This window comes from Zea mays, chromosome 9 (genome assembly GCF_902167145.1).
Source record: "Zea mays cultivar B73 chromosome 9, Zm-B73-REFERENCE-NAM-5.0, whole genome shotgun sequence".
Classification (NCBI taxonomy): Eukaryota; Viridiplantae; Streptophyta; class Magnoliopsida; order Poales; family Poaceae; genus Zea; species Zea mays.
Genome location: NC_050104.1, coordinates 144,473,401 through 144,544,472, shown reverse-complemented (window position 1 = coordinate 144,544,472; position 71,072 = coordinate 144,473,401). Strand labels below are relative to the sequence as shown.

Below are 71,072 nucleotides of genomic sequence, written 5' to 3'. Positions count from 1 at the left end.
ATCGGGAGATGAGCAAGAGCTTCGGATTCCCAACACTAGAAGACGGGCTCTCGGTGCTGTCGAAAAACGAGCTAGCCGACAGCTTGGCGTATAATAGCTTAAAGGTGCAAAAATGAGGTTTTTGGATTTTTTCTTGAAACCAAATTTTTCGTTTTTTTTCTTAAATTTATTGATGCACACACATTTTTCTTTGCAGGGCCTTATACTTAGTAATGCCCTCAGGGCCCAAAAAGATGCCGAAGACGAAGGGTGTGTTATGGCCCTGAGCAACCTTCGTTCCGAAGTAATTGAACTAAGGAACGAAGGTCTCGAAAAAGATAAAATATTGCATTCATTGATAAATAGAATAAAAGAAGACGAAGCTACTTTTAAAGTTCAAGCTGAAGCTCAGAGGCGTGAAATTGAAGATCTCCGAAAACAACTAGCCAGAGCTAAAGAGGAACGCACACTTGAAGAAACAAAACGAGAAATCAGTGAACAATGGGCAAACCATTTGGAAAAAAGCATTGAAGAGCTTCGTGCATCTAAGAAAAGATGCTATGAAAAATCTATAGAATGTGTTAATAAAGTAAAAACCAGCTTCGCCAGCGTTGGCGCATTTTCAAGTGAAGAGAACTTCATAAGGGGTGACCCCGAAGGCCCAATCAAATGGATCAGCCACGAAGCTGAGGCGTTTGAAGAAATTTTGAATAGCCACGGAGACATATGTGCCTTTTCGGGTGCCAGGGGGATTGCTACCATTTTGGAGAGGAAAGGTTGTGAGCATGTGAAATTTTTGGCACAATCCGAAGCCGCCTTATCCTCCGAAGATATAAAAGACCCCTCGGCCGAAGCGAGCCTGGTCGGTGGAAAATTTTGCACCGACATCTGGGACAACGGTGGCCGGGAAATGGCCCAAGAAATTATACGAAAAAGCGAAAAAGGCATCCATGACGCTAGAAAAGTAGCAGAGGCCGCTGAGAAAAGTGCGGAGCTCGAAGGGCAAATAGGTATTAACTAGTGGTTTTTGGCTCTTTGTTGTAATTTTTTGATTTCGAACTTGTTTACGGTTTGTAATAGTAATGTAGTCGTATCTTCTCCTCCCTCAGAACCTACTGAGCCATCTGCGGGCCCCCACGCGAAGGGGGATGACGAAATTAGGAAAATGGCCGAAGCCATCATGGATAAAGTTGTTGATCAGCTACTAAACGAAGCTGCAGAAGTAGTTCTAAGGGAAGATTAGATGCTGTTGTAAAAACATTTAGAATATAATGTTTGTTGAGAAACATGTGTAATTTTTTATAACTTTGAATGTAATATATTAACTATTTATGGTTCTATTCTTTACGATGCATGAAACTTCATATACATACCGTTTTTGAGCCTTCGGCGAAAAAACACCTTCCCTTCTTTTCATGCCTCGTAAATAATATCCGTGTTCTCATAAGATTAGTAACCAATCCTCGTAAAATCAATAACCAATAGATCTTTCCATTTCAGAGTTTGACGAAGGTATAACTCTTCAATAGCTATTTTTTCTGCCTTGTCACTATTTCTTCGAAACAATTTTCGAATGTCAATACTGAGGCCCCCTTCTTGCGTTGTTGATGCAATATGATGTATGATGTTATGCTATGCGAATGATGTAATGATGTGATGTTATGCAAAATGATATTTGCCGAAGGTTGATGTTTTTTCACTGCAAGCCTCCCTTAGGAGCTTCTTCGCCTTTTACTTCAGCGGAATCAATGTTTATTTTTCGCTGTAAGCCTCCCTTAGGAGCTTCTTCGCCTTTTACTTTCAGCGGAATCAGCGTTTATTTTTCGCTGTAAGCCTCCCTTAGGAGCTTCTTCGCCTTTTACTTTCAGCGGAATCAACGTTTATTTTTCGCTGTAAGCCTCCCTTAGGAGCTTCTTCGCCTTTTACTTTCAGCGGAATCAGCGTTTATTTTTCGCTGTAAGCTCTGCATTCCTTTCGGAACGACTTTTGAGCAAAAAACTTACACTGCGCTCCCTTAGGAACGACTTTTGAGCAAAAAACTTACACTGCGCTCCCTTAGGAACGACTTTTTGCTGCTTCGAAGAAATTACGCTGCGTTCCTTAGAACAAAATTTTTGATAATTCGAAGGTCCTCCTTGCCACCATAAATTCTTATGCTTCGGCAACTTAAGCCTATGGAGAAGATATATTTTCATTATGGTAAAAAGCGAAACTGTTACAAGAGATTAAAAACGACAAAAAGCACTTAAGCCTCCCATAAGTGTTCCTTATTAAAAAGAAAATAATACTGAATGCGAAAAACTGCTGTCGGGGTAGGATATTTGTCAGTAAATATGCTTCGACTCTAGCACAGTGCTATTGACTGTGCGAGCTTCGGACTCTTCTCGGAAATCCCGTTGGAGGTGAGTGTGCTGACTCCCTTTTGGCTGCTCGCCTCGATGCGTTGGTGGTGGAGGTGGAGGTTGTTGCCACGATGCTTGGGGTTGGCTTGCCGAAGCAACAGAAGCTGCAGGGTGGTTGCCTACATATTCTGGAATGTAAGGCGAATGGTACGAAGCAGTATGCATGACTTGCTTCGGCTGACTCTGTTGTGCTGCAGCTTCTGCTATCTCCTTTTGCTTCTGGATGGTAACATGGACCATCATGGTGGTATGGCCCTTGTCCTCACCACAGAATAGACAATAAATTTTCCTTGGTTGATCCCCAAATCTTCCTCCGAAGCCCCTGGCGCCTCTGCCCATTGGAGCTGGCGGCCGGAAAGAGCTTTGCTGCTGCCCCGAAGCTTGCGAGGAGTACTGTGGCCTTTGCTGTTGACTCCCTCTATCATCACTCTGAGTAGAGTTGTGAATTGACCTGACGTGCCTCGGATGGAATCTTCCTCCGAAGCCCCTAGTCATTTTAGAGAACATGTATGCTTCCTCCCTTCTTTGGCGGAAGTCATTGTCAGCTCGAATATACTCATCCATCTTCTGGAGCAGCTTCTCCAAAGTTTGAGGAGGCTTCCTGGCAAAGTATTGAGCTGAAGGTCCCGGCCGAAGCCCTTTAATCATGGCCTCAATGACGATTTCATTGGGCACTGTTGGTGCTTGTGCCCTCAGACACGGGAACCTTCGGACATACGCCTGAAGGTATTCTTCGTGGTCCTGGGTGCACTAGAATAAAGCTTGAGCAGTGACCGGCTTCATTTGAAACCCTTGGAAACTGGTTATCAGCATGTCCTTCAGCTTTTGCCATGAGGCGATTGAAAGTCGCCTAGAGGGGGGGGTGAATAGGGCGAAACTGAAATTTACAGATATAAACACAACTACAAGCCGGGTTAGCGTTAGTAATAAAGAAACGAGTCCGAGAGAGAGGGCGCAAAACAAATCGCAAGCAAATGAAGAGTGTGACACGCGGATTTGTTTTACCGAGGTTCGGTTCTTGCAAACCTACTCCCCGTTGAGGAGGCCACAAAGGCCGGGTCTCTTTCAACCCTTCCCTCTCTCAAACGGTCCCTCGGACCGAGTGAGCTTTTCTTCTTCTCAATCAAACGGGAACAAAACTTCCCCGCAAGGGCCACCACACAATTGGTGCCTCTTGCCTTGGTTACAATTGAGTTTTGATCACAAGAACAAGTGAGAAAGAAAGAAAGCGATCCAAGCGCAAGAGCTCAAAAGAACACGGCAAATCTCTCTCGCTAGTCACTAAAGGCTTGAGTGGAATTGGAGAGGATTTGATCTTTTTGGGGTGTCTAGAATTGAATGCTAGAGCTCTTGTAGTAGTTGGGAAGTGGAAAACTTGGATGCAATGAATGGTGGGGTGGTTGGGGTATTTATAGCCCCAACCACCAAAAGTGGCCGTTGGGAGGCTGTCTGTTCGATGGCACACCGGACAGTCCGGTGCACACCGGACAGTCCGGTGCCCCCTGCCACGTCATTACTGCCGTTGGATTCTGACCGTTGGAGCTTCTGTCTTGTGGGCCCGCCTGAATGTCCGGTGCACACCGGACAGGTACTGTTTGCTGTCCGGTGTGCCAGTATGGGCGCGCCTGACTTCTGCGCGCGCTGCGCGCGCATTTAATGCACCGCAGGTAGCCGTTGGCGCCGACTAGCCGTTGCTCCGGAGTTGCACCGGACAGTCCGGTGCACACCGAACATGTCCGGTGAATTTTAGCGGACTAGCTGTTGGAGTTTCCCGACGCTGGCGAGTTTCTGAGGCCGCTCTTCCTTGGCGCACCGGACACTGTCCGGTGTACACCGGACAGTCCGGTGAATTATAGCGCGAGTGCCTCTAGAAATTCCCGAAGGTGGCGAGTTCGAGTTGGAGTCCTCTGGCGCACCGGACACTGTCCGGTGGTGCACCGGACAGTCCGGTGCGCCCAGACCAGAGGGCCTTCGGTTGCCTCTTTGCTCCTTTGTTGAATCCAAAACTTGGTCTTTTTATTGGCTGAGTGTGAACCTTTTACACCTGTATAATCTATACACTTGGGCAAACTAGTTAGTCCAATTATTTGTGTTAGACAATTCAACCACCAAAATTAATTAGGGACTAGGTGTAAGCCTAATTCCCTTTCAATCTCCCCCTTTTTGGTGATTGATGCCAACACAAACCAAAGCAAATATAGAAGTGTATAATTGAACTAGTTTGCATAATGTAAGTGCAAAGGTTGCTTGGAATTGAGCCAATAAATACTTACAAGATATGCATGGATTGTTTCTTTCTTATATAACATTTTGGACCACGTTTGCACCACATGTTTTGTTTTTGCAAATTCTTTTGTAAATCTATTTCAAAGATCTTTTGCAAATAGTCAAAGGTAAATGAATAAGATTTTGCGAAGCATTTTCAAGATTTGAAATATTCTCCCCCTGTTTCAAATGCTTTTCCTTTGACTAAACAAAACTCCCCCTAAATGAGATCCTCCTCTTAGTGTTCAAGAGGGTTTTGATATATCATTTTGAAATACTACTTTCTCCCCCTTTTTGAACACAATAGGATACCAATTGAAAATATTCAATACTTAAGTTTTTGAAATTGGTGGTGGTGCGGTCCTTTTGCTTTGGGCTCTTACTTTCTCCCCCTTTGGCATGAATCGCCAAAAATGGAATCATTAGAGCCCTCGAAGCGCTTTCTTCCCCTTTGGTTATAAATAAATGAGTTAAGATTATACCAAAGACGAAGTCTTTTTGCTTGGTGCTCATGTTTTCTCCCCCTAGAACGGAGAGTTGCTTGGAGCGACGGCGAAGGATGAGTTACGTAGTGGAAGCCTTTGTCTTCGCCGAAGACTCCAATTCCCTTTCAATACACCTATGACTTGGTTTGAAATAGACTTGAAAACACATTAGTCATAGCATATGAAAGAGATATGATCAAAGGTATACAAATGAGCTATGAGTGCAAGTTAACAAAAGAAATTCCTAGAATCAAGAATATTTAGCTCATGCCTAAGTTTGTTAAAAGATTGTTCATCAAGCGGCTTGGTAAAGATATCGGCTAATTGATCTTTAGTATTAATGTATGAAATCTCGATATCTCCCTTTTGTTGGTGATCCCTAAGAAAATGATACCGAATGGCTATGTGCTTAGTGCGGCTATGCTCGACGAGATTGTCGGCCATTTTGATTGCACTCTCATTATCACATAGCAAAGGGACTTTGGTTAATTTGTAACCGTAGTCCCGCAGGGTTTGCCTCATCCAAAGCAATTGCGCGCAACAATGGCCTGCGGCAATATACTCGGCTTCGGCGGTGGAAAGAGCGACCGAATTTTGCTTCTTTGAAGCCCAAGACACCAAGGATCTTCCCAAGAACTGGCAAGTCCCCGATGTGCTCTTCCTATTGATTTTACACCCCGCCCAATCGGCATCGGAATAACCAATTAAATCAAATGTGGATCCCCTAGGATACCAAAGCCCAAACTTAGGAGTATAAGCCAAATATCTCAAGATTCGTTTCACGGCCGTAAGGTGAGCTTCCTTAGGGTCGGCTTGGAATCTTGCACACATGCAAACGGAAAGCATAATATCCGGTCGAGATGCACAAAGATAAAGTAATGAACCTATCATCGACCGATATACCTTTTGATCCACGGACTTACCTCCCGTGTCGAGGTCGAGATGTCCATTAGTTCCCATGGGTGTCTTGATGGGCTTGGCATCCTTCATCCCAAACTTGGTTAGAATGTCTTGAGTGTACTTCGTTTGGCTGATGAAGGTGCCCTCTTGGAGTTGTTTGACTTGGAATCCTAGAAAATACTTCAACTCTCCCATCATAGACATCTTGAACTTCTGTGTCATGATCCTACTAAACTCTTCACATGTAGACTCGTTAGTAGACCCAAATATAATATCATCAACATAAATTTGGCATACAAACAAGTCATTTTCAAGAGTTTTAGTAAAGAGTGTAGGATCGGCCTTTCCGACTTTGAATCCATTTGTAATAAGAAAATCTCTAAGGCATTCATACCATGCTCTTGGGGCTTGCTTGAGCCCATAAAGCGCCTTAGAGAGCTTATAGACATGGTTAGGATACTTACTGTCTTCAAAGCCGGGAGGTTGCTCAACATAGACCTCTTCCTTGATTGGTCCATTGAGGAAGGCACTTTTCACGTCCATTTGATAAAGCTTAAAGCCATGGTAAGTAGCATAGGCTAATAATATGCGAATTGACTCAAGCCTAGCTACGGGTGCATAGGTTTCACCGAAATCCAAACCTTCGACTTGGGAGTATCCCTTGGCCACAAGTCGAGCTTTGTTCCTTGTCACCACACCATGCTCATCTTGCTTGTTGCGGAAGACCCATTTGGTCCCTACAACATTTTGGTTAGGACGTGGAACTAAATGCCATACCTCATTTCTAGTGAAGTTGTTGAGCTCTTCTTGCATCGCCACCACCCAATCCGAATCTTGTAGTGCTTCCTCTACCCTGTGTGGCTCAATAGAGGAAACAAACGAGTAATGTTCACAAAAATGGGCAACACGAGATCGAGTAGTTACCCCCTTATGAATGTCGCCGAGGATGGTGTCGACGGGGTGATCTCGTTGAATTGCTTGGTGGACTCTTGGGTGTGGTGGCCTTTGTTCCTCATCCTCCTTGTCTTCCTCATTTGCATCTCCCCCTTGATCAATGCCATCATCTTGAGGTGGCTCATTTGCTTGATCTTCTACTTCATCAATTTGAGCTTCATCCTCATTTTGAGTCGGTGGAGATACTTGCATGGAGGAGGATGGTTGATCTTGTGCATTTGGAGGCTCTTCGGATTCCTTAGGACACACATCCCCAATGGGCATGTTCCTTAGCGCGATGCATGGAGCCTCTTCTTCACCTATCTCATCAAGATCAACTTGCTCTACTTGAGAGCCGTTAGTCTCATCAAACACAACGTCACATGAGACTTCAACTAGTCCAGTGGACTTGTTAAAGACCCTATATGCCCTTGTGTTTGAGTCATAACCAAGTAAAAAGCCTTCTACAGTCTTAGGAGCAAATTTAGATTTTCTACCTCTTTTAACAAGAATAAAGCATTTGCTACCAAAGACTCTAAAATATGAAATGTTGGGCTTTTTACCGGTTAGGAGTTCATATGATGTCTTCTTGAGGATTCGGTGTAGATACAACCGGTTGATGGCGTAGCAAGCGGTGTTGACCGCCTCGGCCCAAAACCGATCCGAAGTCTTGTACTCATCAAGCATGGTTCTTGCCATGTCCAATAGAGTTCTATTCTTCCTCTCCACTACACCATTTTGTTGTGGCGTGTAGGGAGAAGAGAACTCATGCTTGATGCCCTCCTCCTCAAGAAAGCCTTCGATTTGAGAGTTCTTGAACTCTGTTCCGTTGTCGCTTCTTATTTTCTTGATCCTTAAGCCGAACTCATTTTGAGCCCGTCTCAAGAATCCCTTTAAGGTCTCTTGGGTTTGAGATTTTTCCTGTAAAAAGAATACCCAAGTGAAGCGAGAGTAATCATCCACAATAACTAGACAGTACTTACTCCCGCCGATGCTTATGTAAGCGATCGGGCCGAATAGGTCCATGTGTAGGAGCTCCAGTGGCCTGTCGGTCGTCATTATTCTCTTATGCGGATGATGATTGCCAACTTGCTTTCCTGCTTGGCATGCGCTACAAATCCTGTCTTTCTCAAAATGGACATTTGTTAGTCCTAAAATGTGTTCTCCCTTTAGAAGCTTATGAAGATTCTTCATCCCAACATGAGCTAGTCGGCGGTGCCAGAGCCAACCCATGTTAGTCTTAGCAATTAAGCAAGTGTCGAGTTTAGCTCTATCAAAATCTACCAAGTATAGTTGACCCTCTAACACTCCCTTAAATGCTATTGAATCATCACTTCTTCTAAAGACAGTGACACCTATATCAGTGAATAGACAGTTGTAGCCCATTTGACATAATTGAGACACGGAAAGCAAATTGTAATCTAAAGAATCAACAAGAAAAACATTGGAAATGGAATGGTCAGGAGATATAGCAATTTTACCCAGACCTTTGACCAAACCTTGATTTCCATCCCCGAATGTGATAGCTCGTTGGGGATCTTGGTTTTTCTCGTAGGAGGAGAACATCTTCTTCTCCCCTGTCATGTGGTTCGTGCACCCGCTGTCGAGTATCCAACTTGAGCCCCCGGATGCATAAACCTACAAAACAAGTTTAGTTCTTGACTTTAGGTACCCAAATGGTTTTGGGTCCTTTGACATTAGACACAAGAACTTTGGGTACCCAAACACAAGTCTTTGACCCCTTGTGCTTGCCCCCAGCATATTTGGCAACTACCTTGCCGGATTTGTTAGTCAAAACATAAGATGCATCAAAAGTTTTAAATGAAATATTATGATCATTTGATGCACTAGGAGTTTTCTTTCTAGGCAACTTAGCATGGGTTGGTTGCCTAGAGCTAGATGTCTCACCCTTATACATGAAAGCATGATTAGGGCCAGAGTGAGACTTCCTAGAATGAATTCTCCTAATTTTGCTCTCGGGATAACCGGCAGGGTATAAAATGTAACCCTCGTTATCCTGAGGCATGGGAGCCTTGCCCTTAACAAAATTAGACAATCTTTTAGGAGGGGCACTAAGTTTGACATTGTCTCCCCTTTGGAAGCCAATGCCATCCTTGATGCCCGGGCGTCTCCCATTATAAAGCATGCTACGAGCAAATTTAAATTTCTCATTTTCTAAGTTGTGCTCGGCAATTTTAGCATCTAGTTTTGCTATATGATCATTTTGTTGTTTAATTAAAGCCATATGATCATGAATAACATTAATATCAACATCTCTACATCTAGTACAAATAGATACATGCTCAACAATAGATGTAGAGGGTTTGCAAGAATTAAGTTCAACAATCTTAGCATGAAGAATATCATTTTTATCTCTAAGATTGGAAATGGTAGCATTGCAAACATCTAGTTCTTTAGCCTTAGCAATTAAATTTTCATTTTCTACTTTAAGGCTAGCAAGAGAAATGTTTAATTCTTCAATCCTAGCAAGCAAATCATCATTATTATCTCTAGGATTAGGAATTGAAACATTACAAACATGTGAATCAACCTTAGCATTTAAACTAGCATTTTCATTCCTAAGGTTGTCAATCATCTCACGGCAAGTGCTTAGCTCACTAGATAATTTTTTCACATTTCTCAATTTCTAGAGCATAAGCATTTTTAACCTTAATATGTTTCTTGTTTTCTTTAATTAGACAATCCTCTTGGGAATCCAAAAGGTCATCCTTTTCATGAATAACACTAATCAATTCATTTAGTTTTTCTTTTTGTTCCATGTTAAGGTTGGCAAAAAGGGTACGCAAGTTATCTTCCTCATCACTAGCATTATCATCACTAGAGGTTTCATATTTAGTGGAGGATCTTGATTTTACCTTCTTTTTGCCGTCCTTTGCCATGAGGCACTTGTGGCCGACGTTGGGGAAGAGAAGTCCCTTGGTAACGGCGATGTTGGCGGCGTCCTCGTCGTCGGAGGAGTCGCTTGAGCTTTCGTCGGAGTCCCACTCCCGACAAACATGGGCATCGCCGCCCTTCTTCTTGTAGTACCTCTTCTTCTCCTTTCTTCTTCCTTTCTTGTCGTCGCCCCTGTCACTGTCACTTGATAATGGACATTTTGCAATAAAGTGACCGGGCTTACCACACTTGTAGCAAACTTTCTTGGAGCGAGACTTGTAGTCTTTCCCTCTCCTTTGCTTGAGGATTTGGCGGAAGCTCTTAATGACGAGCGCCATTTCCTCATTGTCGAGCTTGGAGGCGTCTATTGGTTGTCGACTTGGTGTAGATTCCTCCTTCTTTTCTTCTGTCGCCTTGAGTGCGACGGGTTGAGCTTCGGATGTGGATGGATCATCAAGCTCGTTGATCTTCCTCGAGCCTTCGATCATGCACTCAAAACTTACAAAATGCCCGATTACTTCCTCGGGGGTCATTTTAGTATATCTAGGATTACCACGAATTAATTGAACTTGAGTAGGGTTAAGAAAAATAAGAGATCTTAGAATAACCTTAACCACTTCATGGTCATCCCATTTTACGCTCCCGAGGTTGCGCACTTGGTTCACCAGGGTCTTGAGCCGGTTGTACATGTGTTGTGGCTCCTCCCCTTTGCGAAGCCGGAACCGACCGAGCTCCCCCTCGATCGTTTCCCGCTTGGTGATCTTGGTGAGCTCGTCTCCCTCGTGCGCGGTTTTGAGCACATCCCAAACCTCCTTGGCACTCTTCAACCCTTGTACTTTGTTATACTCCTCTCTACTTAGTGAGGCGAGGAGTATTGTTGTCGCTTGAGAGTTGAAGTGCTCGATTTGGGCCACCTCATCCTCATCATAGTCTTTATCCCCTACGGATGGTACCTGTGCACCAAACTCAACAACATCCCATATACTTTTGTGGAGTGAGGTTAGATGAAATCGCATTAAATCACTCCACCTAGCATAATCTTCGCCATCAAAAGTTGGTGGTTTGCCTAATGGTACGGAAAGTAAAGGTGCATGTTTAGAAATGCGAGGATAGTGTAGGGGGATCTTACTAAACTTCTTACGCTCTTGGCGTTTAGAAGTTACGGAGGGCGCATCGGAGTCGGAGGTCGATGTTGATGAAGTGTCGGTCTCGTAGTAGACCACTTTCCTCATCCTCTTTTGCTTGTCTCCGCTTTGATGTGGCTTGTGGGAAGAAGATTTTTCCTTCTTCTCTTTGTGATGAGAAGAAGATTTCTTCTCCTTCCCTTTGTTGGAGGAGCTCTTCTTCTTCTCCCTCCTCTTGGTGCGGGACTCTTCCGATGAAGTGCTCCCGTGGCTTGTAGTGGGCTTTTCGCCGGTCTCCATCTCCTTCTTGGCGTGATCTCCCGACATCACTTCGAGCGGTTAGGCTCTAATGAAGCACCGGGCTTTGATACCAATTGAAAGTCGCCTAGAGGGGGGGGGTGAATAGGGCGAAACTGAAATTTACAGATATAAACACAACTACAAGCCGAGTTAGCGTTAGTAATAAAGAAACGAGTCCGAGAGAGAGGGCGCAAAACAAATCGCAAGCAAATGAAGAGTGTGACACGTGGATTTGTTTTACCGAGGTTCGGTTCTTGCAAACCTACTCCCCGTTGAGGAGGCCACAAAGGCCGGGTCTCTTTCAACCCTTCCCTCTCTCAAACGGTCCCTCGGACCGAGTGAGCTTTTCTTCTTCTCAATCAAACGGGAACAAAACTTCCCCGCAAGGGCCACCACACAATTGGTGCCTCTTGCCTTGGTTAAAATTGAGTTTTGATCACAAGAACAAGTGAGAAAGAAAGAAAGCGATCCAAGCGCAAGAGCTCAAAAGAACACGGCAAATCTCTCTCGCTAGTCACTAAAGGCTTGAGTGGAATTGGAGAGGATTTGATCTTTTTGGGGTGTCTAGAATTGAATGCTAGAGCTCTTGTAGTAGTTGGGAAGTGGAAAACTTGGATGCAATGAATGGTGGGGTGGTTGGGGTATTTATAGCCCCAACCACCAAAAGTGGCCGTTGGGAGGCTGTCTGTTCGATGGCACACCGGACAGTCCGGTGCACACCGGACAGTCCGGTGCCCCCTGCCACGTCATTACTGCCGTTGGATTCTGACCGTTGGAGCTTCTGTCTTGTGGGCCCGCCTGAATGTCCGGTGCACACCGGACAGGTACTGTTTGCTGTCCGGTGTGCCAGTATGGGCGCGCCTGACTTCTGCGCGCGCTGCGCGTGCATTTAATGCGCCGCAGGTAGCCGTTGGTGCCGACTAGACGTTGCTCCGGAGTTGCACCGGACAGTCCGGTGCACACCGGACATGTCCGGTGAATTTTAGCGGACTAGCCATTGGAGTTTCCCGACGCTGGCGAGTTCCTGAGGCCGCTCTTCCTTGGCGCACCGGACACTGTCCGGTGTACACCGGACAGTCCGGTGAATTATAGCGCGAGTGCCTCTGGAAATTCCTGAAGGTGGCGAGTTCGAGTTGGAGTCCTCTGGCGCACCGGACACTGTCCGGTGTACACCGGACAGTCCGGTGCTCCCAGACCAGAGGGCCTTCGGTTGCCTCTTTGCTCCTTTGTTGAATCCAAAACTTGGTCTTTTTATTGGCTGAGTGTGAACCTTTTACACCTGTATAATCTATACACTTGGGCAAACTAGTTAGTCCAATTATTTTTGTTGGACAATTCAACCACCAAAATTAATTAGGGACTAGGTGTAAGCCTAATTCCCTTTCAGTGATTGTTCCTGGCCGAAGAGAGGAGTACCAGGTTTATGCAACACTCTTGACAGCCATGACGAAAGATTTTGCCATGACTGCAGTATTGCCACCATACGAAGATATGGTTGCTTCGTAACTCATCAAGAATTGCTTCGGGTCTGAATGACCATCGTACATGGGGAGCTGGGGTGGCTTGTAAGACTGGGGCCAAGGTGTAGCCTGCAGTTCTGTTGACAGAGGAGAAGTATCATCAAAAGCAAAATTTCCATGATGGAAATCTTCATACCAGTCGTCCTCGTTGTAGAAGCCCTCCTGATGAAGTTCTCTATGCGGAGGCCTTCGGTTCTGGTCATCTTGAGCAAGATGACGAACTTCTTCAGAGGCTTCGTCTATCTGCCTTTGCAGGTCAGCTAGACGAGCCATCTTTTCCTTCTTTCGTTGGACCTGTTGATGGAGCATCTCCAAGTTTTGGATTTCTTGATCCAAGTCGTCCTCCGAAGGCGTTGGACTAGTGGCCTTCCTCTTCTGGCTTCGAGCCTCCCTAAGAGAAAGGACATCCTGATTGGGATCCAGCGGCTGCAGAGCGGCAACCCCTGTTGCTGAAGCTTTCTTCGGTGGCATGACGAAGGTGATGCTTGCCGAAGGTGTTCAAAACTCAAAAAATGGAAGTGAGTTCATCGGAGGTGGGCGCCAATGTTGGGGACTTGTTCTCAAATGCTAAGAGTTAAGAACAAGGCAACATAAAAAATGTTAATATTAAAGTCCTTCGTCCTTCAAGACATTATGTCCCTTCGGATATAATGAATTTCGGACGAAGGTTATGAAGGAAAAAACATTCGTAAGCACGATAGATGATAAGGAAGAATTCATATACGAAATACGAGAAATAATATAGATATTATCATCAACTTATTTTTATTTTCATTATCATATCCAGAATAACAAATTATAAATGTACCTTCGGTTTGACGGAAAGTAAAGGTACGTGCGTGGTGCAAAAAGCGAATGCCAAGTCAGCGTGAACAGTACGGGAGTACTGTTCATCTATTTATAGGCAAGGGACACAGCCCATGTACAATTACATCCATGCCCTTTACATTTGCTAATAACTCTATAGTAATTCTTCGAGGTCTAATTTGCCTTTTCATCTTTAAGTCGGTTCTCCTTTTCTGCTATCATGCCGAAGCTTTCCTGCGCACAGCTTCGTGACCATCTAGACCTTCATCATAATCTCGTTCAGGCTTCGTCCTGATTGTGCTCTTGTATGCTCATGATCCGATTCCGAAGATACCTGCCCACATATTTCACTTGGAAAACATTGTCAAATCATGTTTTTGAGGACCTTCAGAAGCCGAAGGCCCCCAACATTAGCGTTTTCCAACCATAACCCTCCGTGGCTCAAGTGCACTTTTAGTGATAAATTAAAGTTTAGTCGACTAAAGAAACCAAACGAGATCTAACTACTTTAAAAATAGAGATAGATACCGACCTATAGCGATCGATAACGTCCATAGTTGAAGTAGGAGTGGGGAGCCAACATAACTACATAAGCCAGTCAGTCTAGGCCATCGTACTGGCCTCGGCGTCATCACAACAAACAATGGCCTATCTCTCTCTGACTCCCATCAACTCGTCGAGCCTAGTGACGGCCCCACACCTTGATCTGAGAACAATACGGAATGATACTCGCCGCCAAAGAAAATTGCGAAACCGTTTGGTTCATGGTGACTAAAGTTTTTAGTGACTAAATTTTAGTTATTTTTAACACTAAAGAACCAAACAACGTGACTAAATGGTGTGACTAAAAGGGACTAAAATTAGTGTTTTCCAACCATAACCCTCTGTGGCTCAAGTGCACTTTTAGTGATAAATTAAAGTTTAGTCGACTAAAAAAACCAAACGAGATCTAAATACTTTAAAAATAGAGATAGATACCAACCTATAGCGATCGATAACGTCCATAGTTGAAGTAGGAGTGGGGAGCCAACATAACTAGATAAGCCAGTCAGTCTAGGCCATCGTACTAGCCTCGGCGTCATCACGGCAAACTGAGAGCACCTAGAGGGGGTGAATAGGTGATCCTGTAAATACTTAAAACTTAAAACCACAAAACTTGATTAAGTGTTAGCACAATGAAATCAAGTGGCTAATGACCGAGCTCTTGTGAAATACAATAGTCACAATGAGAACAAGCACAAGAGACATGATGGTTTATCCTGTGGTTCGACCAAGTACAACACTTGCCTATTCCACGTTGTGGCGTCCCAATGGACGAGGGTTGCACTCAACCCCTTTCAAGTGATCCAAAGATCCACTTGAATACCACAGTGTTTTTCTTTCTTTCACTATACCCCGTTTGCGAGGAATCTCCACAACTTGGAGCCTCTCGCCCTTACAAATGATGATCACAAAGAAACACGGATGTAAGGGAGGGAAAAGCAACACACACAAGTCTCAAGAAGCAATAGCACAAACACGCACACTAGTCACAACTTGAGCTCTAAGTTCACACACGGAGTTCTCAACTCAAGAGGAGCTCAAATCGCTATCACAAAGAATCAAATGCGCTAGAATGAAGTCTTGGTGCTTAGAGATGATCAAAGAATGCTTGTTGTACTCCTCCATGCGCCTAGGGGTCCCTTTTATAGCCCCAAGGCAGCTAGGAGCCGTTGAGAGCAATCCAGGAAGGCAATTCTTGCCTTCTGTCGTGTGGCGCACCGGACAGTCCGGTGCACCACCGGACAGGCACTATTCAGTGCCCGGTGCAGATTGCTTTCCTAATTTGTCGCAGCCGACCGTTGAAGATTTGGAGCCGTTGGCGCACCGGACACTGTCCGGTGCACACCGGACAGTCTGGTGCCCCCATCAGACTGTTGGCTCGGCCACGCATCACGCGTGGATTGCGCGGCCGACCGTTGGCTCACCGGACAGTCCGGTGCACCACCGAACAGTCCGGTGAATTTTAGTCGTACGCCGTCGTCGAGACCCGAGAGCAGCCAGTTGACCAAACTCCAGCCTGGCGCACCGGACACTGTCCGGTGCACCCAGACTGCGCAGAGTCTTGGCTGCTCCAGCCAAGTCTTTTTTTGTCTTTTCTCTGATTCTAGCACTTAGACAAATATGTTAGCACACAAAAATCAATGTACTAAGTCTAGAATCATACCTTTGTGTTGGTTTGCACTTCATCCACCATTTAGCACTTATTAATACTTAAACCATTTGTGTTGGGCACTTAATCACCAAAATACTTAGAAATGGCCCAAGGGCACATTTCCCTTTCACAAACAATGGCCTATCTCTCTCTGACTCCCATCAGTTCCTCGAGCCTAGTGACGGCCCTACGCCTTGATCTGAGAACCGTACGGAATGATACTCGTCGCCAAAAGAAAATTGCGAAATCGTTTGGTTCATGGTGACTAAAGTTTTTAGTGACTAAATTTTAGTTATTTTTAACACTAAAGAACCAAACAACGTGACTAAATGGGGTGACTAAAAGGGACTAAAATTAGTGTTTTCCAACCATAACCCTCTGTGGCTCAAGTGCACTTTTAGTGATAAATTAAAGTTTAGTCGACTAAAGAAACCAAACAAGATCTAAATACTTTAAAAATAGAGATAGATACCGACCTATAGCGATCGATAACGTCCATAGTTGAAGTAGGAGTGGGGAGCCAATATAACTACATACACTAGTCAGTCTAGGCCATCGTACTGGCCTCGGCGTCATCACAGCAAACAATGGCCTATCTCTCTCTGACTCTCATCAGCTCGTCGAGCCTAGTGACGGCCCCACGCCTTGATCTGAGAACCGTACGGAATGATACTCGCCGCCAAAAGAAAATTGCGAAACCGTTTGGTTCATGGTGACTAAAGTTTTTAGTGACTAAATTTTAGTTATTTTTAGCACTAAAGAACCAAACAACGTGACTAAATGGGGTGACTAAAAGGGACTAAAAATAGTGTTTTCCAACCATAACCCTTCGTGGCTCAAGTGCACTTTTAGTGATAAATTAAAGTTTAGTCAACTAAAGAAACCAAACGAGATCTAAATACTTTAAAAATAGAGATAGATACCGACCTATAGCGATCGATAACGTCCATAGTTGAAGTAGGAGTGGGGAGCCAACATAACTACATAAGCCAGTCAGTCTAGGCCATCGTACTGGCCTCGGCGTCATCACGGCAAACAATGGCCTATCTCTCTCTGACTCCCATCAGTTCGTCGAGCCTAGTGACGTCCCCACGTCTTGATCTGAGAACCGTACGGAATGATACTCGCCGCCAAAAGAAAATTGTGAAACCGTTTGGTTCATGATGACTAAAGTTTTTAGTGACTAAATTTTAGTTATTTTTAACACTAAAGAACCAAACAACGTGACTAAATAGGGTGACTAAACGGGACTAAAATTAGCGTTTTCCAACCATAACCCTCCGTGGCTCAAGTGCACTTTTAGTGATAAATTAAACTTTAGTCGACTAAAGAAACCAAACGAGATCTAAATACTTTAAAAATAGAGATAGATACCGACCTATAGCGATCGATAACGTCCATAGTTGAAGTAGGAGTGGGGAGCCAACATAACTACATAAGCCAGTCAGTCTAGGCCATCGTACTGGCCTCGGCGTCAGCACGGCAAACAATGTCCTATCTCTCTCTTACTCCCATCAGTTCGTCGAGCCTAGTGACGGCCCCACGCCTTGATCTGAGAACCGTACGGAATGATACTCGTCGCCAAAAGAAAATTGTGAAACCGTTTGGTTCATGGTGACTAAAGTTTTTAGTGACTAAATTTTAGTTATTTTTAACACTAAAGAACTAAACAACGTGACTAAATAGGGTGACTAAAAGGGACTAAAATTAGTGTTTTTCAACAATAACCCTCTGTGGCTCAAGTGCACTTTTAGTGATAAATTAAAGTTTAGTCAACTAAAGGAACCAAACAAGATCTAAATACTTTAAAAATAGAGATAGATACCGACCTATAGCGATCGATAACGTCCATAGTTGAAGTAGGAGTGGGGAGCCAACATAACTACATAAGCCAGTCAGTCTAGGCCATCGTACTGGCATCAGCGTCATCACGACAAACAATGGCCTATCTCTCTCTGACTCCCATCAGCTCGTCGAGCCTAGTGACGGCCCCACGCCTTGATCTGAGAACCGTACGAAATGATACTCGCCGCCAAAAGAAAATTGCGAAATCGTTTAGTTCATGGTGACTAAAGTTTTTAGTGACTAAATTTTAGTTATTTTTAACACTAAAGAATCAAACAACGTGACTAAATAGGGTGACTAAAAGGGACTAAAATTAGCATTTTCCAACCATGACCCTCTGTGGCTCAAGTGCACTTTTAGTGATAAATTAAAGTTTAGTCGACTAAAGAAACCAAACGAGATCTAAATACTTTAAAAATAGAGATAGATACCGACCTATAGCGATCGATAACGTCCATAGTTGAAGTAGGAGTGGGGAGCCAATATAACTACATAAGCCAGTCAGTCTAGGCCATCGTACTGGCCTCGGCGTCATCACGGCAAACAATGGTCTATCTCTCTCTTACTCCCATCAGCTCGTCGAGCCTAGTGACGACCCCACGCCTTGATCTGAGAACCGTACGAAATGATACTCGCCGCCAAAAGAAAATTGCGAAACCGTTTGGTTCATGGTGACTAAAGTTTTTAGTGACTAAATTTTAGTTATTTTTAACACTAAAGAACCAAACAACGTGACTAAATAGGGTGACTAAAAGGGACTAAAATTAGCATTTTCCAACCATAACCCTCCGTGGCTCAAGTGTACTTTTAGTGATAAATTAAAGTTTAGTCGACTAAAGAAACCAAACGAGATCTAAATACATTAAAAATAGAGATAGATACCGACCTATAGTGATCGATAACGTCCATAGTTGAAGTAGGAGTGGGGAGCCAACATAACTACATAAGCCAGTCAGTCTAGGCCAACGTACTGGTCTCGGCGTCATGACGGCAAACAATGGCCTATCTCTCTTCGACTCCCATCAGCTCGTTGAGCTCGTCGAACCTAGTGACGGCCCCACGCCTTGATCTGAGAACCGTACGGAATGATACTCGCTGCCAAAAGAAAATTGTGAAACCGTTTGGTTCATGGTGACTAAAGTTTTTAGTGACTAAATTTTAGTTATTTTTAACACTAAAGAACCAAACAATGTGACTAAACGGGTGACTAAAAGAGACTAAAATTAGCGTTTTCCAACCATAACCCTCCGTGGCTCAAGTGCACTTTTAGTGATAAATTAAAGTTTAGTCGACTAAAGAAACCAAACGAGATCTAAATACTTTAAAAATAAAGATAGATACTGACCTATAGCGATCGATAACGTTCATAGTTGGAGTGGGGAGCCAACATAACTACATAAGCCTGTCAGTCTAGGCCATCGTACTGGCCTCGGCGTCGTCACAACAAACTGTTGAAGCGCAGTGAAAAACGAGAAGCGAGAGAATGACAAATGACAGTCGTATATCTTTATTGCAGTGAGAACTCTGTTTATATACAGGTGAAGGGGTGCGTTCTCAAGAGGGTGTCCCTTGAGAATTATCTGTCGCACCCCTTGGATTGATCACAAAATACAATATTTTGTAACCCTCCCCTTGATCAATCCAAGTCCATTTGATCATCTGCAAGCTGTCGTCCAATGTTTCATCTCCTCAAAAACCCTGTGGGAAAAATAAGGAGTACACAATGCTTTTGGATCATGAGTAAAACTCACATTGAACTCCAAAAGAAAAATATGCTTGTAATCATCATTCGTAAAAACCCCCTTGGGAAAAATCAATGATGAAGCATATAACTTAGTTGATATTACCTCGTTAAAAACTTTGGATGAGAAAACCTTAACAAGGCAAAACTCATACAAAGAAAAGAGTGTAATATGATGGTATAAAACAGGTCGAATATCACGGAGAATTACTCCCCCTGATCTTGCAAACACTTGAGTCTTCTCATACCAATCACCTCAACACATTTCTGAAAACGTTGAGTATGGTAGAGATTTTGTGAATAGATCAGCAAGATTATCACAAGACTTTGCAAGATGTTAATGTTTCCATTTTCCTGTTTCCATCTGAACAACACAAGCTCAATTATCCTTATGGATAATGGTTAGTGGTTCAATTGAACCATAATACGACATTGTTCTCCAATGGACCTCTAGCCCAAAGAACAATAATATGTCTATAGCCATCATCTCAAAAACCCCAGTGGGGAAAATAAATGATGAGACATATAACTCAGGCTAATATTTTTCCAAGATAATCTTGCCAGAAAATCTGAGAAATCAACATATCAGCTGAGTCTCCTTAAAACCCAGTGGGAAAAATAAGGAGAGTAGTCATACTCTATTGTTGATCTATTTGAACTCTAAGGAGATAAACTCATCACCTAGTTCAAATACAACAATAACTATGTCATAATGTATCATCCTCGAAAACCTCTACGGGAAAAATAGATGATACGACATAGGCCTTGTGTTGATGTTGCCTCGTTAAAAACTTTGAATGAGAAACCCAATCAGGGAAAAACTCATGCGAAGAAAAGAGTACAACATGATGTGTAAAGAAGTTCTTCTGATCAAGAGGAAACTCCCCTTGATCTTTACGAATCACTAAGTCATCTCATACCTGCTCTCAAACACATTAAAAATGTGGAGTAAGGTAGGGACTTAGTTCGTAACTTGTTTTTCATCTAAACAACACAAAGTAATATTATCTCCATAGATAATAAGGTCAATGATATAAAATCATGACCACCACATACCCTCAGTATGTAGTATATCATTCTGTACAATCCCACGAAGTGTACTATAGAATGATTAGTGTAAGTGACCATTAATCTCTGTTGATGAACATTTATCAAACAGTAGGTCCAACTTACCATAAGTATGTCATTGATCTTGTACCTGGGGATCTTCTATAGATATCCAAGATCAGTATATCCAAACATAAGAAGAGAATGAGTACATCTAGAGATCATAATTCGATCTCATGTGCTGTTAGCTAGCAAATCATTGCAAAGCAATATCCGGTCGGTTGCTCTTGCAAGATACAATAGCACATCTCATGATCGGAAAGAATCAAATAACAATGATTCTCTCATATTGAATTTCTTCAATATATGTTGGATATAGACAATTTTGTATCCAAGATACTCAAGATAGTTTACTTTGAATTGAAAATCTCTTTCAATTCATATCCTCTATCTCGAACTCCATCGATAAGTAATGTATGTTTAGAATATGCTGCACATATTTACACTGAACATACCATTCTTTGTGTATCCTTTCAGAAGGAAGGATTCACTAGGTCGAAAGTACCATATTTGACCAGGATGCTCTAAGTCACAAATACTTTCCAAGCATTACAAATTTGTGATTGGTGATTATGTATTTGGAATCCTTCAAGACTCCATAAATACCACAATCCAGTGACCACATATGCATATGTTGTCACTACATCTATCAACTGCATAGATAGATGATTTACTGCCCATAATATTGTATCGGAATTTTACTACTCACAGTAGAGGAGAATTTATAGCATTAAAATAATGCTTGGGTTTGCATATAAACCCAGTTGCTACTAGCCATGCTTTCTCACCACCTCATTGTTTCCAAGTCCATGAAAACAAACTTGTATCCACAATAAGATACCTTGAAGTGAAAATAACTTAACACTTCTTTCCGGTGAGCAAGGCTATCTCTGCAACATTGTATCACTCAACAAGATCCAATTTGAGCATACTCGTGCTCTGCTATGGCCATAGTCTTTTGGATCACTTGGAGCGCATATACAATTGCTGAGATGTATGTGTCGACACTTGTAGCTTTTAAATAACACAATTCTCCAGTTGACATAAAGTCATTTTTATGTACCCTTATGATTCCTCGTGAAATCCCAAAACGAGAATCAAGGGCTTCCGATAACCTAGCCTCATCAGTGCGCATTGAGCTAGGTTGTGAATGTCTTCCATTCACAGGATAATCAATATCCTTTAGGTGTCCACCAACACTATGTTGGTTACCAACAAATAGATGGTCTGCATTTACTATCTCAGAAGGTCTAGCCTTCATTAGCTTGCAAGCATCTTAATCCTAGGATTTGTGACCATACTTCTCCCCCTCTTATTTACAACATTATTGTAATAAGGAGCTTAGTGGTGTTCCATTTAACCACTCTTTCTGGCACTTCCACATAGGATTAATTTGAGTGACACCTCATAGTAAATGCACATGGCAGTCAATTTGCAACTTCTTGCAAATCATTCGAACCCAAAGGTTTAGTTTTAGTACGTGATCCTGAGCCTGAATGCTTACTGCATTCATTATAATTTCCTGGCATTCATTTTGGTACTCGAAATCTCCCCCTAATGCCTGGAAAAGCTCATGATTCAAGCAAGCGTACGGGCCATAAATAGATTCTCATGAAGAAATTCTAAAACATAATGATCGACGGAGAATGAATTCTCACATAGATCCCCAGTTTTCTGTGTGCCCTTATATGTACGCTGCAGTGGTGAGATTGGGAACATACCCAATGTACGCATGGGAAATCTTTCATGGATTCCCACGTACTAAAAACCATAGGGGAACTTGTACATGTAGTACATGCAGTTAATCACAAGCCAGGAGCGTGCAAGACTACCTGACTCCAACCATAACCAGTTGGAAATGACAATTCATTACTGATGGTCATTAATGATCTGAAATTTTCGAATCTATCACAGATTCATCATATCCTTTATGGATATCATTCTGAATACCAAGACAAACAATCATCATTGTAAGCACATTTGGTAAATTCAGTAGTGTGGAGGCTAATGTGCTCAAGCTTGAGACATTATTACTTAATGGTCATGTTTTGTCCGAAGGACACACTTTAGGTCATCATATAGATGCACCAAATAACCATATAAAGCCTTCAATGTCCATACCATCTATGTAATGGACCACACTCGTTCCTTTGAAACAATTCAAAGAACTTAACCAATTCAGATCAGATTTTAAGATAAGAGGGACTTAAAATCTCATTCCCGATGATACTCACCAAGTATCCATCTTATGGGAAAAACATGACCAATAGAATTGTTCATAACTTTTCATTTCATCCCAACAATGGAATGACCAATTCAGTCTTACCCAGCATGATAAGTATCATCACCTGAAAAGTTATAGCAAATGCAACACATTGTATGGGAGGATGTATGTAGTATACAATCCATAAAAATGTTTCCAAGAAACATATGCAATATATCCATCACTATCACCTTGTGTTTCCACATGATAGAAATTATATGGATATCTCTATAATATGGTAAGGTAAAACTAGGATAGATCAACACATCCTTGATACTTCCATTACCAAAGGGGACTTTATATTATCATATCATGATATCGCATGAAGCGATTGTCAAAATATTCTTTCCTCTTTCCAAAGGAAAATCAGAATATTTTGTTTCCCCATGTATAGAGTTTGTGGTTCAATCCTCCACATTGTATGTTCTTCCTCAATTAGAAGAATCCCCAGACAAGTTTGCACAACTCAAATCAGTGAGTATTCAACTCCCTTGATGAGTTGGTTCAACTCTAATTGATGAGCTTATTCAACTCAAATCACATGAGTGATCAACTCCAATCGATGAGTTGTTTAACTCAAATTCATATGAGTTTGTTCAACTCAAATCACATGAGCTTGAACATATCACAATGTCAATAAATGTGATATCGATAATAATGAGATTATATCAAATCTCATAGATCATTTGAATAATACTCAAAAGCAAATCATCTAACAAAGTGGTCTTCTCTTAGAAAAAGAAGTGTTGTTACATGATTAGTCCAAATCATGAATTACACAACTAACCACTGTTATCATGTTAGATGGAAGATTGAAGTACACTTCATATCTTAGCTTTCATGAGTAGTATGCATCTATTGGGATTTCATATACATGATTAGATGCTTAGGCATACAACACTATACCACGTATAGTGTAATGACAAAAGAGTTTGTCATACTCATTGCCCTTCCCTTTTTAATGTGCTTATATATTTTCTTTCAAGCAAAAATATTTGAATACAAAGTGTTAGTCTACAACATAATGTAGACACATACTCATAAGTCCACAAGTCTTATGATTTTCTTTGCTATTCATTTTGCGCTTGCATATCAAGCCGCAAAAGCACATAAGTTCTTTTCATAAGAACCGTAAGAGAAAGCGAGCATCTCATTTCCTCCAAAGTGAAGAAGTGAATTCCCTTTAATGCAAAAATGAAATGAACATATCTAATGAACATTGAGGATAATTAAGCCCATTAGGCGAGTTCATCAAACTCTATTAAATAATTATCCTCCAAATGGCTTAACCATTTTCGTTTGCTGTTGCAACTTTGCCGCAAAATATATCATATCTATATATGTTGGAGAATTCCAGGTATCACATAAAGTGTACCAAAGATTTTTGAAAAATGGTGTACACAACGTAGATAATCTCCATTTAATGAAACAATGGAGTAGATCTCCCAGTAGTGGGCAAAACTTTTGCTGCCTGAAAGCATGGTCTCTGGGCTGATATATTCAAGGAACATACCGCAGCCAATGCTTAGGACTCCACTACCCTGTACTTGACCAAAATTTCAAAAATAAAATGGAAATCACCATAAAGGTGAATAACCAACATCACATCTCCAACATATCTACTTGGGAGAACACATAGGTAATCATCATCACCATAAGATGTAGACCTCTTACTGATGGGCAAATAACATTTTGCTGTCTAAAAGCTTGGTCTCAGGGCAAATAAATTCCAAGAAGTTATTGCAGCCAAAGCCTAGATCTCCATCATGTGTTGAAATATCCCAAGTTCAAGATATGTATCATATTTTGCAAGAATTCATCATTTAATTAAGTAGTACTTAATTAAAAGAATTCTTTTAGCAGTCACCATGACTGCAGCGTCCAGCCTGGCTCCATAGCCCTCGACGCCTTCATGGTCCGTGATCTTTTTGGGTAGCACGTATAGGTAATCATCTCGAAAGATGTAGACCTCATAGTGATAGACATTTCAAATGTGGCCTAAAGCACGGTCTCTAGGCTACTAAATTCTATAAAGAATTTAGTGCAGTCATTGCTTAGGACTCCATCACCCTATGCTTTTACCCAAAAACTGTAACCTTATTTTGCATGTATACCATGCAGTTTCGACTTATTAAAGTGCTATGTTATTCATGCAAACATAAAAGAATGCAAAAACATAAGTAAGTCGAAAATATGTGAATTATAAATGTAAAAAAAATATAATTCACTAACAAGTCTGCATTTTTTATACTAAAAACAGACAAGTATGTACAATTACATATATAATAAGCAATCTAAATATTTAAATTTAGATACTCAACACTGTTGAAAACAGTAATTTAAATGAACACAATGTTCGTCTGATTATAATTGCAGAAAATCAGAAAAAATGGTAAAGGATTCAGCCCAACCGCAGGTAGCCCATTCAGGCCGATTCCAGCCAGGCAGTTGGCTAGGCAACCTCCTCAACCGGCCCACTAGACGACCCAGACATCTAGAGGAGTGCTGGCAGTTAGGGTTGCAACCACTCCATCTCCTGGCGGCGGCCGGCCGTCCTGGTGCAGCAGGCAGGGCGCGATGCCCAGGTACGGGCTTCGCGGCGGCTCGGCGCGGTCTCAACAGCGCGAACACGTGGGCACGACCTATGCGGCCACTGAGCGGGTGCGCGGCCCCGACGTCGGTGCCATGGTGCGGCCCTCTGGTGGCGCGGGCACGCGGCCCCAGCCCCAACCTCGGCGCGTGGGCACGACGGCACTGGCCCCGGCGGCTCGCGTCGTGGGCGCGGCCCTGGCGGTTGGTGACCCCCGTCTCTGGCGAGCGCAGCCTTAGTCGCGGCCATCCCGGCGAGGCGGCCGAGCCCCACCGGTGCGTCGCGGGCGCGGGCCAAGCAGCGCGTAGGCCCCCAGACGGCGGCCTCGGCGTAGCGCGTGCAGGGCACCCCGGCAGCGCAGGCGCGGCGGCCTGCCATGGCACACGGCGTGTGCGGCTGCCCGGCCGAGGCGCGGGCGCGGCGGCCCGGCCATGGCGCGCGGCTGCCCGGCGAGCTGCGGCCTGCCCCGGCGCATGAGCACTTGGTCCCGGCGGCCCTGGCTGCTCGGCGCACGCGGGCAGGCCCCCGATGGCACGGCACAGCGCGGGCGCAGGCTCCTATTCGCGCGGGCGGGCACACAGCCCCAGCACCATGGCACTGGCATGGGTCCCACTGTGTGCGTCGTCGGCACGGCGACCGAGCGTGGGCGCAGAGGCCACAAGCAGCACTACACATACATCATCAGTGCTACAACGTATTTTGTAGAAGTCAAAAAGGAATTGGATACTTCGCACGTACTGTTTCTGGACATCGAAGCCACTCCTTTCCATCTTGCTAGCGGCAACTTGTTCCTCTTTTTTTTCTCTGATTTGTTTCTCTGATCTCGCGAGTCGTGCTGATAACGTGTTGAAGCGCAGTGAAAAACGAGAAGCGAGAGAATGACAAATGACAGTCGTATATCTTTATTGCAGCGAGAACTCTGTTTATATACGGGTGAAGGGGTGCGTTCTCAAGAGGGTGTCCCTTGGGAATTATCTGTCGCACTCCTTGAATTGATCACAAAATACAATATTTTGTAACACAAACAATGGCCTATCTCTCTCTGACTCCCATCAGCTCGTCGAGCCTAGTGACGGCCCCACGTCTTGATCTGAGAACCGTACGGAATGATACTCGCCGCCAAAAGAAAATTGCGAAACCATAGATAGGATGGCCGTAACTTCAGCAATCTGTCTCTCCCACACAGAAAGATGGAGACGTGCAAAATAAATAGGAATCCGGAGATACTTTGCTCAGCTCGCGTATCACGCGGGAACAATAGAAAGTTGGGCTTCGCAATCATTCATGGCATCGGTTTCTTAAGCCCTCCCTTGTTCCAATCGCCCGGGGCAACACTGTACTGCTAGCAGTACACATCAGTTTGTTATTAGGGGTTCCTCAATCCTCATCCATTAGGATATTTTCCTGACAAAAAAGAAAAAGAAAAGAATGGGCACTTGCACTGGAAACTAGTTTCAGTTCTGCATCGAGCCGCCAAGCATCGACCTTGTCTTTTGCAGGGGCCAGTGCTTGTGCTTGTCGACCAATAGTGAAACTGGATTCGTTAAACAAATCTTGAGCATATATATTGAATGTGTCGGATCTGTTTAGAGACGCCGGGACCGTCCCAAATCTGCCTGCAGGAGGCATTCGGGAACATTGGGGCTGTACCGGACATCTTGAAATCCTTGTTGTATAGTTTTCTTTTTGAGAGAGCAGCCGGAAGAAGATACACCACGTGATCACACCACACTACTAAGTCAAGTTACACTTGAGCCTTCTCACTGCTGAAGTTTAGCACTTACCTCCGGACCGCGGCCGATGTCAACAACCTATAATAGGCCATAGCTTGGAGTCGGGAGTCGGGACTCGGCTTTCCACACGTTGCCACTGAGCCACTGAGGACGACGACACGGGCGGTCAAAAGCCACCGCGGCAGGCACGGCCAGCCACGCACGCAGACCGCATCATCAGCCATGGCCCAACGCCCAAGCGCCGCAGACCGGACGTCATTCCCTGACGCGTCCCCGTCCAATCCGGCGCCGGCGCCAGCAAAATCAACGCGTCGGCGGCTATCGGCCAATTGCCAATTCCTCCCGCCGAACGCTGAGACCCTGACACGGTGGCCCACCATCGCAGCAGGGCACCCCTGCCTCCTCCTCCTCCACTCACCAGCCCAACCGCGTGCGACGTCCGTTATCCGATCTGGTGGGTGCGTGTCCTCGTTTGACCGTTGAAGAGCCCTGCCCGCCGTCGGATCCGAACAGCTTCCCTTCCATCAGATTCAGAGCGCCGTCCGCAGCCGACTAGCAACAGTGGCCGTCCCGCTCACTTTCTCGCTACCTTCCTCAGCCGGAGTCGTGGGCAGAGCAGAGCGATCGAGGCCTGCTTCAGCAGTTCAGCTGCAGCCGCCGCCCGCCCGTCCCCCAGTCCCCACCTTCTTTTATAAATCCCACGCCTGCGCTTCCTCTTTTGACGAATCGGTCGCGAGGGGAGAAAGATAGGAGTCAATTAATTTGCCTGTTCTGCTTGCTGCTGACCTTGTGAGTGAGCCGCCGGTCTTCCCCTTCCTCGCCGAGGGGAAATAATAAGGCAGCCACAGCCAGGGCCGCCCCGAGGAAGAAGATGAGCGGAGGAGGCGTGGACGGAGCTCCGGTCGCCGAGTTCCGGCAGACGGTGACGCACGGCGGCCGGTTCCTGCAGTACAACATCTTCGGCAACCTGTTCGAGATCACGCACAAGTACCAGCCCCCCATCATGCCCATCGGCCGCGGCGCCTACGGGATCGTCTGGTACGTTCTCGCGAACTGCAGGCTCTCGGCTGCTTGGGCCGCCGTGTGGCTGATTTTTCTCGCGAACTGCAGCAGATGGTTGCCAGGTGTTAGGGTTTTTTTTTTACTAGCTATTCGTTCATAGGGATGATGGATGGGCATGGATTGATTGGTTGGACCTGGACCACCGTACCGATAGGCTCTTAATTTGATCCTGCACAGCGCGTAATATATAGATAGCAGTTGATTATAGTTCTGAAGAAGAAGAAGAAAATAATGATCTGTACTGTGCTACGGACGGACGCGCGCAGCTCGGTGATGAACTCCGAGACGAAGGAGATGGTGGCCATCAAGAAGATCGCCAACGCCTTCGACAACCACATGGACGCCAAGCGCACGCTCCGGGAGATCAAGCTGCTGAGGCACCTCGACCACGAGAACGTATGTCAAAACAGAGCATATCTATATAAAATAGTTGTTGGATGATCTGACGCCGATTGCTGCTGCTCCGATTTGGACCAACAATTAAAACAGATCATCGGCATCAGGGACGTGATCCCGCCGCCCGTCCCGCAGGCGTTCAACGACGTGTACATCGGGACGGAGCTGATGGACACGGACCTGCACCACATCATCCGGTCCAACCAGGAGCTCTCGGAGGAGCACTCCCAGTACTTCATGTACCAGATCCTCCGCGGGCTCAAGTACATCCACTCCGCCAACGTGATCCACCGCGACCTCAAGCCCAGCAACCTGCTGGTGAACGCCAACTGCGACCTCAAGATCTGCGACTTCGGGCTGGCGCGCCCGTCCTCCGAGAGCGACATGATGACGGAGTACGTGGTCACGCGCTGGTACCGCGCGCCCGAGCTGCTGCTCAACTCCACCGACTACTCGGCGGCCATCGACGTCTGGTCCGTCGGCTGCATCTTCATGGAGCTCATCAACCGCCAGCCGCTCTTCCCCGGACGCGACCACATGCACCAGATGCGCCTCATAACCGAGGCACGAGCACGACGCACGCACCACATCCTTCCTATAATTCAATTCCTTCTTCTTCTGCTGCTGCTGATGAACATCGCCGGCACGCGGCAGGTGATCGGGACGCCCACGGACGATGAGCTCGGGTTCATCCGGAACGAGGACGCGCGGAAGTACATGCGCCACCTCCCGCAGTTCCCGCGCCGGCCGTTCGTCAGCCTGTTCCCGCGGATGCAGCCCGTCGCGCTGGACCTCATCGAGCGGATGCTCACCTTCAACCCGCTGCAGAGGATCACAGGTCAGTCGGCGCGGGCCTACTACAGCTTAGCCTGTTCTTTTTCCTCCCTAGCTTCTTCTCTCCATGTGCAACTTGCAACTGGGTGGCTGCTGAATCCTGAACTCCGCCGCACGTGTTCTTTAGTTGGCGTCGGTAGTCACTGTGGTACTAGCATGTGGGGGCATGCACTCGCGATGCAGTGTATAGTGCGTAGTATGTAGGCAAGGCAACGCAGCTGACAACATGTCGCATTTCCAGAGAGAGAGGGGGGGGCATGCGTTTGGTTTGTCCGCGCAATTTTGGGTGTTGGACTGGCCTGGTAAGGACTCAGGAGCATATGCAATCTTCTTTGTCTGAACTAGAAACTTTCACGCGCCAACAAAACGGAACGATTTGGTAGTCCTCTCCTCTTCGTTGAATTCATTCAGAGTTAGAGACCATAACAGAAAACAGGGCGTCAGTTCTGTGATTCTAGTTAGCTGCTGTTTAAAATTAGTTGGAGATATAGGCTATTAGCTGTTTTTAGGTAGAGACATCTAATATCTCTAGCTAATAGGCTATTAACTGCTTGTTTCTTTCTCCTCCTGCGTTTCCCAATTCTAATATTGTGCATCCAGCTCATCAAAGTTGTGCACGCTGTGGTCTGCGGGAGCTTTCTCCATTTGCATCCAAATTAATGCCTTGATGTTACTACCTTCTACGTTTACATTACAGTACTTTGGGTGCTGCTGCTTTGACCCATCCTCGGCTTTGTATCCTCCTCCTGTCCTCCATATCGCTTTTGCCGAAATGACGATGACGGGGCTATGTGCATAGAAAATAAACATGTTTTAAGATAGAAAAAAAACTATCGATACATAGTCTTAAGGGCTAGTTTGGTAACACTATTTTTAAAATAAAAAAAAACTAATTTTTCTTTAGAAAATAGAAATTCCTTGAAAAGATAGGATGCCAAACTAGCCCTAAATATTAGATTCCTCCACTGGCAACACTGGCATTGGCAGGCAGCTATCTATCTATACATGATCTTAAACATTAGAATATCCAGGACTTGGATTATACCTTCATTATACTTATTGCTCTACAAGTTCACGACGAGTGATTGATCATACCTTCATTACACTAAATAAACTCTGTTGTGCCGGTGCCGTGCAGTGGAAGAGGCGCTGGAGCACCCGTACCTGGAACGGCTACACGACGTCGCCGACGAGCCCATCTGCACGGACCCGTTCTCGTTCGACTTCGAGCAGCAGGCTCTGACGGAAGACCAAATGAAGCAGCTGATATTCAACGAGGCCATCGAACTCAACCCCAACTTCCGATACTAGCTAGCTAGCTAGTTCGGACACACATCTTAATTATACGTATGTATGATTCCTCGTACGTGGTTTGTAAATAGAAGATCGAGCCGGCCGCCGGTGTTATTAGACTGAACGTTGCATTTGTTTGTTCGTTGACGTTCGCGCTCGCAGGTTTCAGGCTGTGTAGTCTGCTGCAGGTTTCAGGTGTTCGTGTAATGAGCTGTACCAAGAATAAAATGCTTTGGACTCATCTGGTGACTGGTGGGTCACATGTTCCTCGGGCATACAGAATCACAGTTTTGTCTGCCAAAGTTATAGCAGCTTCTCTTCTCATGCAGTTGTTCATATTCGCCACGCAGCTAACTTTTGCAAGCAGTAATCTAATAACACGGACGAACTACTCGTCAGTTCCGAACCATAGGTCCTTTAAATTTTAATCTAAGCTAGTTTAATTTGTCTATATTTAATCGAACTTATAGAAAATAAGTCAATATATCTACAACAATACAATATCGAATAGATGCAAAAAAAATATTTCATGGTGCATCTAATCTAATAACCTCTCTTGATTGTCTACCACGAGTTTGATCATCAATGGTGTCAGTAACGTAAGCCACTGAAGGCCGAGACGTTCTGCCCGAACCAGTATAGATCTCGCGCACTCCGCGCAGACCCTCTGGAGCCCGGAACACGCACAATAATTTTACTTATCGGAGCGAGATACGAAATATCGACAACCCTATTTACTCTCCACATTTGGCAATTTGATAGGAACTCCCTAACGTCCCGTTTGGATCATTGAAATTGAATTCCATTCTAATAATAGTAATTTAGGCTTATACCAATTAAGCTAATTTGGTTTTATACAAAATATATTTGTATACTATTATTAGCAAGATGTCGAAAATATTTATGTGCTATATTTTTACTATAGAGGAGTGAGACAAAGAGTGCTATGTAAGTTATAGAGTACAAACAAATTCTACTAATGCATAAAATCATTTCTCATCCTCTACCCCATGAATTTGAGATAGACTTATACCTAAACTTTGGAAAGTGGTGGAATGTCGAATTCCAAACTAAATAAGTTACTTTATTGAGTGAATTACAATTCCTTTAAAATGAAGGGATCCAAACGCTCCGTAAATGTAGTTGACGCCAATTTTTAACACTCACGTTGTTATTTTTTCCCTTTCCCACATAGAGAGGTAGCAAGGTACCACAAGCTCTTTTTCCATTTTCTAGCATAGTGAGGTATCTAGGTCCAACGCATGTGACACAAGTTTCTTCTTCAACGTCGGACCACTATTGCCTCATAGATTGCGCCACCGAACCAGCGCTCTCCATAGATCGTGCCGATCGGCCTTGTCTCCTCCACCATCGACATCCTCTGCTCCAACCCTGTTGTTAGCTAGATCTGATAGGGGCAGAGCTACCAAAGCTATTTAGAGACTAAGCTATTTTTTACTCTAGATAGCTATTTAGAGACTAAGCTAAATATGAACAACTATTAGAGACTAAGCTACTTTTTTACTCCCTATAGCTATTTAGCAACTTGCTAAACATGATTTTAGTAAGCTCTTTTTTAGAGAGCTAGTGGATTTGCTCTTAGTAACACAAGGGAGAGCCAAATTTTATGCTCCTTTTATATGTGGAATGGAATTGATCATAAAATTTGACTCACATTACATAGACTAAGCCCCCTACGTATACCGAATAAATTAGCGCACATAGAGAGTTTGATCTACATAACGCTGACAGAAAGCATATAAAAGAAACCGGGTGAAAGACAACACAATGATATAGATTTAAAAATACCACATGTAGAGATCCAATTGGTCTTGATATGATTTTATATGATATGTAAGTGATCACTCATGCTTACACATGATAAGATTTTAAAATATGTTAGTCTTAAACATACCAATTTGTAGAGTGATCTCTGTCTTGCATGCAAGCATGGAATACTTGTAGGATACATGTTTGAACTTTTAAAGTCAACTTAAAAGATAATGTCACTTGAATTATAATGTAGAGTTTCCCTGATGAAGAGCCTCCACGTATATATAGTCATACCGTCTTGTTTTTTTTTGGGTAAAAGCCTATGTAACAAATGGATTAGAGCAATAATTCATATTTCAGAAATTGAAAACCAGAATCACTGCAAAACTAGCGTCTGGCCATTGCAACCCTACAAGCAGAAATCGAGAAAACGTAACAAGCAGATTGTTTTAGGCACGACTTTTGACAAGTAGAAGTGTTGAACGTTTCACGCTTGAAACGGGTGCGCCACAAATGCATGACAGCAGATCCTGCTTGCCAAACGCACCATTAATGCACCAAGTTAAAACCAGGAATTTGCATCAGTTATAGAACCAGCCCACCAGGTAATGCACGTTAAAACCAGCAATTTACATCACTTATAAAATCAGAAGGCAACGCAAGCGTATTAGCCCGATAATGCACCAATACCAGCAACTTGCATCACTAATAAAATCTCGACTTGCACCCTACAGTTTGGTGGACTCGAATTGCAGGACTTAAGCACAGCCTTTTAAAGCACACAACCTGTGAACCGAACCAACGGAGACCAGATAAAAGTGACAAGAACATGCTGCAGCCACAAGATCATAGATCTACTAGTTTCAGCTGGATACAGCACCAGAAATTAAGAATCTAGGCAAACGGAAAATGGGTTCCGATTCAACCATAGACAAAGTACCAAGAACAGATAAATTTATTACAAAGAAGACACTAGACAATCTGATGGTTCACCCTGAATCGCACGAGTCCATACAGGCAGCAGTTTGTGTCCCGCTCCAGGATATGGACCATTTAAGCATCAGCATACCTGCACCCCAGAAGAGTAAACGATCAGATTTGTTCCACTGACCAATCACACATTGTGCAACCAATGGTTACTCACCCCAGTTCGGAGAGCTTGAGGTGGGCCTCTTTGTAGTCATCAAAGAATGCCTTCTCATCCTACAGAGCACACGATAATCAGTACTTGCCTCCCTATGAATCTCCATACCCTGGATAATAATGACCAAGGACATACTGCAGCATATTTCTCCACAAGAGGGCGGAAGACAGGGTCGCTCAGCAGGGCTTTGTCACTTGGGAGCTGAAGAAGGCCCTCCTTGTCGCCACTCAGAAGTTCCCTATGAAAATATGGGAATAGTAGGATATATGGGATGGCTGTTAATTTCTAGCACAGCATTCAGCTGCCCAGTAATGACATAACAAAGGTAAACAAATTTTAAGTATTTCTTAACTAAATGCAGTTGCTTTTCAATAGTAAACAAGACATACACTCACTTGAAGTAAGAGTTGTCAAAGACCAAAGGGTTCGTAGTCCAGGCCCCCTCAAAACCAGACCGCTCTTTGTGGCACCTTCCCTAATAAAACCTCAAAGAAAACTAAATCAGTACAGGCATACACATTAAATTCCTGAAGCAAACATGAGTGGACAGCAACAAACCAAGGTGTGGCCACCAGAGAGGGCAACAATGTCCTGATCACTCAAACCCATCTGCTTGCCAAAGACTTGCCTCAGGTGGTCAGAACCTGGTTAAAAAAAAGCAAGCAGCAAGTGCCAGTCCTCGTGTCAATAGAAGTGACATGAAAACGAGTGTTTGGTCTGGCCGCCTATGCGGTGCCTTGGCTACAAGGAACCACTGTTACCCAAAGCAAGCTGGGTACAGGGATGCCAAAACAACATCTTTGAAACACTTAAAAAAAGATGCAAGGTCAATGTAACCCATTAACTCAGCATTCATGCCAATCTAGTAAAGATTAGAAATCTACCCTTGGTGGCATCAGGAAGACGGCCCTCAGGTGGCGGCTGAGGCTTGTCCTGAAAAAGACAAGGAAAGATATAAATACTGATGACGAAAAAGGCATGGAACAAATAACATCATCACTCAGTCATGTCTATAAAAAGAAAAGATCCAGTGCAGTAGACTCCCACATGAGTAGGGTGCGGAAGGGATAAACCGAGCAAGCCTTCCCCTGACTCAGTTCTCACCACTGCAAAGGTCTACCCTTCTCAGTCATGTTTCTCTATAGTTATTAGAAAAGAGAAGAGATAGAATCGAGCAACTTTATCACCAAAGGTTAACTAATTGTCACCCAACACATAGTAACAACAAATCAAGGGAAAATATTATCAGCTCTGGACACCATGCAGAAAGTTTATGGTCTATGTGTGTATAATTTGACAACATATCAACTGGAACTATACGTGTGCATAATCTACATCATGCACCTCATCATCTAGACGGCATGAAAAGCCTCGACTCAACCATACAACTCATACCCAATAGCATACTCTGGAATGTTCAGTGCATCCAAGAAGAGAAGTGGACCTCCCCAATAAAGATACAAAGACCTAAGATATGGTATTGTATTGGCCAACATATAAATGTATAACAGGATAAGGGCACAATTATATTATACCTCATCACATGACCTACCAACTCAACATAATATATACACAAGATGACAAGAATTAAACAGTATTGCAAAATAATTGAATATATCATCATTCAAAGCAATAAAAAAAGTTGGATGTAGAACAATACAAAATGACAAAACAACAGATTAATTTTCCATATCCGTGATAAATCCAGCATTTCAACATTAATTTGCAAAAGGTTATATGAATACTCTCGAATTGCAAACCAATACAGATGGAACCATAATGTTAGAGACAGCTTCTAACAACATAATTTTGATACCTAGTTATTAGTGGCATCCTTTCCCATACTAAAAAGTATGAAACAAGCAATAAAGTTACTGATGTGACTTTCCTATCACGTCTTCAAGAGACGAGGAATTAATGAGTACCAACAAGGAAACTGCATCTCAAATATTGATGAACATCAGATTAAACCGCTAAATTGCTTTTGCAGCATAATGCCCACCATTCAAAGATAATATCTATAACTACAATATAATCAAAACATAAACTGGTGTCCATGTCAACACGAAACAATGAACCCACAGACCAGAAAGATGTGTGGACACAAGCCTCAAAAAAATGTCAAAGGAAAATAAAGGTTACGTGAAGAAATAAAATCACGTGTCAGGAATAAATTGTTATCGCTGACTGTGGGAGGTATCTACGGAAACATATCCTGTGCAATCAATCATGATGGTGTAAGCATGTAATCAAGTGATCTGGTTATTCAATCAAAATCCAACAGTGACGATTATTTTACATTTAACCCTTTTCATCTGAAATGGTATCTATTTTATATTTAATCCCTTCCATATGAAAACATTGGATCTAGATTTGATGCTCAGGATGATTTGATTGCATGGATATGTCCCAAACAGATGACAAAAAAACAAACAGATGAGAGTTATCGCTAGTTGGAGTAAACAACCACGATCTCACTGAACGACCTTCACACCAACCCCCTCGGAGATTTCGAAACAAGAACTTAAACCCTGCCTAAACCCCAAAGATAGTGAGAAATGGATGAAAAATCTCACCTCCCTGCCGGGGTGGAAGGGGATCTCAGGCCCACCGGTGACCTCGACGGCCACAACTCCGGCAAGCTGCAAAGAAGAGCAGAGAGAGAAAGGGAGCAAGGGACACGGTCAAAACGCACATCGATTCGGGCAGATCGAATCATCCAACCAGATCGATGCGAGATCAGGGGCCGACCTGGTAGAAATCGGCATAGGAGAGGGTGGGGAACTCCTCCTTGATGGGCTCGAGCAGCCGCACCGCGATGTCCAGCCCCGCGTTGGCGCCGTGAGCCAGTTCCGCCGGGCACTTCATAGTACCGAAGGGACCGCCGGTCCTCGACGACACGTCGAACGTCCCCGCGGAGTGCCACCTGCGCGATTAAACGTGAGCTGCAGATCAGGCAACCGAAAAGGCTCCCCCCCCCCCCCCCCCCCCCCCACAAAGATCTGGAAATGCGCGCGCGGGGGAGGGAAGGCTTACGCGAGGCGGAGCATGAGGGGCGCGCAGCTCTTCTCGGCGATGAGGGCGCGGAGCTTGCGCCTGGCCTTCTCGACGGCCTCGCTGTACTCGGCGCTCACGGTTGGGTAATTCTTCGCCATGGCTGCGAGCAGAGAGAGCTTCGAATCGTAGAATGCGATGCGGTGCGACGCGGCTGAGGGACGACCACAATAGCTGCTGGGTCTGGGTGCCTGCGTCGAATGGCCGCCACGCTCCCCGGCGGTTTATAGGACGGAGGTCCGGAGGATTGATGGGAGAAAGGGAAGCTTCTCGTAGGATGCATTGTGGCCGTTAATCCTAGCGATCGTGCGGCCAGAAAGGATGCACATTTGGACGCGCATGATTGGACCATGAGGCGCGCGGTTGGTGGCCCTGGCCGGCTGACTATTTCTCGAGCAGCGTGCCACCGGCCTGATCCATCCCCACTCACTCCACGTCCACGCCACGCCTCCACGGCAAGGGGCAACAGCAAGCCGGCCATGAATGAAACAGGCCGCCCCCACCCTACAAAAGTGTATTGTTTTTGCGATGTTTACTGGCAAATGGTACACCTTGCCGTGAACGTGGTGATGGGAACGATCTGACGAGGACCAGCAATGGGTACACCAGAGCGCAGGTACAGATTCGTTTCTCCTCCACGTTTAAAAATCAGAAGTTTTGGTCCAAGTTTTCATCCTCTCGTGATCCTTTTTTTCTCACGCACAACTCAGAAGCTCGTTCCCATTTATCTATTTTGTTTTTTTTATCTATTCCAGAAATGGGACGAGCTAGCAACAAATGCTTGCAGCGAGTCTTGAACGAGCATTAGATGAAAAGAAATAAAAGCGTGGCTGCAACTACTACACTACAGAGTACAAACTGCCTTATTCAATTCGTTCATACTGCAGCCGCAACAGCATGAAACTGCAGCCGAACGCCAACACCAAAGTACACGATCACGATCAGCCATTTCGGTAGCCAGTTTTTTTTTTCATTGAAAAGAACATCGTGGTGGTGACCATACATACATCAAGTGACGGGCCCAGAATTTGAATCTAAACGTTAACATATAAAATAGTTTATAATCCGGTACTACATATGTTTAATTTATATCAATTTGGTACATGAGGAAAAAAATAACCAAAATATCTTATAATGCTTTTAAAGCATTAGATTAGGTTGCAAGTTGTATAGATTTATTTATTTAAACCTAGACGCTAAGAAGTAGTTTGTTTTTAGGCTAAATTCTAGAGCAGTCGCAGGCCTAGCCTGATCTGGGGAATCTGACCATTTGGTCCTACAGGTCTTAGAAGGAACTTTATTGGCCCGCCCGAAGACGGGCGTCTGGACGCGAGCTGCAAATTTACATCGTGAAGCATCCGTTCCTAGGGATGGCAATGGGTACCCGAAACCCGAAACCCGATGGGTAAAAACCCTATTAGGGCACGGGTATGGCGGATTTTAATACCCATGGGTATTTTATTGGGTCATTTGTTATGTCCATCGGGTACGGTGGGCGTGGGTATGTTCTCTGTTGCCCCATACCCGCTACCCGGTGGGGAACCCGTTAATATATGATACGTGGGTACCCGGTCCGGATTTATATATCTCATATAAAATGAATGCTATGTTTTGTCCACAGTTTTGTAGAATCAATGCTATGTTTTGTGTGATTTGAAGGCATGATATTGTTATTTAATGTTGAATATTGTTGAACCTGTGATAAAATTATGTTGGGTTCGATACATTTGTTATGCTGGTACTTATTTTTGCGATTCAAATGATAATGTCTATCGTAATGTTAATGGGTATGGGTACCCGATGGATACCCGCTACCCATGGTGGGTATGGGTATGACGTAATTTTGTACCCATGACGGGTAGTGGGTATGGGTATGGGTCAATTTTTTCCTAGTGGGTATGGGTATGGCTTTGTGTGCCCACTGGGTACCTTACCCACTGCCATCCCTATCCGTTCCAGTTTTAGTCAGACAGGGTGACTCGGTGTCGGTGCGACGGTGCCAAAGTCAAAAAGATGGGTTAGACCTGACAGACCAATGTGCAAGTTTATTAGCTCTCTAAACTGCAGATAAGACGTGGAGAACACACGCACGATTGGCCTGTCTTGCATTCCACCTCAGCTATTGCCTCAAACCAGTCCGTCCCCGCCGTTGTAGACTTGTAGAAACAAAAAAAAATCGTAAGAGGAAAACGATAAAAAAAAAGGGGCTCGGAATCAGCCAAAGCCATACTAGTACAGACGATCGTGGGAGGCTGCGACTGCGACTGCGACTGCGAGCAAGAAGCATATTCCGATCCAGCTAACTAGCTCCACCAAGTACACTCACCCCAGTAACCGGCTAACCGCCCCGGACCAGTGGGTCACCACGGGCGGCCATGGGCCAACCGCATCAACTGTACACGAGCTGATTCGCGCGAAACTGATGGTGATGGCGACTTTCATGGACGCTACAGCCGCACGGCGGGACGGCATCGGCGGAAACTGTTGTCTTTTCCTTTCCGGCGATTCCACTTGGTCGTGGATGTGGATCCCATCCATCCCACTGCGCGCGTTTTTACGTGGGCTGCTTTGCGGGATTCGCGACGACGGCTCTCTGTTTGCCGGTTCCACCTCACCAGTCACCACGATCCGCTACCTGGGCTCGCTGATTGTCGGCCTTTTAAAAGGAACGTTACAGGCTACAGTAGTAAGAAACAATGCATCCGCTGGAGGCCCAGCTAGAGCTCCCAAACAGCGGCCGAAACAGATCTGGGCCTGTATTGCGGGCTACTCTGAGAGAACCAAGCCCAAGGCATCCTGAACACGCAGGCAGCCAAGCGTAACCAGAGTACCAGACGATCTCACGTATGCGAATGCGGTGAGCCGGTGACGAAGGGCGGTGATGGCTGACGAGCAAGAGCAACGAGGACAACGAGTGACAGTCCAAAGTCCGCAACCGGAACGAGCAAGCGTGCGTGTGCGTGTGTATCCAGCAGATTACCTTAACGCCCAATCCAGGAGTGCGCGCGTGCTCATGATCGAATATTCTACTTTCTACTGCTGCGGTACTTCTACTTGGAGTTGGAGCCGATCGACCGAGCTGAGCTAGATGCTCGAACACAAGGATTCGCGCCGGGAATTGCTAGGGTCTTGGGTGCCGTTTGGTTCATATATTTGTAACATAATGGTTAAGTGATAACGTTAAATCATGTTTGTTTTAATTTAACCGTAATCAGATATCATACTAAAAATTGATACCGAACTATTTAAACTTGTTACCGTCAGTAATTGAGTGTAAACCATTATCATTACCCTTTCCGTTACATTTTGTAAACCAGACAGCACCTCGGTTCAATGTCAAGACTCCCGCGCACCAAGCCCGTTCGCCCCCCGTTACGTGGTAGAACAGGTCATCGACATGCCGACTACTGTGCAAAAAATTCTGCAGACGGATTAAGTTCTAATACTCCATCTGCCCTATTTTATTGGTCGTCTTAGAAGTGTTTAGGATTGTCTAAATTCATAGAATTGTTTATCTATTTGAATTTGAAGCCCACTTGTGTCCTAATTCAGAGAATAATTTATGTAGGTGATTGAATGCTAGAACGACTAATATAACGGAACAAAGAAAGTACAATATTATGGTATTTAAAAAATGGTAGCATTCTGGACTAGTAGGTCTTCGGTTGAACTTTTTAAAACACTACTTCGAATACTTTATTATAGCCAAAATTGCAGTAATTTTTGGAGTATTGATATTGAAGATTAAAACTTCTTAGATCATCTCCAAGAGAACCTCTAAACATAGTCCTATTTTAAATATAAGACCTAAAACCATAAAATAACCTTCCAACAGTGGCTCTATTTTATAAATTTTCAGCAAACAATTATAGAGCTCGTTCTCTCAGACCATAAATATGGTACCTCATATATTTGAACACTATCCTAATTTCCACTTAAACGATTTTTTCTTAATAACATGATTTATTTTCTAAATAGTATTATTTAAGGTCCAACTGTTAGAGTAAACATTTCTTTTAATATCCTAAACATTCTAAATACGGTCTATTTTAAATTTTTAGAAATCTGTTTTAGAGTTTGTTGTTGGATATATTTATTGTTATCACATATAAGGCTCACAATTACACAACATAAATCCAATCAATTAATCGTGGCTAGAAAATTTTCGTGGCATGCCTCCACGTCAAAGTCTTCTCTTCGTTTCCAGACTACAAACAATATTACACCGTCGTTCCACGAGTTCATTTTTAGAGGTTGTTTGATTGCATAATAAAAGGTATCGCGAATTTAGAAGACTAAGGGCCCGTTTGGCAAAGCTCCAACTCCTGCTTCTTTAGCTCCAGATCCTGATCCTCGTGAGGAGCTGATCCTCCTGATTCTCCTAGAAAATCAGAATCATTTTTAAAACCGTTTGGCAAGTAAATTGATTCTTGTCTTCTAAGAGTTGGTGGTCTGTGGCGATTGTCTGTTTTACCCTTTGCAGTTCAACTTTGTTACAAACCAATAAGTAGGATGCATATACGGAAAAAATATGAAACAATAACATATAAAATATTCCCATCATAGTAGTGCATAAAATGGTCTCAAATGTTTAATCCATAAATTGGCTCGTTATGTTTTTGTCCAATGTCAATTGCGGGTAATTTCGATCAAACTTTAAGGGGAGGTCCATATTTGGTTGGTTGAGGAGCTGTTTTAAGGGAGGGTGGAGCAGGTTTTTTTAGATCCCACCTTTCTTCACAAAAACGACTCCCGATCTTTCGGCTCCACACGAGAATCAATTTAAAAAAATACCCGTTTGGCACGGCTCCTCCAGATCCTCGCTTAGAATCAGGAGCTGGAGCTGTGCCAAACGACCCTTAAAGGAACATTTTCATCGCTCGAATAGGAATAGGGATGGTTGGTTTGAGAAATTATTTTATATAAAATGAGATGACGTATCATGAGTTTATTCCTTAAATTTAGTGAGATGATTTTATTTCTCGTATTAGTATTAACTAACTAATTATGAGAAATAAGTTGATGATAGATTACCTCATTTTATTCCACAAACCAATAAAAATGACGAGTGGGAAGATAATAAACTATCTGAAAGGGAAATAGGGTAAAATCTTTTCCTAAATAATTTTGGTGGTTGAATTGCCCAACACAAATTATTGGACTAACTAGTTTGCTCTAGATTATAAGTTTTACAGATGCCAAAGGTTCAACACAAACCAATAAAAAGTCCAAGAAAGAGTTCAAATAAAAAGAGCAAAAGACAATCAAAGCTCAAACTCCTCAGCTTCGGGAATTCGGGGAGCCTCTCGGACTGTCCGGTGTGCCATGCGGAGCAACGGCTAACAGCGCCAACGGTCGTCTGCAAAAGCAATAGCGAACAGTGAACAGTGCGGACTGCGCGCGCAGAGTTAGAGCAGACGCCAGATGGCGCACCGGACAGTGAACAATGACTGTCCAGTACACCGCCAGACTGTCCGGTGGCCCCACTTGTCAGAGCTCCAACGGTCGAACCCTAACGGTTGGGTGACGTGGCTGGCGCACCGGACAGTGTCCGGTGGCGCACCGGACTGTCCGGTGCGCCCGTCGACAGAAGCCTTCCCCAACGGCCATATTGGTGGTTGGGGCTATAAATACCCCCCAACCACCACACTTCAAGACATCCAAGTTTTCAGCCAACACATTCAATACAAGAGCTAGTGCATTCAATACAAGACACAGTTAGAGTGAATCAAAATCTCTCAAAGTCCCAAATTCCACTCAAAGCATTAGTGACTAGAAAAGAGAGTTTTGCCGTGTTCTTTTGAGCTTTTGCACTTGGATCGCTTTTCTTCTTCCCCATTTCTTGTTCTCAACAACCTTGTAATCAAAGCAAGAGACACCAAGTTGTGGTGGTCCCTGTGGGGTCTAAGTGACCCAATTGATTGAGGAGAAAAGCTCACCGGTCTTAGTGATCGGTAGAGAGAGGGAAAGGGTTGAAAGAGACCCGGTCTTTGTGACCACCTCAGGGCATGTTTGGTTACACCAATCCAGAAGGGGATTAAATCCTCTCGTAGTCAAAAATGACTATGAGGGGATTTAAACCTCTCCAATCCCCTTCTGAATTGGTGTAACCGAACAAGCCCTCAACGGGGAGTAGGTTTGCAAGAACCGAACCTCGGTAAAACAAATTACCGTGTCATCCGCTCTTATTTGCTTGTGATTTGTTTTCGCCCTCTCTTTCGGACTCGACTATATTTCTAACGCTAACCCGGCTTGTAGATTGTGCTTAAAGTTTATAAGGTGACTTTCACTATCTCATATCTCAAACCAAACAGCAAGCACCCTATTAATGTTTTGTTTGGTTCACCTATAGTAACAATCTCAATGCGAGTGTCATATGTTGCCGCTCAAACCGGGCGTAATCAATCTGAAGTACATGAGTAACATGACTGGTTACCCTGGTATTGTTGATGGTGAAGCGAGCAGAAATCATCCCTATCTGTTCGTGTTGTGAACAGATCCCGTCGTTAAATGCTAGAACCAATGACTTCTTAAGGCTTGTTCGGTTATTTTCATTCCATATGAATTGGAGGGGATTGAAATGGATTGGGAGATATTCTGACTTATTAGAGATTGAAACCCCCCTCAATTCCTCTCAATCCATATGGATTGGGGTTAAAACGAACAAGTCTTAATTGTTTACCATCCTCTTCTTGATTACACGCCTCGAACATTCTAACATGGGATCTTCCAAGTTCTGTAATTATTCTGGTTTACTTTTGCCCATGGTCACAGAGCCGATTAATCCGGCTAATCAGCTAATTAATTGATAATCAATTGTGGCCGATAAGTCCGTATTACCGATTTACTCATTTTAATTTAAAATATTTTTGTCGGCGTTTCGAGACCGGGGGGTCCCTGGGCCGACGAGTGAAATGTCGTTGCGTGCCCCAGCCCAGATGGGTCGGCGCGAGGCCGAGCGCGAAGGGGGGAAAAAGGCAGCCGGAGACGGGCGTGAGAGAGGTGGAAATCCCGCGGCCTTCGTGTTCGTCCCGCGCCCAGGTCGGGTGCGCTTGCAGTAGGGGGTTACAAGCGTCCACGCGGGAGAGGGAGCGAGCGGCCTCACGCGAGCGCCTGTCTCGTCCTCGTCCCCGCGCGGCCAACCCTCTGTAAGAGGGCCCTGGTCCTTCCTTTTATAGGCGTAAGGAGAGGATCCAGGTGTACAATGGGGGTGTAGCAGAGTGCTAACGTGTCTAGCGGAGGAGAGCTAGCGCCCTAAGTACATGCCATCGTGGCAGCCGGAGAGGTTTTGGCACCCGGTTCGTGTGGTGTCGTGGCCGTCGGAGGAGCGCTGAAGCCTGGCGGAAGGACAGCTGTCGGGGCTGTCGAGTCCTTGCTGACGTCCTCTTGCTTCCGTAAGGGGGCTGAGAGCCGCCATCTTCATAGAGCGTGCGGGGCGCCATCATTACTTTGTCTGGCGGAGCGAGCCAGATGGGACGCCGGTCTTGTTTCCCGTAGCCTGAGTCAGCTTGGGGTAGGGTAATGATGGCGCCTCTTGTTGACGTGGCCGGTCCGCGCCCTAGGTTGGGTGATGTGGAGGCTCCTCCGAGGTCGAGTCTGAGCCCCTGGGTCGGGCGAGGCGGAGACCGTCGGCTGAGGCCAGGGCTGAGTCCAAGCCTGGGGTCGGGCGAAGCGGAGTTCGTCGTCTTCAGGGGCTGAGCCCGAGTCCGAGCCCTGGGTCGGGCGGAGCAGAGTTCGCCGTCTTCCGGGGATTAGCCCGAGTCCGAGCCCTGGGTCGGGCGGAGCGGAGTTCGCCGTCTTCCGGGGCTTAGCCCGAGTCCGAGCCCTGGGTCGGGCGGAGCGGAGTTCGCCGTCTTCCGGGGCTTAGCCCGAGTCCGAGCCCTGGGTCGGGCGGAGCGGAGTTCGCCGTCTTCCGGGGCTGAGCCCAAGTCCGCTCCCTGGATAGGGCGGAGCGGAGTTCGCCGTCTTCTGAGGCTGAGCCCAAGTCCGAGCCCTAGGTCGGGCGAAGCAGAGCTTCCTATGGTGCGTGAGGCCGGGACTGACTGCATGTCAGCCTCACTCTGTCGAGTGGCAAAGCAGTCGGTGCGGCGCAGGCGGCGCTGTCCTTCTGTTAGGCCGGTCAGTGGAGCGGCGAAGTGACTGCGGTCACTTCGGCTCTGTCGACTGAAGGGCGCGCGTCAGGATAAAGGTGTCAGGCCACCTTTGCATTAAATGCTCCTGCGATTTGGTCGGTTGGCGCGGCGATTTGGTCAGGGTTGCTTCTTGGCGAAGACAGGGCCTCGGGCGAGCCGGAAGTATGTTCGTCGCTGGAGGGGGGCCTCGGGCGAGACGGAGATCCTCCGGGGTCGGCTGCCCTTGCCCGAGGCTAGGATCGGGCGAGGCGTGATCGAGTCCCTCGAATGGACCGATCCTGACTTAATCGCACCCATCAGGCCTTTGCAGCTTTGTGCTGATGGGGGTTACCAGCTGAGAATTAGGAGTCTTGAGGGTACCCCTAATTATGGTCCCCGACAGTTATGACGTGGCGTACCTTTTTTGACACGGTCATTATGGCGAAGGCGAAGCGTCGCTCGCTTCCCTTGCCAGAGGCGCCGCTTGTCCCGCCGCGGAGTTAATGCGACGGGGCAAGCGGTTTGTCACACCCGGTTTTGGAAGGTAAAGCGAATGCGAACCATGTACGTGCCAGGATCAGTAATTCACGTACACAGCGATTACATAAATGACTCATCATAGCACAATGCTTCGAATTACAATAAAGAGTAAGTAATAATATTACAGACTAGAGTCATTTACATAATATAAATCAAAGTACGCAGAATCGAAACGTAGCCAACGTAAACAACCCACCACAGGCAGCTGACTGGGGGAGATCGTTAGCCTAATCCTCGAACTCATCAACATCCTGGAACTCCTGGAGATCCACCTCGACGCCTTCTTCTTTACCTGAGCATAGATTGCACCAAAGGCAACCTGGTGTTTTGTGAAAGCAAGGGTGAGTACACATCAACGTACTCAGCAAATGTCCCGTTTGGCTGAGGTGGACTAGCTTTATGTGGGGTTAAGCTCAAGCAGTTACTTTTAGTTGGTCAGATATTTATTATCAGTGGAAGCCAAGTTTTAGTAATAACCAACCCGTGAACCATTTCCTCATCGAGGAAACATCATTATCATCATCGAACCAAAACCATCAATAGAATCATTGTATATTGAACCATCTGTATCTCTAATCAAAGAGGATCCCAAGGCCGCTCATAACCGTGAGCACGACTGATATATCAGTTTCATAACACTCTGCAGAGGTCGTACACTTTACCCATGAGCCGTGATTCCCGTTTTGCCCGGGGATCATGACTCCCCATTGATCACTTCCTAGGTGGTCCGGCAGGGTATCACTACGTAGCTTTTACAAAGATTCCCTAGAGGTCATAGCCGCCCGTTAGGTTTCTCCAGTTTGATAAACACAGTACCTCTCCCCGAAGGGGGGTGACTAACAAAAGCAAAACGAAAGAACCTCGGCACCCAGCCTCGGCAGAGCAAGCACTGTGCCTGGACCCCATTGACGGCACGACGGCGAAGCAACTACACCTCTAGTTCCTCTAATTAATTAGCTAAGGGCACCCCATTCCACCCTCATGGTTGCACTGTTATCCCGGGTGGTCTCTCAACGAACAGGTCCTTACGGAGAGGTACTCAGGAAACAGCCTGAGCCCCCTAGAGTATCACAAGATCAACAGCATAATCAGGATAACAGTATCGTATCATAAATAGTCACATCATGTTCATTGATTAAGTTAAGGCAATAGCAAAATGCTAACCATAATAACCCAAAAGGTAAGCAAGGACAAGGTAAATACAAAGCTAGTCAATCCTTAGGTTGATCATGGTATGCGGGTTGATGAATTATAAAGTAAATGGGACATAATAGGTCAAAGGACACTTGCCTTCACCAAACAGATGGTCAGGGTCTTCAATCTTGTAGAACTCGAAGAGCCAGATCACTTGGTCGCCAGCGCTTGATCATCGATTCCTCGAAGTTTGGAAACGAATCACGATCTAGTCGCAACGCGAAGCGAAGACAAACCGGCACAAGCAAACAAACATATACATATGCATAAGAACATTACACCATACAAGATAAAATGTTATAAAAACATGCAGCATCAACTAGAGCTCGATTCTACGATCACGCGAGGGAAAGAAACATCGAACTCGAAGCTACAGCTGAGAAGTTAGCGCGTTAACGCTAAACAAGTATTAACCATAACATTTAACTTGACAATATCAAGTATAACTTATAGCCGCTATATAGTTTTGATTAAATCTACCACACTAGTAGCTATCCAACAAATAACTAATATAATTAGCACGAGAGGTTCTAAGCGAGGCGAATTACGACGCACGAAACAATACGACAGCGTGCAGACGACGAGTGGACACACGCGACATAGCACGCGAACGACGCACGGGACAGGGCGGACGACCGGCGCGAACGACGCGTGGACCAGCACGTTACCACGTGCGGAACAACACGCGCGACAGGCGAAAAACTAAACAGGTGACGCATTTGTACTAAACAAATATTAAATATATAAATAGTAGTTAACTTGATATTTGTCATGTCAATGTTTATTATAAAAGCCCAAGTTGAACACTACATATTTAATCTGATTGAAATATTAATCTAGTAAATATTAGTCGAGCAAACTTTAAGTTAATTATCTAAAATATGCGATCTGACGAACTAACGTTATTAACATGAGTGCTTATAAGCGACAAACTATTTATTATCACGCGCAGACGCCGCGCGACACACGCGAACGGTGCGCGACAACGTGTGCGAACAGCACACGCGACGACGCTCGCGAAGCAGCACGGCGACATGCGAAACAACGTGCATGGCAGCGCGCGACACGTGCGAGTCAACACGTCTACGCGCACGAACAGCACGATAACGCGCAAACGATGTCGCGCGCGAACAACAAACAAATAATTAACGAAAAGTATTTCAGTTGGTATTAATCACATTAATTAACATTTATCCTTGTAAAAGCACGAGTTAAAGCTATAGACTCGTTCTAATTAGATTGTTATTTTATTAACCTTCGAACAAACTAATAATTGGTTATTCAACTAAAATATGCGACACGACGACAACGATCGTCACACGTGGGAACAGCGCGCGCGTCACGTGTGAAGGAGCACACGGAAAGCGCGCACGACCACGTGTGACCACGAGCAAATAGCGCGTGACGATGTGAGCGAACAGCACGCGACATCGCGCGCACCAGACACGCAGCGCGAACGCACGATCGAACAATGGTGACGCGCAAACAGCATGCGACTGACTGACGAAATAATGTGCGCGACAATGCGCGAACTGCGTGCGAATCAGCATGCTGCAATGCGCGAAACAACGTGTGGATGGCACGCGAAACAACGCGTGCGACAGCGCACGCGACGTGCAGGGATCACTAACAAATATCATGTGTATATTAAACATATTAATTCAAAAGCACTTCGATCAGAATAATCATATACAAATGCGCAGATTTAAACTATAGATTAGTTTTTAATTGGCTGGTGAATTTTTAATAACTAATGGATGAACAAATAATTTATTAATTATATAAAACGCACGTTGCAGCAAAGTAATATTACTAACACATAGACAATTTCATTACGAAACTAATGAAATCTGTAACGGGTCAAAACGGATTTACAATGTGAATTATATTGAATAAGTAATCTTTTGCGGATTATAGCCGATGTGTCACGGTCTCATTGGTCGACCACCTACCACACAGAAGGCCACATGGAATTCTACGCATAGAATCCTGCAGATCGAATCACAGAGCAGTTACCTCTTCATCCTCCTCGGAAGGAGACGACCGCGCATACGAACGGAACCGCCACGGGAAAACTCGGCCGAGGATGTCGATCGCCTGGTGGGGCCCAACGGCGAGGCCTACTTTCCCACGCTGCAAAGACCCGCATCGGGCAGGGAAGCGTCGCGCAGGGCTAGGCCAGGCTAGCCGCGAGCAGGCCACGCTAGCGGGCCGCCGCGCGCTGGCTAGCCGCAGGCCACCACGCAGGGGGCGACGAGCAGGCTGCGATGGCCGCCGCGCAGGGGCAAGCTTCGCCGGGGATCGAGCACCGGCCGTGCGTTCACGGCGACCGTGGACGGCGGGACGAGCTCGGCACGGCGGAACTCCAGACGCAGGAGCAGGGGCGGTTGCGAGCATCAGGGAGAGGAAAAATGGTGTTGCGCATCATGGGGAAGGAGGGAGAGAAGTTGGGGGAGAGAGAGACGGTAGGGGAAGATGAACAGGGGCTCCGGCGGCGCTCAGGAGCGCCTGAGCACGCATCGTGGGGCTGCAGCGCGCGATTGGGCCGAGCAGCGCAGGCAGCCCAAGGGAGAGGGGGGGCGACGTTGGGCCAGGCGCGCTGGCAGGGCCGAAAGGGAGCTGGGCCGCGTAGCTGGCTGGGCGCGGGGCTGGCGCGGGAGCTGGGCTGGCGCTCGCGCGGCCCACGAGAGGGGGGGAAAGGCTGGCGCGCTGGGCTGGGGGGGGGGGGGGGGGGGGGGCGACGCGGAGCTGGGCCGCCTCGCGCAGGCCCAAGAAAGGAGAGTGGCGCTGGGCCGAGCGGGGGGCAAAAGAGAGGGGGAAGCAGGGGGCGGCTGGGCTAGCCGAATGGGCCAGGGAAGGGGGGATGGGCCACTTTACCTTTTTCTTTTATTGCAGCAATTGTTTTCCCTTTTATTTTTATTTACTCCATTTGATTCAAATTCAAATATGCCACAAATTCAAATTAGCACCCTCAAGCATATGCATCAAACAAAAGTGAAGTTTAGGGTTCAACATGATGCAACATTTCATACTCCCTTGGAGTCCAGCCTACTAGACTATAATTACACATAAAAATAGCCACTCTTCTTCTATAGAAAAGAGAAAGAGGAGATTGGGAAAGGTGTGAAGAGAGGAGTAACACCCGAATTTGTGAATATGAGCAAAGAAATTTTATACCCCAAATTCAGGGTGTTACAAATCTAACCCCCTTAACGGAATCTCGCCCTCGAGATTCAAGAAGAGGCTAGCAAGAAAATGAGATTGGTTTATTGGTTTTTTTTGTAGATTCTTCTAACACGGCTTTGACTCCGCCGGCTTGACTTGTGGGTTGGTTGCTTTGACCTTCAGATGCTTGAGACGGTTGATGCAATTCGTGAAGATCTCTTTGACCTATGGGCTGGACCCACACACGCTTTCGCTGCGCCACTCTGATCTTGTTGGTTGACGTGGATCGCATTGTCTTCATTGGGGTTAGCGGCTAACCCCCTTAACAAGAGCGTTGATATGCACTTGGTGAAGATGTTGCCGACTCTGATCTTGTCTGATTTGAAGGAATTGAAGGTTGCCAAATGGACAGGTGCAAGAGGAAAGAATAGCGAGAAAAGGTACGTATAAATGGATTAGAGAGAGCAGGGGGGAACCCAACTGCTTAACTATATGGCACTCACCTAATAAACTGATGTCATTGCAGACCAAGGGCCACAACACATCAACACTCATCACAAAGAAGCAAATCAGTCATAACATAAGGACAAACATCACGAGCACACAGCAACAAAACATCTCGTTGCTACACGTTAATGTTAACTAGATGGTGGTCTTTCCTTACAAAGGGGAAACTAATCTAAGGTCATCAAAAGACAAGGGGAATGATAAGACATACAAGATAGGGGCATGAGCATAATAAAGGATGGAGCTAAAGCAAGAATTGTAACCGAGCTGGGAGAAAATGCAAAGCAAGGTCGGGATAGGTAAAACACCATTCTCAAATTGAGATGGAAACGATGATATTTCAAAAGGTAGGCATAGGATAAGCTTCATGGAAAGATCTGATGATTAAAAAGGTAAAGGAGGTAACAAGCAAAAGCACACCAAAAGGTCGAGTTAAGACAAGACTTGCAACACGACAGAGGAATAGGGAACGAACAAGAGCGGAATGGGTAAGACATCACTCTTGAAATGAAATAGAAAAGGCGGCTTTAAAATGCAGGTACAGGATAAGCATCAAGATAAAGATTGAGGGATGACAAGGGTTAAGGTGATAACGGACAAACACACAATAAATGATGTATTTTAAACAAGACTTGCAAGGCGTCAAGGAAGGGTAAGCAACCACTGGTGAAGTAGGTGAGGCATTATTCCTCAAACCGGGATGGAGAAGAGGAGGCTTTAAAGGGTAGGTTCAAATTAAGCAGGAAGACAAGGGCATATATATCACGAGGGTTTTGAAAGTAATAACGAACAAGGATGTAGGAGAGGAGGTAAACAGGCATAAGACAAAGAATATAAATGCCACAGAGGATGGAGTTAAGACAGGACCTGCAAGTGTTAGAGGAAAGGATGCATTCAAGGGCCAGATAGGTAAATTGCCACTCCCAAATTGAGGTGGAAAAGAGGGGAATTTAAAGGGCAGGTATAAGATAAACATCAATGTACGATATAGAGGTGTCAAAGGTAAAGGTGCTAATAATGAAAAGCATAAGGATAGAGCTCAGGCAAGACTCACGAAGTGGAGAAAACAATCAAGGGTAAGGTAGGTAACTCGCAACTCTCAAACTGGGTTGAAGAAAGGGGAGGATTTAAAGGATAAGTTTAAGGTAAGCATTTAGGTAGAAGACATAAATATCGCAAGGGCCAAAGGCGATAACGGACAAGGGTGCAAGATAAAAGATAAAGGCATAGAAGAGCAAGTGGTACAAATACAATAACGAATGGAGTTAAGTCTGGGCCTACACGCGGTAAAGAAGAGGATATAGTCAAGGGTGAGATAAGTAAGAGACCACGCTTGAACTAAGGTGGGAGATTGGAGGTTTTAGATAACAAACATAACGTAATCGCTAAGGTAAGATTAAGAGATGAGAAGGGTAAAGGCAATAAGAAACAAAAGCACAACAAGGATGAGGTTACAAACTCGCGAGATACTACAGGTGTGCAAAATAAAATGATCACTCATGGATCATTAGGAAACAAGGGTGGTCAAGGGCGTGTTAACTGAAATATTTCAAACAGATATTGGGACATAAAGGTAAGCATATATAAAAATAAGAGTATGCAAGATTCCAATGGTACGAGCATACCAAAACCAAGAAAGTACAAATTGCCAAAAGATAGCGACTTATCAATAGAATAGGAAAGGGTCTCAAAAGACGGTAAGATCATGGACATATAAACTGAAATGTTTAAATAGGTAGTAGATGTACAAGAGTAAGTGCTTTAGATTAAGGGGTAAGGGTATTAAAAATGCAAGGATACGAGCATGTCAATAACAAAATGGAATAGAGATGGTCAAATGGTAGCAATTTAATAATGGATGAGGAAAGAGTCCCAAAAGACTAAAGGCCATGGTCAGGGGGCATCAACAAAGATGTCGCAAGCATAAGAGTGAGATCAGATCTAATAGATTGAGAGAAGTATAGACCATACTAGAATAAAATACTTTTGGCAAGGGGGCATATAGGAGAACAACATAGAATTAGTCAAGCTGACTAATATTTTGAAGCAGAATCAAGGATGGGGTGAAGTAATAATCAATAAGTCCTTAAAACGGCCAATGCTACTCTAGGTCAGCGGTCCTACAGTCAGCACGGCTTTGATACCACTTATGTCACACCCGGTTTTGGAAGGTAAACCGAATGCGAACCATGTACGTGCCAGGATCAGTAATTCACGTACACAGCGATTACATAAATGACTCATCATAGCACAATGCTTCGAATTACAATAAAGAGTAAGTAATAATATTACAGACTAGAGTCATTTACATAATATAAATCAAAGTACGCAGAATCGAAACGTAGCCAACGTAAACAACCCACCACAGGCAGCTGACTGGGGGAGATCGCTAGCCTAATCCTCGAACTCATCAACATCCTGGAACTCCTGGAGATCCACCTCGACGCCTTCTTCTTTACCTGAGCATAGATTGCACCAAAGGCAACCTGGTGTTTTGTGAAAGCAAGGGTGAGTACACATCAACGTACTCAGCAAATGTCCCGTTTGGCTGAGGTGGACTAGCTTTATGTGGGGTTAAGCTCAAGCAGTTGCTTTTAGTTGGTCAGATATTTATTATCAGTGGAAGCCAAGTTTTAGTAATAACCAACCCGTGAACCATTTCCTCATCGAGGAAACATCATTATCATCATCGAACCAAAACCATCAATAGAATCATTGTATATTGAACCATCTGTATCTCTAATCAAAGAGGATCCCAAGGCCGCTCATAACCGTGAGCACGGCTGATATATCAGTTTCATAACACTCTGCAGAGGTCGTACACTTTACCCATGAGCCGTGATTCCCGTTTTGCCCGGGGATCATGACTCCCCATTGATCACTTCCTAGGTGGTCCGGCAGGGTATCACTACGTAGCTTTTACAAAGATTCCCTAGAGGTCATAGCCGCCCGTTAGGTTTCTCCAGTTTGATAAACACAGTACCTCTCCCCGAAGGGGGGTGACTAACAAAAGCAAAACGAAAGAACCTCGGCACCCAGCCTCGGCAGAGCAAGCACTGTGCCTGGACCCCATTGACGGCACGACGGCGAAGCAACTACACCTCTAGTTCCTCTAATTAATTAGCTAAGGGCACCCCATTCCACCCTCATGGTTGCACTGTTATCCCGGGTGGTCTCTCAACGAACAGGTCCTTACGGAGAGGTACTCAGGAAACAGCCTGAGCCCCCTAGAGTATCACAAGATCAACAGCATAATCAGGATAACAGTATCGTATCATAAATAGTCACATCATGTTCATTGATTAAGTTAAGGCAATAGCAAAATGCTAACCATAATAACCCAAAAGGTAAGCAAGGACAAGGTAAATACAAAGCTAGTCAATCCTTAGGTTGATCATGGTATGCGGGTTGATGAATTATAAAGTAAATGGGACATAATAGGTCAAAGGACACTTGCCTTCACCAAACAGATGGTCAGGGTCTTCAATCTTGTAGAACTCGAAGAGCCAGATCACTTGGTCGCCAGCGCTTGATCATCGATTCCTCGAAGTTTGGAAACGAATCACGATCTAGTCGCAACGCGAAGCGAAGACAAACCGGCACAAGCAAACAAACATATACATATGCATAAGAACATTACACCATACAAGATAAAATGTTATAAAAACATGCAGCATCAACTAGAGCTCGATTCTACGATCACGCGAGGGAAAGAAACATCGAACTCGAAGCTACAGCTGAGAAGTTAGCGCGTTAACGCTAAACAAGTATTAACCATAACATTTAACTTGACAATATCAAGTATAACTTATAGCCGCTATATAGTTTTGATTAAATCTACCACACTAGTAGCTATCCAACAAATAACTAATATAATTAGCACGAGAGGTTCTAAGCGAGGCGAATTACGACGCACGAAACAATACGACAGCGTGCAGACGACGAGTGGACACGCGCGACATAGCACGCGAACGACGCACGGGACAGGGCGGACGACCGGCGCGAACGACGCGTGGACCAGCACGTTACCACGTGCGGAACAACACGCGCGACAGGCGAAAAACTAAACAGGTGACGCATTTGTACTAAACAAATATTAAATATATAAATAGTAGTTAACTTGATATTTGTCATGTCAATGTTTATTATAAAAGCCCAAGTTGAACACTACATATTTAATCTGATTGAAATATTAATCTAGTAAATATTAGTCGAGCAAACTTTAAATTAATTATCTAAAATATGCGATCTGACGAACTAACGTTATTAACATGAGTGCTTATAAGCGACAAACTATTTATTATCACGCGCAGACGCCGCGCGACACACGCGAACGGTGCGCGACAACGTGTGCGAACAGCACACGCGACGACGCTCGCGAAGCAGCACGGCGACATACGAAACAACGTGCATGGCAGCGCGCGACACGTGCGAGTCAACACGTCTACGCGCACGAAGAGCACGATAACGCGCAAACGATGTCGCGCGCGAACAACAAACAAATAATTAACGAAAAGTATTTCAGTTGGTATTAATCACATTAATTAATATTTATCCTTGTAAAAGCACGAGTTAAAGCTATAGACTCGTTCTAATTAGATTGTTATTTTATTAACCTTCGAACAAACTAATAATTGGTTATTCAACTAAAATATGCGACACGACGACAACGATCGCCACACGTGGGAACAGCGCGCGCGTCACGTGTGAAGGAGCACACGGAAAGCGCGCACGACCACGTGTGACCACGAGCAAATAGCGCGTGACGATGTGAGCGAACAGCACGCGACATCGCGCGCACCAGACACGCAGCGCGAACGCACGATCGAACAATGGTGACGCGCAAACAGCATGCGACTGACTGACGAAATAATGTGCGCGACAATGCGCGAACTGCGTGCGAATCAGCATGCTGCAATGCGCGAAACAACGTGTGGATGGCACGCGAAACAACGCGTGCGACAGCGCACGCGACGTGCAGGGATCACTAACAAATATCATGTGTATATTAAGCATATTAATTCAAAAGCACTTCGATCAGAATAATCATATACAAATGCGCAGATTTAAACTATAGATTAGTTTTTAATTGGCTGGTGAATTTTTAATAACTAATGGATGAAAAAATAATTTATTAATTATATAAAACGCACGTTGCAGCAAAGTAATATTACTAACACATAGACAATTTCATTACGAAACTAATGAAATCTGTAACGGGTCAAAACGGATTTACAATGTGAATTATATTGAATAAGTAATCTTTTGCGGATTATAGCCGATGTGTCACGGTCTCATTGGTCGACCACCTACCACACAGAAGGCCACATGGAATTCTACGCATAGAATCCTGCAGATCGAATCACAGAGCAGTTACCTCTTCATCCTCCTCGGAAGGAGACGACCGCGCATACGAACGGAACCGCCACGGGAAAACTCGGCCGAGGATGTCGATCGCCTGGTGGGGCCCAACGGCGAGGCCTACTTTCCCACGCTGCAAAGACCCGCATCGGGCAGGGAAGCGTCGCGCAGGGCTAGGCCAGGCTAGCCGCGAGCAGGCCACGCTAGCGGGCCGCCGCGCGCTGGCTAGCCGCAGGCCACCACGCAGGGGGCGACGAGCAGGCTGCGATGGCCGCCGCGCAGGGGCAAGCTTCGCCGGGGATCGAGCACCGGCCGTGCGTTCACGGCGACCGTGGACGGCGGGACGAGCTCGGCACGGCGGAACTCCAGACGCAGGAGCAGGGGTGGTTGCGAGCATCAGGGAGAGGAAAAATGGTGCTGCGCATCATGGGGAAGGAGGGAGAGAAGTTGGGGGAGAGAGAGACGGTAGGGGAAGATGAACAGGGGCTCCGGCGGCGCTCAGGAGCGCCTGAGCACGCATCGTGGGGCTGCAGCGCGCGATTGGGCCGAGCAGCGCAGGCAGCCTAAGGGAGAGGGGGGGCGACGTTGGGCCAGGCGCGCTGCCAGGGCCGAAAGGGAGCTGGGCCGCGTAGCTGGCTGGGCGCGGGGCTGGCGCGGGAGCTGGGCTGGCGCTCGCGCGGCCCACGAGAGGGGGGGAAAGGCTGGCGCGGGAGCTGGGCTGGGATTGCGCGCGCTGAGCGGAGCTGGACCGCACGGCGCTGGCGCGCTGGGCTGGGGGGGGCGACGCGGAGCTGGGCCGCCTCGCGCAGGCCCAAGAAAGAAGAGTGGCGCTGGGCCGAGCGGGGGGCAAAAGAGAGGGGGAAGCAGGGGGCGGCTGGGCTAGCCGAATGGGCCAGGGAAGGGGGGATGGGCCACTTTACCTTTTTCTTTTATTGCAGCAATTGTTTTCCCTTTTATTTTTATTTACTCCATTTGATTCAAATTCAAATATGCCACAAATTCAAATTAGCACCCTCAAGCATATGCATCAAACAAAAGTGAAGTTTAGGGTTCAACATGATGCAACATTTCATACTCCCTTGGAGTCCTGCCTACTAGACTATAATTACACATAAAAATAGCCACTCTTCTTCTATAGAAAAGAGAAAGAGGAGATTGGGAAAGGTGTGAAGAGAGGAGTAACACCCGAATTTGTGAATATGAGCAAAGAAATTTTATACCCCAAATTCAGGGTGTTACACGGTTCGCGGGGCGGCCGTTGCGCATGCGCGAGTCGTTCGAGGAACGGGACACGGGCGCGCCGTCTTCACGCCGTGAGAGAGGGTTCTCTCACTGCCCCAGGATGGGACGCAAGCCTGGCTGACGACGTGACCGTTGCTTCCGCCCGCCTGCCACCGCCATTACTGCTGGCCCATTTTTGGCCGCATTGACCGTCGCGCCAGGCTGGCGCTGCTGGGTCGCGCGCTGGATCGCCTCGAGTCGCGGTACTGATTCCGCAATCGAGGAGGCGCGGTGGTGGCGCGAGTGGCGGTGCAGTTGCTTGCACGTAGCGACCGGCGCGCCGGTTGCATGACGCGTGGGCGTGGGCTTCCATGCTGGGCGCGTTGGAAGTCGGAGAGGTGCGCCCACTTGGCGCGGTTGCATGCCGCCTGCATGGCTGCCCGCCCTTTCACCCGCTGGTCTGGGCGAAAGTGGGGGGACGCTTGTAACCACTGGACGGTTGCCTGCACCGCGCGCGGCGGTTTGGCTTCTTTTGCCCTGGGCCAACTTACATGACGCGTGGGACCCAGCCCCCGCGCCGTAGGGGGAGGACCTTGGAGCGTGTTGGAGAAGACTCAGCCCATCACGGCTGGGGACGCAAGTAGGGAGAGTCGCCTTTAAAAGGAGGGTGACCCCCTTGAAAGGCGACCATGTCTTCGCGCTCCCTTATGCATCGTGTCTTTCCACCTTCCGAGCCCCCGGATGGGGGATGCCCGCAGTCCTTCCGCCTTGTCGTTGGAGGAACGCAACTCCGTGGGAGTTGGTACCTTTCAGCCATCGTTCGGCTTCAAGGATTTTCATCACGCAGCCCGGCTGCACCCCTCCGCCGGCGGTCACCCAAGATGGTGACCTCCAGTTTGATGGCGGGGGAAAGCAAGCCGGGCTGCGGCCTCTGCCCCTCCCTCAGCCTCAAGGATTTTCATCATCGGTGCTGGGGAGGGGAGTGTGCCGAGTTGGGGTCGGCCCCTGCGTGGGCGGTGGCCCGCTCCTTCCCTCAGTGATCGGGGGGAAGGGCGTTCGCCGCTCGTGGCGCCGGCAGCTGTCGCGTTCCCGGCTCTCAGACCCGAGTGGCTTTGGAGCCGCTCCCGGCGCCGCCTTCCGCCACGACAGCTGGAAGAGGTTCTTCCGCCGACGAGATAGCCGGGGCCGCCCACGGACCGACCTCCAACTCTATGGCCTTCTGCCCGTCCTTGCCTCACGAGTTTGGGCACAGGCGGGGGCCTCCTGGCAGCAGCATCCGCCCTGAGGTCATCGCTGCTGCTGTTCGCCCCCCCGGAGCAGAAGTCGTCGTCGCCGCCGCTGCTGGAGCGGGTGACGGCGCGCCGTTCGTCGGTCTTCTGTTGCTCCGCAGGCCCCCCTGATCGAGTGGGGTTGTTCGTACCTGCGGAGGTGGAACCGGAGTTCCGTTTGTAATGGCACCTTGAGTGCCGGTCTTTTGTTCATTGTGGCTGTCGGGGCCTGAACATGTATGTATTTTTGGCGCGAAGCCGTGTTTTTTCCTTATTTTTGAGCACTAAGACTCGCATGTTGGTTGTCTGAACCGCTTCACCAAGCGTGAGTCGCCCCGTGCAAAGGTGACGAGTGAGGTATCCGTATCCCGGAGGCGTAGGAGTTCCTCGGCTCGGTCGGCCTTGTTGTCCGAGGCTTCTCTTGCTTAGTTAAAGGAACCTCTCGGCCGCTCTTCGATGAGCCGAGGCCAGGGGTAGCAGTGTCAGCACGGACAGAGGCAGAGTTGGCTCGAAAAGAAGACTTGGTCGGCCGGAGCCTGGCCGGGTCGTCCGTTAGCGGGACCGACGCCGGAGTCGATCTGCCGAGGCCTCGGGCCGGGCTGATGCCTTCGGGGGACAGCTGGTCGAGGCCTCGGGGTGACCAGCCGAGCCGCCTGCTCGAGCCGGATTCTTGAAGAGGACCCTGGCGGCGATGGCCCGGGCGTGATGATGATGTCGTCCTTCAGAGTGGAGATCCTCGGACCGCGTCGCCATCCGAGGCTAGGTCGGACCTCGCCGAAGGTGTAGTCGATGCCGAGGGTGCTGCTGCTCCCTTCAACTGTCAAGATCCAGGCCTGCAGGATCGGATCATCTTGTAGTGTGTGTTTTCTGCGGCTGCCGAGGCCCAAACACACCCTCGCCGTGTTGTAAAGTTGCGCTTCTTTTCCTCTTGTTTCGAGTATCTGGACTTTTTCGTCGGTAACAGAATTGTCTGTGCGAGCGAGAGTTGCTTTTCACGGAAGGTGATGAGTGAGGTATCCGTATCCCGGAGGCGTAGGAATCCCTCGGCTTGGTCGGCCTTGCCGCTTACGCGCGCTCTTGCCCGTCCATAGGATTCTGCCACCGACGCAGTCGAGAAGGCTCGAAGAACCGCTTAGGCAGAGGAGCTTTCGAACGTGAAGACTTGTTCGGTCCGCGGAATCACTTATCCGAACGTGAGTTACTTATCGCAGAAGGTGATGAGTGAGGTATCCGTATCCCGGAGGCGTGGGAGTCCCTCGGCTCGGTCAGCCTTGGCTGCTTACGTGTACTCCGTCGTTTTCAGGATCCACTTTCGAAGTAGTCGAAAAGCACGAAAGACATTCTGGCAGAAAGGATCTTTTTTCGAGGAAAAAATTCGACGCAGAGGGGGTTCCCCCCTTTTAGCCCCCGAGGGAGGGTCGGGCTTTGCCGAGGCAAGGCTGACCCTTCCTTGATGACTAAACTTTGCGTGGGAGCGAGGTATATGAACAACTTGAAAACATCTTAAGGGTAGAAGCGACGTAGCTGTTGGATGTTCCAAGCGTTGTTGTAGACCTCGCCTTGGCTGTTGGCCAGCTTGTACGTTTCGGGCTTCAGAACTTTGGCGATGACGAACAACCCTTCCCAGGGAGGCGTGAGCTTGTGCCATCCTCGAGCGTCCTGTCGCAGCCGAAGCACCAGGTCGCTCACCTGGAGGTCTCGGGACTGGACCCCTCGGGCGTGGTAGCGTCGCAGGGACTGCTGGTACTGTGCCGAGTGTAGTAAGGCCTTGTCCCGAGCCTCTTCTAGCTGGTCCAGCGAGTCTTCTCGACTAGCTTTGTTGCTTTGGTCAGCATAGGCCCTCGTCCTCGGGGAACCGTATTCTAAGTCTGTGGGCAAGATGGCCTCGGCCCTATAGACTAGAAAGAATGGCGTGAAGCCCGTGGCTCGGCTCGGCGTTGTCCTCAGGCTCCAGACCACCGAGGGGAGTTCCTTCATCCATCGCTTGCTGAACTTGTTGAGGTCGTTGTAGGTCGTTGTAAATCCGAGGCTTGAGTCCTTGTAGAATCATGCCGTTGGCACGCTCTACTTGCCCATTCGTCATGGGATGAGCCACGGTGGCCCAGTCCACCCGGATGTGGTGATCCTCGCAGAAGTCCAGGAACTTTCTGCCGGTGATCTGGGTGCCGTTGTCGGTGATGATGGAGTTCGGGACCCCGAAACGATGGATGATGTTGGTGAAGAACGCCACCGCCTGCTCGGACCTGATGCTGTTTAGGGGGTCGGACCTCGATCCACTTGGAGAATTTGTCGATGGCGACCAACAGGTGCGTGTAGCCCCCGGGTGCCTTCTGCAAGGGGCCGACGAGGTCCAGACCCCACACAGCAAAAGGCCAGGTGATGGGTATCGTCTGCAGAGCCTGAGCGGGCAGGTGGGTCTGCCTTGCGTAGAACTAACACCCTTCGCAGGTGCAGACAATTCTAGTGGCGTCGGCCACCGCCGTCGGCCAGTAGAAACCTTGCCGGAAAGCATTTCCGACAAGGGCTCGAGGTGCTGCGTGATGGCCGCAAGCCCCCGAGTGTATCTCTCAGAGGAGTTCCTGACCTTCGGTGATGGAGATGCATCGCTAGAGGATGCCTGAGGGGCTGCGGTGGTAGAGCTCCTTCCCATCTCCCAGCAAGACGAACGACTTGGCGCGCCGCGCCAACCGCCGAGCTTCGGCTCGGTCGAGGGGTAGCTCTCCTCGGTGGAGATATTGCAGGTACGGGGTCTGCCAGTTTTGATCAGGCGTGACCCCGCTTTGCTCCCCCTCGACGTGCAGCGTCTCGCCCTCGGGGGCCGAGGGTACCTCGGGCTGAACCGAGGGTGCCTCGGGCTCGGGCGTGTCGTCGATCTTGACGGAGGGTTGATGCAGGTCTCGGGAGAAGATGTCTGGGGGAACCGTTGTTCGCCCCGAGGCTATTTTAGCCAGCTCGTCCGCAGTCTCGTTGTAGCGCAGGGCGATGTGGTTGAGCTCGAGCCCGTAGAACTTGTCTTCCAGGCACCGAACCTCATCGCAGTAGGCCTCCATCTTCGGGTCGCGGCTGTCACACCCGGTTTTGGAAGGTAACCCGAATGCGAACCCTGTACGTGCTAGGATCAGAAATTCACGTACATGGCAATTACATAAATGACTCATCATAGCACAATGCTTCAAATAACAATAAAGAGTAAGTAATAATATTACAAACTAGAGTCATTTACATAATATAAATCAAAGTACACAGAATCGAAACGTAGCCAACGTAAACAACCCACCACAGGCAGCTGACTGGGGGAGGTCGCTAGCCTAATCCTCGAACTCGTCGACGTCCTGGAACTCCTGGAGATCCGCCTCGACGCCTTGTTTACCTGAGCATAGATTGCACCAAAGGCAACCTGGTGTTTTGTGAAAGCAAGGGTGAGTACACATCAACGTACTCAGCAAATGTCCCGTTTGGCTGTAGTGGACTAGCTTTATGTGGGGTTAAGTCAAACAGTTGCTTTTAGTTGGTCAGGTTATTATTACTAGTAGAAAGCCAGGATTTAGCATTAACCCAAGTTCTTAACCCAAAGTACCCTTTCCAAATGGAAAGAATACCACTTACCATTACCATAAGCATGATCATAACCATCCTCATCATCATCTGTAAACCAACCATCTCTGATCGAAGTATCTAATCAATGGAGCTCCCTTGGCCGCTCATAACCGCGAGCACGACTGATATATCAGTTTCATAACACTCTGCAGAGGTTGCACACTTTACCCATGAGCCGTGATTCCCGTTTTGCCCGGGGATCATGACTCCCCATTGATCACTTCCTAGGTGGTCCGGCAGGGTATCACTACGTAGCCTTTACAAAGATTCCCTAGAGGTCATAGCCGCCCGTTAGCTTTCTCCAGTTTGATAAACACAGTACCTCTCCCCGCAGGAGGGTGACTAACTGTCGGGGACCATAATTAGGGATACCCTCAAGACGCCTAATTCTCAGCTGGTAACCCCCATCAGCATAAAGCTGCAGAGGCCTGATGGGTGCGATTAAGTCAGGGATCAGTCCATACGAGTGACTCGATCACGCTTCACCCGAGCCTAGCCTCGGACTCGGGCAGCCGACCTCGAGGGACTTCCGTCCCGCCCGAGGCCCCCCTTTTAACGGCGGACACATCTCCGGCTCGCCCGAGGCCTTGGCTTCGCTAAGAAGCAACCCTGACTAAATCGCCGCACCGACTGGCCAAGTTGCAGGAGCATTTAACGCAAAGGTGGCCTGACACCTTTATCCTGACGCGCGCCCCCGGCAGAGCCGAAGTGACCGCCGTCACTCCGCCGCTCCATTGACCGATTTGACAGAAGGACAGCGCCGCCTGCGCTACTCCGACTGCAGTGTCACTCGACAGAGTGAGTCTGACAGGCAGTCAGGCCTCGCCAGAGGCGCCATAGGAAACTCCGCTACGCCCGACCCCAGGGCTCGGACTCGGGCTAAGACCCGGAAGACGGCGAACTCCGCTCCGCCCGACCCCAGGGCTCGGACTCGGGCTAAGACCCGGAAGACGGCGAACTCCCCTCCGCCCGACCCCAGGGCTCGGACTCGGGCTAAGACCCGGAAGACGGCGAACTCCGCTCCACCCGACCCCAGGGCTCGGACTCGGGCTAAGACCCGGAAGACAGCGAACTCCGCTCCGCCCGACCCCAGGGCTCGGACTCGGGCTAAGACCCAGAAGACGGCGAACTCCGCTCCGCCCGACCCCAGGGCTCGGACTCGGGCTAAGACCCGGAAGACGACGAACTCCGCTCCGCCCGACCCCAGGGCTCGGACTCGGGCTAAGACCCGGAAGACGACGAACTCCGCTCCGCCCGACCCCAGGGCTCGGACTCCGCCCTGGCCTCTGCCGAACGATCTCTGCCTCGCCCGACCCAGGGGCTCGGGCTCGGCCTCGGCAACAAAAGACAGACTCGACCACAGCTTCGGAGGAGCCCCCACGTCGCCCGACCTCGGACGCGGGCCCGCCACGTCAACAGGGAGCGCCATCATCATCCTACCCCGAGCCGACTCGGGTCACAGAGAACAAGACCGGTGTCCCATCTGGCTAGCTCCGCCAGATGGGCAATGATGGCGCCCCACAAGCTCTGTGACGACGGCGGCTCTCAGCTCTCTTACGGAAGCAGGGGGACGTCAGCAAGGACTCGACCGCCCCGACAGCTGTCCCTCCGCCAGGCTCCGTTGCTCCTCCGACAGCCACGACATCACGCCAGCAGGGTGCCAAGATCTCTCCGACTGCCACATTGGCATGTACTTAGGGCGCTAGCTCTCTCTCCGCTAGACACGTAGCACTCTGCTACACCCCCATTGTACACCTGGATCCTCTCCTTACGCCTATAAAAGGAAGGATCAGGGCTTTCTCAGAGGAGGTTGGCCGCGCGGGACCGAGGACGGGACAGGCGCTCTCTTGGGGCCGCTCGCTTCCCTCACCCGCGTGGACGCTTGTAACCCCCCTACTGCAAGCGCACCCGACCTGGGCGCGGGACGAACACGAAGGCCGCGGGACTTCCACCTCTCTCACGCCCGTCTCCGGCCACCTCGCCTCTCCCCCCTTCGCGCTCGCCCACGCGCTCGACCCATCTGGGCTGGGGCACGCAGCACACTCACTCGTCGGCTTAGGGACCCCCCGGTCTCGAAACGCCGACAGTTGGCGCGCCAGGTAGGGGCCTGCTGCGTGCTGACGAACAGCTTCCCGTCAAGCTCCAGATGGGCAGTCTCCAGCAACCTCTCCGGCCCGGGACGGTACTCCGTTTCGGGAGTCTTGAGTTCATGTCCTTCGACGGCAGCTACGACATGATACTCCTTCCACCGCCGCGCGACAACGACAATGGCGGCCGACAACCCGCCCGCCGGCGGCAGAATCGACGACATCTTCCCCGCGTGGTGGAAGAACAACATTCGAGCTCGCTCCGTCCTCCCCCCGCCAACGGAGGAAGAGGCGGGGCAACCAAGGCCAAGCGGGAGGCCGCGCTTCGTCGGCCGTCGAGCGAATCGACGCCCCTGACGCCCCGACGGAAGGCACGCTGGGCGTCGACCTCGCGTTCGAGACGAAGGCAAGCGCTGTCCCCCCGCGACACGCTGATCCCGAGCAAGAAGACGACGCCAGCGCGCTCGCGGAAAGCCTGCAGGACGTCGCCCTCGTACCTGGGACGACGGTGCAACCAGTCCCCGATGTGACTACATCGCTCCTCGTCGACCAAAAGGTACTGACTAACTCCCATCTTATGTCATTTCGACTCGGCCTCAACCCGCCAAGCGACCTCGCTTTGGCGGGCGCTCTCATTGAGGCAAGTGCAACCCCACTAGGGTTTCGTATGCGGTCGCCTTGGGACCGGTTGACGGACGTCTCAACCTACGGGCCCTCTGGGTCCGAGGAAGATGACGATCCCAGCATCTGTTGGGATTTCTCTAGACTTGGCAACCCCAGTGCCATGCGGGACTTCATGACCGCATGTGACTACTGCCTCTCCGACTGTTCCGACGGAAGCCGCAGCCTTGACGACGAGGGCTGCGGCCCAAGCCGCGAATGTTTCCACATCGAGCTAGGGGATCCCTCCGAAGGCAACCATCTCGGCATGCCGGAGGACGGTGATCTTCCTAGGCCGGTGCCTCGCGCCGACATCCCGCGGGAGCTAGCTGTGGTCCCCGTTCCGGCGGGGGGTTACGACCCACAACTCGAGCAAGTCCGCGAGGCGCAGGCCAGGCTCAACGAGGGAACAGGAGCGCTTGAGCCGATCCGTCGGGACGTCGGGCAGGTATGGGCGGGCCAACCCCCGGCCGGAGAAATATGTCACCTGCCCCAAGGTCTCCAGCACCGCGTCGCCAACGATGTCAGGGTCAGACCGCCGCCCGCATCCAGCGGGGTTGGTCAGAACCTGGCAGCCGCAGCGATGCTCCTCCTCACGATGCCGGAGCCATCAACTACCGAGGGTCGGCGAATCCAGGGAGAGCTCAAGAATCTCCTGGAAGGCGCTGCGGCCCGACGGGCCGAGAGCACTGCCTCCCGAAGGCAGGGATACCCCTCGGAACCTCATGCCGCGACTTCCCGATTCATGTGGGAAGCCTCGGTCTACACCGGGCGCACGCGCAACACCGCGCCTGCGGCCCCGGGCCACCTCGGCAACGAGCACCATCGAGGCGACCGTCGGGCCCACCTCGACGAAAGGGTGCGCCGAGGCTACCACCCCAGGCGTGGGGGGCGCTACGACAACGGGGAGGATCGGAGACCCTCGCCCGAACCACCCGGTCCGCAGGCCTTCAGTCGGGCCATCCGACGGGCGCCGTTCCCGACCCGGTTCCGACCCCCGACTACTATCACGAAGTACTCGGGGGAAACGAGACCGGAACTGTGGCTCGCGGACTACCGTCTGGCCTGCCAACTGGGTGGAACGGGCGACGACAACCTCATCATCCGTAACCTCCCCCTGTTCCTCTCCGACACTGCTCGCGTCTGGTTGGAGCACCTGCCTCCGAGGCAGATCTCCATCTGGGACGACTTGGTCCAAGCCTTCGCCGACAATTTCTAGGGCACATACGTGCGCCCCGGGAATTCCTGGGACCTTCGAAGCTGCCGGCAACAGCCGGGAGAGTCGCTCCGGGACTACATCCGGCGATTCTCGAAGCAGCGCACCGAGCTGCCCAACATCACCGACTCGGATGTCATCGGCGTGTTCCTTGCCGGCACTACCTGCCGTGACCTAGTGAGCAAGTTGGGTCGCAAAACCCCCACCAGGGCGAGCGAGCTGATGGACATCGCCACCAAGTTCGCCTCTGGCCAGGAGGCGGTCGAGGCTATCTTCCGAAAGGACAAGCAGCCCCAGGGCCGCCCATCGGAAGAGGCTCCCGAGGCGTCTACTCAGTGCGGCGCCAACAAGAAGGGCAAGAAGAAGTCGCAATCGAAACGCGACGCCGCTGACGCGGACCTTGTCGCCGCCGCCGAGTACAAGAACCCTCGGAAGCCCCCCGGAGGTGCTAACCTCTTCGACAAGATGCTCAAGGAGTCGTGCCCCTATCACCAGGGGCCCGTCAAGCACACTCTCGAGGAATGCGTCATGCTTCGGCGCCACTTCCACAGGGCCGGGCCACCCGCGGAGGGTGGCAGGGCCCACAACGATGACAAAAAAGAAGATCACCAAGCAGGAGAATACCCCGAGGTCCGCGACTGCTTCATGATCTACGGTGGGCATGCGGCGAACGCCTCGGCTCGGCATCGCAAGCAAGAGCGCCGGGAGGTCTGCTCGGCGAAGGTGACGGCGCCAGTCTACCTAGACTGGTCCGACAAGCCCATCACCTTCGACCAGGCTGACCACCCCGACCATGTGTCGAGCCCGGGGAAATACCCGCTCGTCGTCGACCCCATCGTCGGCAACGTCAGGCTCACCAAGGTCCTGATGGATGGGGGCAGCTGCCTCAACATCATCTACGCCGAGACCCTCAAGCTCCTGCGCGTCGATCTGTCCTCCGTCCAAGCAGGCGCTGCGCCCTTCCACGGGATCATCCCTGGGAAGCGCGTCCAGCCCCTCGGACGACTCGACCTCCCCGTCTGCTTCGGGACGCCCTCCAACTTCCGAGGGGAGACCTTGACGTTCGAGGTGGTCGGGTTCCGAGGAACCTACCACGCGGTACTGTGAAGGCCATGCTACGCGAAGTTCATGGCCGTCCCCAACTACACCTACCTGAAGCTCAAGATGCCGGGCCCCAACGGGGTCATCACCGTCGGCCCCACGTACAAACACGCGTTCGAATGCGACGTGGAGTGCGTGGAGTACGCCGAGGCCCTCGCCGAGTCCGAGGCCCTCATCGCCGACCTGGAGAACCTCTCCAAAGAGGTGCCAGATGTGAAGCGTCATGCCGGCAACTTCGAGCCAGCGGAGACGGTTAAGGCCGTCCCTCTCGACCCCAGCGGCGACACCTCCAAGCAGATCTGGATCGGTTCCGGGCTCGACCCCAAATAGGAAGCAGTGCTCGTCGACTTTCTCTGCGCAAACGCCGACGTCTTTGCGTGGAGTCCCTCGGACATGCCCGGCATACCGAGGGATGTCGCCGAGCACTCGCTGGATATTCGGGCCGGAGCCCGACCCGTCAGGCAACCTCTGCGCCGATTCGACGAGGAGAAGCGCAGAGTGATAGGCGAGGAGATCCACAAGCTAATGGCAGCAGGGTTCATCAAAGAGGTATTCCATCCTGAATGGCTTGCCAACCCTGTGCTTGTGAGGAAGAAAGGGGGGAAATGGCGGATGTGTGTAGACTACACTGGTCTCAACAAAGCATGTCCGAAGGTTCCCTACCCTCTGCCTCGCATCGATCAAATCGTGGATTCCACTGCTGGGTGCGAAACCTTGTCCTTCCTCGATGCCTACTCAGGGTATCACCAAATCCGGATGAAAGAGTCCGACCAGCTCGCGACTTCTTTCATCACGCCGTTCGGCATGTACTGCTATGTCACCATGCCGTTCGGTTTGAGGAATGCGGGCGCGACGTACCAGCGGTGCATGAACCATGTCTTCGGCGAACACATCGGTCGCACAGTCGAGGCCTATGTCGATGACATCGTAGTCAAGACAAGGAAGGCTTCCGACCTCCTCTCCGACCTTGAAGTGACATTCTGATGTCTCAAGGCGAAAGGAGTCAAGCTCAATCCTGAGAAGTGTGTCTTCGGGGTACCCCGGGGCATGCTCCTGGGGTTCATCGTCTCCGAGCGAGGCATCGAGGCCAACCCGGAGAAGATCGCAGCTATCATCAGCATGGGACCCATCAAGGACTTAAAAGGCGTACAGAGGGTCATGGGATGCCTCGCGACCCTGAGCCGCTTCATCTCACGCCTCGGCGAAAGAGGCCTGCCTCTGTACCGCCTCTTAAGGAAGGCCGAGTGTTTCGCTTGGACCCCTGAGGCCGAGGAAGCCCTCGGGAACCTGAAGGCGCTCCTTACAAAGGCGCCTGTCTTGGTGCCCCCAGCTGATGGAGAAGCCCTCTTGGTCTACGTCGCCGCTACCACTCAGGTGGTTAGCGCCGCGATTGTGGTCGAGAGGCAAGAGGAAGGGCATGCACTGCCCGTTCAGAGGCCAGTCTACTTCGTCAGCGAAGTACTGTCCGAGACCAAGATCCGCTACCCACAAGTTCAGAAGCTGCTGTATGCTGTGATCCTGACAAGGCGGAAGTTACGACACTACTTCGAGTCTCATCCGGTAACTGTGGTGTCATCCTTCCCCCTGGGGGAGATCATCCAGTGCCGAGAGGCCTCGGGCAGGATCGCAAAGTGGGCGGTGGAAATCATGGGCGAAACAATCTCGTTCGCCCCTCGGAGGGCCATCAAGTCCCAGGTGTTGGCGGACTTCGTGGCCGAATGGGTCGACACCTAGCTGCCGATGGCTCCGATCCAACCGGAGCTCTGGACCATGTTTTTCGACGGGTCGCTGATGAAGACGGGAGCCGGCGCGGGCCTGCTCTTCATCTCGCCCCTCGGGAAGCACCTACGCTACGTGCTCCGCCTCCATTTCCCGGCGTCCAACAATGTGGCCGAGTACGAGGCTCTGGTCAACGGGTTGCGGATCGCCATCGAGCTAGGGGTCAGACGCCTCGACGCCCGCGGTGACTCGCAGCTTGTCATCGACCAAGTCATGAAGAACTCCCACTGCCGCGACCCGAAGATGGAGGCCTACTGCGATGAGGTTCGACGCCTGGAAGACAAGTTCTACGGGCTCGAGCTCAACCACATCGCTCGGCGCTACAACGAGACTGTGGACGAGCTGGCTAAAATAGCCTCGGGGCGAACAACGGTTCCCCCGGACGTCTTCTCCCGGGATCTGCATCAACCCTCCGTCAAGATCGACGACGCTCCCGAGCCCGAGGCACCCTCGGCGCAGCCCGAGGCACCCTCGGCGCAGCCCGAGGCACCCTCGGCGCAGCCCGAGGCACCCTCGGCGCAGCTCGAGGTACCCTCGGCCCTCGAGGGCGAGGCACTGGACGTCGAGGAGGGGCAGAGCGGGGCCACGCCTGATCGAGATTGGCAGGCCCCATACCTGCAATATCTCCGCCGAGGAGAACTACCCCTCGACCAAGCCAAGGCTCGGCGGGTAGCGCGACGCGCCAAGTCGTTCGTCTTGCTGGGCGATGAGGAGGAGCTCTACCACCGCAGCACCTCGGGCATCCTCCAACGGTGCATCTCCATCGCCGAAGGTCAGGAACTCCTGCAAGAAATACACTCGGGGGCTTGCGGCCATCACGCAGCACCCCGAGCCCTTGTCGGGAATGCTTTCCGGCAAGGCTTCTACTGGCCAACGGCGGTGGCTGACGCCACTAGAATTGTCCGCACCTGCGAAGGGTGCCAATTCTATGCGAAGCAGACCCACCTGGCCGCTCAGGCTTTGCAGACGATACCCATCACCTGGCCCTTTGCTGTATGGGGTCTGGACCTCGTCGGTCCCTTGCAGAAGGCGCCCGGGGGCTACACGCACCTGCTGGTCGCCATCGACAAATTCTCCAAGTGGATCAAGGTCCGACCCCTGAACAACATCAGGTCCGAACAGGCGGTGGCGTTCTTCACCAACATCATCCATCGCTTCGGGGTCCCAAACTCCATCATCACTGACAACGGTACCCAGTTCACCGGCAAAAAATTCTTGGATTTTTGCGAAGATCACCACATCTGGGTGGACTGGGCCGCCGTGGCTTATCCCATGTCAAATGGGCAAGTGGAGCGTGCCAACGGCATGATTCTACAAGGGCTCAAGCCTCGAATTTACAACGACCTCAACAAGTTCGGCAAGCGATGGATGACGGAACTCCCCTCGGTGGTGTGGAGCCTGAGGACAACGCCAAGCCGGGCCACGGGTTTCACGCCGTTCTTCTTGGTCTACGGGGCCGAGGCCATCTTGCCCACTGACCTGGAATACGGCTCCCCGAGGACGAGGGCCTACGACGATCAAAGCAACCAAGCTAGCCGAGAAGAATCGCTGGACCAGCTGGAAGAGGCTCGGGACAAGGCCTTACTACACTTAGCGCGGTACCAGCAGTCCCTGCGACGCTACCACGCCCGAGGGGTCCGGTCCCGAGACCTCCAGGTGGGCGATCTGGTGCTTCGGCTGCGGCAAGACGCCCGAGGGAGGCACAAGCTCACGCCCCCCTGGGAGGGGCCATTCGTCATCGCCAAAGTGCTGAAGCCCGGAACATACAAGCTGGCCAACAATCAAGGCGAGATCTACGGCAACGCTTGGAACATCAAACAGCTACGTCGCTTCTACCCTTAAGATGTTTTCAAGTTATTCATATACCTCGCACCCACGCAAAGTTTAGTCATCAAGGAAGGGTCGGCCTCGCCTCGGCGAAGCCCGACCCTCCCTCGGGGGCTAGAAGGGGGGAGACCCTCTCTGCGTCGAATTTTTCCTCGAAGAAAGATCTCTTTTTAGCAGAATTTCTTTCGTGCTTCTTGACTACTTCGGAAAGCGGATCCTGGAAACGACGGAGTACACGTAAGCAGTCAAGGCTGACCGAGCCGAGGGACTCCTACGCCTCTGGGATACGGATACCTCACTCATCACCTTCTGCGATAAGTAACTCGCGTTCGGATAAAGCGACTCCGTGGACCGAACAAGTCTTCACGTTCGGAAGCTCTTCTGCCAAAGCGGTCCTTCAAGCTTTCTCGACTAAGTCGGGGACAGGGCCTCATGGACGGGTGAAAGTACGCGTAAGCGGCAAGGCCGACCGAGCCGAGGGACTCCCACGCCTCTGGGATACGGATACCTCACTCATCACCTTCCGCGAGAAGCAACTCTCGCCCACACAAACATCCCTGTTACCGACGGAAAGTCCAGATGCTCGAAATAAGAGGAAAGAAGACGCGACTTTACAATGCGGCGAGGGTGCGTTTTTTGGCCTCGGCGGCCGCAGAAGGCACACGCTACAAGACGATCTGATCCTGCAGGCTCGGGTCTTCACGCTGAAGGGGGCCATAGCACCCTCGGCATCGACGACGTCTTCAGCAAGGTCCGACCCAGCCTCGGACGACGACGCGGTCCAGGGACTTCTCCCGGA

General features: G+C 48.5%; 4 protein-coding genes across 7 annotated transcripts; 1 reads left to right on the top strand and 3 right to left on the bottom strand.

The window, feature by feature from the left end:
• Positions 1–24,969: 24,969 nt before the first annotated feature.
• Positions 24,970–27,463, bottom strand: LOC103640360 (translation initiation factor IF-2). The gene is made up of 2 exons (XM_008662957.2): positions 27,218–27,463; positions 24,970–25,907 (listed from the first exon to the last, which is right to left on the bottom strand). Exons 1-2 carry the CDS (start codon positions 27,461–27,463, stop codon positions 25,125–25,127), a joined length of 1,029 nt encoding a protein of 342 aa, XP_008661179.1. The 3' UTR covers positions 24,970–25,124.
• A 129-nt stretch (positions 27,464–27,592) lies between these two features.
• On the top strand, positions 27,593–30,992 carry LOC103639280 (uncharacterized). 4 transcript variants are annotated; one of them, XM_008662038.3, is made up of 6 exons: positions 27,616–28,121; positions 28,412–28,541; positions 28,635–29,105; positions 29,196–29,379; positions 30,514–30,722; positions 30,831–30,992. In XM_008662038.3, exons 1-5 carry the CDS (start codon positions 27,955–27,957, stop codon positions 30,684–30,686), a joined length of 1,125 nt encoding a protein of 374 aa, XP_008660260.1. In that variant the 5' UTR covers positions 27,616–27,954; the 3' UTR covers positions 30,687–30,722; positions 30,831–30,992. The 4 variants fall into 4 exon arrangements, with proteins under 4 accessions (XP_008660259.1, XP_008660260.1, XP_008660261.1 ...); NM_001301617.1 differs by having other exon boundaries at positions 27,817–28,121; positions 30,514–30,726; positions 30,831–30,908; XM_008662037.3 differs by having other exon boundaries at positions 27,593–28,121; positions 30,514–30,990.
• A 2,058-nt stretch (positions 30,993–33,050) lies between these two features.
• Positions 33,051–36,827, bottom strand: LOC103639279 (L-ascorbate peroxidase 1, cytosolic). The gene is made up of 9 exons (NM_001370758.1): positions 36,622–36,827; positions 36,337–36,511; positions 36,162–36,227; positions 34,470–34,518; positions 34,144–34,229; positions 33,981–34,060; positions 33,721–33,823; positions 33,586–33,644; positions 33,051–33,510 (listed from the first exon to the last, which is right to left on the bottom strand). Exons 1-9 carry the CDS (start codon positions 36,738–36,740, stop codon positions 33,495–33,497), a joined length of 753 nt encoding a protein of 250 aa, NP_001357687.1. The 5' UTR covers positions 36,741–36,827; the 3' UTR covers positions 33,051–33,494.
• Positions 36,828–55,330: 18,503 nt separating this feature from the next.
• LOC100274753 (uncharacterized) lies at positions 55,331–56,040 on the bottom strand. The gene has a single exon (NM_001149045.1). The coding sequence runs from the start codon at positions 55,912–55,914 to the stop codon at positions 55,519–55,521; it is 396 nt and encodes a 131-aa protein (NP_001142517.1). The 5' UTR covers positions 55,915–56,040; the 3' UTR covers positions 55,331–55,518.
• Positions 56,041–71,072: the final 15,032 nt, after the last annotated feature.

Coding starts and splice junctions, on each gene's coding strand:
- LOC103639280 (XM_008662038.3), top strand. CDS start 27,955: ATGAGCGGAGGAGGCGTGGACGGAGCTCCGGTCGCCGAGTTCCGGCAG. Junction 28,542..28,634: donor GGCACCTCGACCACGAGAAC/GTATGTCAAAAC, acceptor CAATTAAAACAG/ATCATCGGCATCAGGGACGT. Junction 29,106..29,195: donor AGATGCGCCTCATAACCGAG/GCACGAGCACGA, acceptor GGCACGCGGCAG/GTGATCGGGACGCCCACGGA.
- LOC103640360 (XM_008662957.2), bottom strand. CDS start 27,463: ATGGTGGGCCACCGTGTCAGGGTCTCAGCGTTCGGCGGGAGGAATTGG. Junction 25,908..27,217: donor TCGTCCTCAGTGGCTCAGTG/GCAACGTGTGGA, acceptor CCGCGCGAATAG/GAGCCTGCGCCCGCGCTGTG.
- LOC103639279 (NM_001370758.1), bottom strand. CDS start 36,740: ATGGCGAAGAATTACCCAACCGTGAGCGCCGAGTACAGCGAGGCCGTC. Junction 36,228..36,336: donor CCTATGCCGATTTCTACCAG/GTCGGCCCCTGA, acceptor TCTTCTTTGCAG/CTTGCCGGAGTTGTGGCCGT. Junction 34,230..34,469: donor TCTTCCTGATGCCACCAAGG/GTAGATTTCTAA, acceptor TTTTTTAACCAG/GTTCTGACCACCTGAGGCAA.
- LOC100274753 (NM_001149045.1), bottom strand. CDS start 55,914: ATGCTCGCAACCACCCCTGCTCCTGCGTCTGGAGTTCCGCCGTGCCGA.